The 70,931-nt window shown below is 33.3% G+C and overlaps 1 protein-coding gene across 2 annotated transcripts; it reads left to right on the plus strand.

Annotated features, from left to right (window-relative positions):
- Nucleotides 1-17,110: 17,110 nt before the first annotated feature.
- LOC124364336 (putative ferric-chelate reductase 1 homolog) lies at nucleotides 17,111-45,705 on the plus strand. Of its 2 annotated transcripts, none has more exons than XM_046819719.1 (4): nucleotides 17,111-17,226; nucleotides 17,742-18,081; nucleotides 27,047-27,138; nucleotides 44,991-45,705. In XM_046819719.1, coding segments are annotated over exons 2-4 (432 nt in total). In that variant the 5' UTR covers nucleotides 17,111-17,226; nucleotide 17,742; the 3' UTR covers nucleotides 44,992-45,705. The 2 variants fall into 2 exon arrangements, with proteins under 2 accessions (XP_046675675.1, XP_046675674.1); XM_046819718.1 differs by lacking the exon at nucleotides 44,991-45,705 and adding an exon at nucleotides 27,757-28,058.
- Nucleotides 45,706-70,931: the final 25,226 nt, after the last annotated feature.

Here is a 70,931-nt window from a genome sequence, read left to right on the forward strand (position 1 = left end):
TGTTTCATAATAAAGTGTTTGGATACATATGACAGCAGGATGGTGGCATTTTATGTCTCGTGTTCTAATAAATAAAGGTAGAATAGGGCTTGCAGTAGCGTTGAATCATAGTAACTCTAACCTCCATTTGAACTGTGAGAAAACAATAGGAGTACCCGTAAAATGCCATAAGTTGGAAGCTATTGGACAAAACCTCCCAGAGATCACGTGATACCAGACACAGATATACTTGTCTGGATATTGGAGATGTTAAGATTACGAAAAAACCGTTAAATAATTACTAAGTAGACTTGAATTGTGGATACTTCTGTTAGCTGAGTTTAGGGATATATGAGTGAGCACAGTAATCTGTTATGCCCACGAGTTTTCAGAGATTGGGTTATTTAAAAAATTATGTATTGTATAATCTAAAGGCTTTTTAGGAACTAGGAATGGTTCAATCCCCGTAAGTTTTAAAAGAAGCAATCATCTAAATTAATCTTTAAAGCGATGAATCAAGAGGTCTTTGCAATTAAAATCATTAAGAGGAATTCCACTTCCGTTAAAAATACAATAAATCGGAGTTGCTTTTCTGTATGTTTAATGTTAGTGCAGTCTAGTCCCCGATGGTATTTTAGTTTTTAAATAACATAATAACAATTTTGTTATTAAATATAAGTTTTAATTTTAATCGTATAAATCCATTAATATTATAAATAATCAATGAAATTCAATTGCTCACTATCTATGTTCCCATTTTTTTAAGGAGGTGAAAAAAGATATTAATCAACTTGATGTTAAGATTTTTATAAAATACAACACACCCAACTTTTCCAAATGCATCTTGAGCCCATTTATGTGGTGTAGATGAAAGAAAGTAATTAGATCTTACAAGATTTACCTTTCTCATCCGATGGCAGGCATTTCAGCTGCAGTACCAACACAACCAACAAAACTTTGCCGTTTTTACAGAGCATTAAAGAATGATCATAGTTGAACTTTAATAACAAACTTTTTTTATAAAGGAATAGTAATCAATAGGATTTTTTCGATTTCTTTGAGAAAAGTATGTATTTTTACCCTCAAGCCATGCCCTTTCACAACAAAGCATTCCACAAACCAATGGTAGTTAACATTTGCAACATTGCTTATTACAAAGTTATTTCAAAAAGCATTCTCTATAACAATCATGGATGCGTTTATTCATATTGCTGGTGAACACTCACTTCGGCAAATGATTAGTAAATAATTTCTTAATTTCATGGCTAGTATTATTTGCAGATATTAAAATTTGTATAATTTCTAATAATAAAGCAAGAAAGCTTAAAACTAATTATGATAATCTTCAGATATTCTGAAATATTTCGATCTCTTACTCTGCACGGTTCAGATAAGTGGTAAACGAAGAGTAATAATTTAATTGGGAATTGGCATGAAACCAGTGTGGTGCTATGCTACTAAGAAAGGATAATCTTCTTACACTTCATTGCTGCTACCTACTTCATTTTGCATCTACTACCCAGTAGTATTTCCATTTGAGAGCCAATTTGTAAGAGGCCGGAAAACAGACGTTAGTTCTGTAATAGTAATTAATAGTAATTGCAAATGTTAACAGTACAAACAAATGCGTTTACTGTGTGAGATATCACGTAATTAAAAATTAAACATTTAGCAAGTGTAATTAGCTGTCACTATTGTTTAATTATACAAGATTTACCTTTAGGTAAGTATTAAAATCTGCATATTGTTATTGCAAGGATATCACCTTTTACAATAAAACGCACTTCGCCAATGGTCATAAAAATCCTGTTACAAAAGCGAATCTTATATTCTATTGGCTGACCACTAGTGAAGCATATCCTTCGAGGGACTAAAACCTTTTTATTGGGGTTTTCTTTTAAGACGATGTCTCGACAACGAAGTTACCTGTAACCTTGAAATTTGGCATGAAGATTCATGTCTTACTAGGAGGACCATTGAGTTCGTAATGATAATTCATTTTATCTCAATGAATTCGGCTAAGAATTTTACATTGTTCTTATGGGTAACCACGTTAGCAATAAGAAAAACGTAGAATACATTAATTTTTATTTTATATGGTTCTTGGATTGCTGGTACAAATCGTACGTTATGTGCTCACAGATTGAGCAAAATTTATTCCAGAACTGGTTCCAATTTATTCTTGAATTCCTCCAATTAAACTGACAATTGATAAACCAGATAATCTTTCCAGTTCATGCAATTATAAACAGAACTGCACTGACTATGAACACTTTTACATAGGCCAAACTGTAACCCGTTTTAAAGAGCACATTTCGGCCCATCACAAAATTCTCTGATCATCTGAATAATTACAACCATTCTTATATTAGCATAGAAGGTAATATGGAAATATTACATCATTGCCTGAAAGGATAAAGGTTAAATATATTAGAAGTCCTATATTATATAAAGGCCATAGTACAAGTGAGAACAATATTTTAAATGAAATAATCGGCGGCAGGAACCATCCCATTTAAGACAGAAGCTCAATAATAGGAATACAAACAATGCGGTAGACTCGAGCGAGATATAACAAATGACAAAGAAGACGCCTTGGCCTTGATGGATATGTACGCGGACAACCAACCAGTCCGTGAACGATGCTCAACTCGGTCGTACATTCATGGTTTTCACAGTATTTTAAAATACTTCAATTTTGAAGACGTGTCCATGTGAACTTTTAATTAATTCATTTTATTTCATGTGTTTGTGTGTGTAGGCCTACATTGTGTTTTTATTTGTTTTAGTGTGCGTTTGGCAATGTCGAAACGCGTCACGCTAAGGGTAAATTAGATTGTTTAAGCTGTGAGTACATAACCTAAAAATAAAATAATCTACACACAGACAAGTACACTCGCCTATATTTTAATGGGATTTTTGATGGATTGGTTGATACGATGTTCGTTACATCACATCAAGACCTCCAATAATACTTTGTATCAGTTTACTGTTTATACAATCTCGGAGATATTGTGTGTCTCCCTCTATGGGATTTGGCTGAGCGGTATTAAAATCAGGATGATATCGTTAGAATGAATTGAGTTATATACTTGCATAGTTTATTCATATTGTACTTTTATATCACTAAGGGCCTGGGAAAAAATTGTGTTCTTCTTAGTGTCTGTTTTTTATTGGGTATCTCAGTTGACATATGGATATTTTAGTATGGTAAAATTTGTAATTTCAGTTATTCTATTAATTATTATGATTTTTTTTAAATTATATTTATCTCGCTTATGATATTTCTTAGCAGAATTTTTTGATAATCTTCTCTATAATTCAATTGAATTAATAGTTGTTCTTAAGTATTTTTGTTTTATCTTTGCCTATAAATTTCTGAAATTTATGTTCTTTTCTAAATAATGTAGTTACGGTTATTTTTTGTTACGTTACTACAGATCGTTATATACAGATCTTCTGCCTGCCTGGGAGCTATAAACTATTTTTTGACAGATCGTCTATCTTTCTGCTGGATATCTTGCGTATGAAATTTAAATTGCAAATAAAATTTTATGTAAAACTTCAGCAAAGCCAGTCACGAAATACTTGGTATGCTGTATATGTATATATACATAATACACACACACACACACACACACACACACACACACACACACACACACACACACACACACACACACACACACATATATATATATATATATATATATATATATATATATATACGTGTAAATGCTAGTAGGTGAATAAGTTATGTGATATGAATAAAAAGTTACAAAACGCCGACAAAATTCCCTTTATGCAACTCTCGTTAAACTACACATTTTACACACACACACACACACACACACACACACACACACACACACACACACACATACATTAAATTGTATAAATGGCAATAGCCTTATTTAATTTCAATAAACATTGAATTACAAAAAGTACTTGCTCCGCCGGGAGTCGAACCCGGATCTCTCACTTGCCGGGTGAATGTGCTACCATTACACCACAGAGCGCTCTCAAGTGAGAGATCCGGGTTCGACTCCCGGCGGAGCAAGTACTTTTTGTGATTCAATGTTTATTGAAATTAAATAAGGCTATTGCCATTTATACAATTTAATGTAAATACAAGTTTTTTGTCAGGTATTTGGTCTTCCGATCATATGTTAGTTTGCTTATTTAAACACATATGTGACAGATACGGCCAAATACAAAATAATTGAATCGGAAAAAGTGGTATTTGGGTTCTAAGGGTTTCTTAAACTCAAAACAACAAGAAACCCAAGGGAGTCTGATTGAATAAGTTAAAATATTGACTCCAAGTTGCTCGAGTGAGTCGCGCAACATCAGCGTACGTCATTATGTCACTATCACTTGTCAACTTCTGTCACAAGGAATGTCAAAGTACGCCGCTGACACTGTCAGTTCAAATATTTAGAGAAAAGATTGACACAAAAGTTTTAAAATCTCTGGAACGTCAATAGGTGTGGGGAGTAAGTTGTGGCGAGTTTTATGTTTTTTATTTCCTGACTATACCGTTCAAGTCGGCCACTAACATCATAAACTCTCTTATAATGTCATCTCGTTTACTACTTAGTTAAGTTTGCCGAAAAATAAAACAAAAACAGTCAAAAAATATTAATTGAACTTGAAAGATTCTAAAGAAAAATTCTTAACATAGCAAAACTAATTTAGTTTGGTTGATAATAATGAATTTCAAAAATAATCTTTTACTTCCTTCAGTACGATTTGTAGAATGAATTTGAACTACAATCGGAACTTCTAAAAAAAGGAAACAAAAATGTGTATTAAAACAAAACAAACACTAAATAACCAATAACATTTTCACTTACCATATAGTAATCAATCACTTTAATATTATTTTCATGTATTTATCAATACTCTATGCTCTACCTGCAGTTTAAAAACTGCTCAACATAATGTGGGTTACGAAATGATTCGTTTTTAAGTCCCATGTCAGAAAGCTCTAATATGAATGTGTAACTGATGTATAATTGTCAAACCTTAAACAGTATCAGTAAATATCAGACAACCAATAAAGAATAGATCTTCGCTTCTAATATACTTACTTTATTTATTAATGCAATAGCAATTACTACGCTAATTACATATTGAATACTAAATATAACATAACTAATGCAGTTAACATCCTCATCTACACCAATAATAGTAGTCACGACTCTTGAGCAGTGTAGATCAGTTACTAGCACATACAAATACAAGTAGTCACGATATGTGAGCAGTTTAGTTCAGTCACTATTACAAACAAATAAAAGTAGTCACAACATGTGAGCAGGGTATCTTAATCACTATCACATACAAATACAAGTAGACACGATATATGAGCAGTTTAGTTCAGTCACTATTACATACAAATACAAGTAGTCACAACAAGTGAGCAGAGTAGCTTAGTCACTATTACATACAAATACAAGTAGTCACAACATGTGTGCAGGGTAGCTTAGTCACTATTACATACAAATTAAAGTAGTCACGATATGTGAGCAGTTTAGTTCAGTCACTATTACATACAAATACAAGTAGTCACAACAAGTAAGCAGAGTAGCTTAGTCACTATTACATACAAATACAAGTAGTTATAACATGTGAGCAGGGTAGCTTAGTCACTATCACATACAAATTAAAGTAGTCACGATATGTGAGCAGTTTAGTTCAGTCACTATTACATACAAATACAAGTAGTCACAACAAGTAAGCAGAGTAGCTTAGTCACTATTACATACAAATACAAATAGTCACAACATGTGAGCAGGGTAGCTTAGTCACTATCACATACAAATTAACGTAGTCACGATATGTGAGCTGTTTAGTTCAGTCACTATTACATACAAATACAAGTAGTCACAACATGTGTGCAGGGTAGCTTAGTCACTATTACATACAAATACAAGTAGTCACAACATGTGTGCAGGGTAGCTTTTATTTAAAGAATTTATTCAATCTAATTGTTCTTGTTATATTTTTCAATTCCACAAAACTATCACTAAATTCTCAAGGAAAATTAAATACTGTATATATATCAGAAAATCTTGGATTTATTTAAACATGATCAAATTAAGAACCCATTTCAAAATTCCAAAAGACAGGAAACATATTCAGCTCATCAACCTGATAAGTATCAGTTCAACTTTCTAATAAACTCCAAGAGAGAAAGTAAATATTCTTAATCAGTGACCTTAGGTCGAATTCACAAGTATTCACAACAATTAATTTCAATAAAGTATGATAAATCCCCAGAACATATCAGAAATCACCATGGCGGACAATAATAAAAATCTATCACAATAATCAATGATCAGTACTTAATAGCTATAATCAATATTCAATTATGACAATAAACAACAAAGCAGGTGGCCACCGCTGAAAATAATACTCATGAAAACAAACATTAAACATTTTAATGAACACATAATAACTAACATTTACTAGACATTTAATAACTAACATAATTGACAAATGAAGCGACGAATTGCATCACTGGCAGAGTCCAGAAATGCCCCCTGGAATGTCCAGAAGTCTCATAACCGCTCCAATATGAAATAGAATCGTTGTATTTAACTTTGACTATCACAGTCTAGTCCGTGCTGGCCAGCCAAATCCAAAATAATATTTATTCAAGTTCACCAAGTGGAAAAGAATGACTATTATATCACTTATCGGTTCGTGACAGGCGATACGGTGAGTGAAGTCCCAGTAAGTAGGCACACGGCAGAGGCAGTGCGGTGCGGCGGGCCAATATCACCACGGCCACCGGTCAGCGGCGACGACACGGGAGCGGCGATGCGACGTGATGCTGAAAATTCTTCGAGGCAGTTGCAGCATCGGAACATCCCCACATCGCAGCCATCGCAGAGCCGTACGCCGGACCAGACGACTACAGACGACGACCGGCCACAATTCTGGACGACCCTCCGTAAAGAATACCCATCCCAAGGATGAAGCCGCGATCCCAATCCTGGGACGTAACCAGCAAATCACACTAACCAAATTTTTGTTTCAGAACACAACAATCTTAATTAGGCCAAATTAATAGTTATGTTTCAGAGCTTCCTCTACAGTCAGTGGACCTAGGGTCCAGGTGCTGTACGGCCACGACAGGACGTGGCAGCAGAGTGGTTTAGTGGGTAAAAATCCCACATAACTGGGACGCCAGTACCTTTTGAAGGTTCCCTCTGCTTAACAAAAAAAAAAAAAAAAAAAAAAAAAAGTTTCCGTTCGCTTGACGATGTCCGGAACGTAAAATAAAACCCTACATATTCAATAATATATAGTATTTTTGGTAGGCAAATAATTAAACTACATAATTAAACTACAATGGTATAAAACAAATAATTTTTGCAGATTCATATTAAACATTTTAATAAATCTATTTATTAAAGCATTATTTTTTATATGTTTAATTTTCCAATATTATTTATATTTTTAATAATTGGGATTCATTTAATTAAAACCTGAATTTAATCTGTAAAACTGTTACTGTTTACATTTATTTACATAAAATTCTAAACTTCATTATATCGATATACATATTGTTTCAGTTACTTCAAAACATTTTAATCCTTTTCTATGAAATAATACTTTGTGCAGCTTAACTGCATCATAACTCACGAGCTCACAAAATAACATGTAAAAGATAAATGATAATCTATTATTGGACAGTTTGTACAAAATCACAAGTACGAAAATAAGGTTATTATTTAGACACATTAGAACTTTACTAAACAAAATCATTAATTGTCATAGAACTTTACTAAACAAAATCATTAATTGTCATTTAAAATCATTACTACGAGATATATCAGAGATATGAAACATTAATAAATTTACGAGATATGAAACATTAATAAATTTGGCTCTGTAAATAGTGGACAATAATTAAATATTATATACGGACAGTTAGCTAGTAGAGCAGCTAATAACCTGTTCTTAACGACGAAAGGTAAATATTTTTAAGATAAATATATTGATAACAACACTCATATTCTGTGGCACAAATAAAATCAAGTTACTGGCAATATTCAATAAGGTTACTGCAATATTCATTGTCATCGAACAATTGTGTACAAACCACAATCGCTGTCTCAAAATTGACAAATTTACAACTTTACATTTTACAAATTACCCCGTTCTTTAAACATACAAAAACAAATGAGACATTTATATTCACAAACAAGAACGTACTTGATTTTTTTTTTTATAAATATACATGTACTTTAACATTAGACATTTTATGGCTACAAAATATTACTGAAACAGATTTTTAACTACCCTAAATTCTACTCCAAGTTTCTTCCTTCAAAATTAATATTGCATAATTGGCTCGTATTCATTTAAAGCTACAGTTAGATTTATATGAGTGAATTTTATATCGCTATACACATTAAACATACAGTACTATTTTCATATTCAGCTCTTTCCCAATAAAATACAAATTGGACAGTTTATCACACAACATAAAAATATTGACAACACAATAAACGAAACCCTAATTACTTGTAAAATAAGTAATCATACATTAAACATCGTTCCTATGTGCCACGTGCCTTACTTAGGATTGTCCAAGCATGAATAAAGAGAACCTATTTTAATGATTGCAAAAGTCTAATAATGATTTAAATTTTGAAGCTTTTAAATATTGCTTTTGACAAAGATTTGAATTATAGAAAATGACTGTCTGCCTTACCTCCAAGCAAAATTTTCCCTGAAGAAAATGCTGAAAATCCACGACGTGAAGAGGGCTTCCACAATCCAAGTGAACAGGTCGGGAGCTCATCCAGAACAAGCCTAATTGTCGAGACAATGCCATGTCACCCGCTCAGGATTAAACTTGCCGGCGCACCGGTCTAAGGTCCAAAGTGGCGGCTCTGGCTAGGCGACAGCGCTTACGTTAATTTCTCAGCGCCTACATAACTTTGATAGGCAAATACTGCACGCTCAGTTTTAGGGAATGCATCGGCCAACTTTGCGGGCTAGCTTCCGCAGTGGAAATGTCTAGTTGGGTGATCAATCCAACTTCCGAAAATGAGGTCCATAAAACATAAACGTTACAAATTACATACAAATACAAATAGACGCGATATGTGACCAGTTTAGTTCAGTCACTATTACATACAAATACAAGTAGTCACAACATGTGTGCAGGGTAGCTTAGTCACTATTACATACAAATACAAGTAGACACGATATGTGAGCAGTTTAGTTCAGTCACTATTACATACAAATACAAGTAGTCACAACATGTGTGCAGGGTAGCTTAGTCACTATTACATACAAATACAAGTAGACACGATATGTGAGCAGTTTAGTTCAGTCACTATTACATACAAATACAAGTAGTCACAACATGTGTGCAGGGTAGCTTAGTCACTATTACATACAAATACAAGTAGACACGATATGTGAGCAGTTTAGTTCAGTCACTATTACATACAAATACAATTAGACACGACATGTGAGCAGTTTAGTTCAGTCACTATCACATACAAAATACGTGTAGTCACGACATTTGAACGGTGTAACTCAGTCACTATCACTATCACTATTACATGCAACTGCAAGTAATCACGACATTTGAGATGTGTAACATAGTCTATGACTTATCACTTTATGAAGTCTAGAATCGAAGTTGTTTAATTCACGTCAGGTACACGCTAACGACATTTATACTAACATGTAAGCAGTGTAACTCAGTGACTACTTCTTATCACCTTATCACTGTTGATGTCTAGAATCGTAGCCGATCAGTTTCACGTTATGTATAATCTATCGACACTAATAATAACATGTGAGCAGTGTAACGGTGGGTAAACAAGGAATAAAAAAAGAGGCAAAACAGTACAGGAAAGAGGGGAAGTAGAAAGGGTGAGATGGGATAATTACTAGAGAAGTGAATATGGAGAGAAGAGACATAGACACAGGAGTAGTACGAGAAATACAACCCCACTGCTAGCCGAGGGACGCGGTCGGGGGTGGATAGACCGTAGTAATTTTAAAATTGGGATTCGAGGGACAACAACTGATCCGTATCGCTCGTTCATTGGTTAAACTTAATGCTTAATTGAATAGAAATATTTATAAATGTAATTAAAACTGAGCTAATGCACCTAAATTAAATCAATGTTTTTTTTCTACTATAACATTAAGTATTTTGTACTGAAATGATTGGGTCAAAAACTATTAATAAGAATAGAAAAAGTGAGAAACATACATCTAAGATAAGTCAGCTGCAGAACTATGATGAAATAGGAGGAGTCATGACGTTTATCATGATTAATGAACAGACAGTAGATATACCTCCATGCCAAGACATGCCTATGTTACAGTTCGTATACAGCATAAAAGTTTATACCTGTGAACATGAGTGTTTAATTGTTTTAAGTTTTAGTGAATGTATGTTTGTGTGTCTGTGAGTATGGGTGTTTTAGGTTCGGCAGCCATTCATTTTAAGCATCGTATAACTGACTGTAGACGGGCTTTAATTAATCCACAAATACGTGGGAAAGTGACTAGCATAAGTCTCTTACAGAGCAGGCCAGTACTGCGTTATTAAGACATAACAATGTGTCTGGGATGATTGAATATCAGACTTAGAACCTTTCTTTAAAATTATGTGGATTGCATCAGTAATGTATTATCAATATGGTATAATAACCGTAACTAATAATAAAAACTTGTATCAAACACTTGCTTATAGAAAACACCATTCTATAGATAATTATTTCAGCAAACACAAAATACATACTATTTACATATATAAATTAATATTTATATATTTTCATTTACATTAATTTCATTCTGTTACAAAAAGCGACGGATTCATGTTATTCTTGAATTTGCATATAATATAAATTATATTTATAAAATTCTTTATTTCCTTTACTTCCGGAACCCATTCAACTTATGTAAAAACCATCATGATGACATCATTAAAAGTCAATATTTATTTTTCTTTTTGTATTTACAAATGTTGTTTTATATATATATATATATATATATATATATATATATATATATATGTGTGTGTGTGTGTGTGTGTGTGTGTGTGTGTGTGTGTGTGTGTGTGTTTTAATTGCTCATTCTGCTTGTGAAAATCTCTCGAAACATGAATTGTTACGAAGTAACATTTATTTTTTGCTCATTACACAATATTTTTAACTGTTATGTTGGAGTTGGTAAAACGTTTGATGTATTACATTCGTCCCTGACAAAGTTGCCAACGCTCGGATATCGTTAGTTTGTTTACTCTGCAACTCCTCGGAGCCATTACCAGTTAGTTCCCTTCACTGCCAGCACTGGGTAGATGTTAAATTTGCGTATGCGTGGCTAACTCATAATGGCAACTTTAGAAAATAATATAAAAAGCCTTGCCCTGTTACTTGTACTGTGTACATTAAAAATTTCTTCAAGAAACGTGTTTTAATGGGTTTTATATTAAGTGGGTGTTAGCGAAACTTCACTCAAGGGGATGGGAACATTTATGCTCTTAATGCTTGGCGGTACAAGCACCGCCATGTAAGTACTGAATGGTTAAATAATGATAGCCCTACTGAGAGCCAAGAACTGTATGGCTCATTTGTGCTCCTGATACTTAGCAGTATGAGCACCGCCATGTAAGTACTGTATGGTTAAGCATCGATAGCCCCACTGATAGCCAAGAGCTGGAACAATAAGAACGCGTTACTGAAGATCATTTGTACTCCTGATATTATTTAGCAGTATGGGCACCGCCATGTAAGTACTGTATGGTTAAGCATCGATAGCCCCACTGATAGCCAAGAGCTGGAACAATAAGAACGCGTTTACTGAAGATCATTTGTACTCCTGATATTATTTAGCAGTATGGGCACCGCCATGTAAGTACTGTATGGTTAAGCATCGATAGCCCCACTGATAGCCAAGAGCTGGAACAATAAGAACGCGTTACTGAAGATCATTTGTACTCCTGATATTATTTAGCAGTATGGGCACCGCCATGTAAGTACTGTATGGTTAAGCATCGATAGCCCTACTGATAGCCAAGAGCTGGAATAATAGGACGAGACGTGGTGTTGAAGACAATTATTGGTGCACTTAATTTCTGGAATAATTAGCATCGACATGTAAGTACTGTATGGTTATATAATGATAGACCTACTGCATGCGCAGATCTGGGTGAGTAGGACAAGATGGAGTGTTGGGTTAGTGATCATTGATAATGATCACACTTACATCAGGTAACCAAGGAGTCGAAACATCGTACAGATAATGGTAGGCTTATAAGTGCAGTCAGTATTAGTCAATGTGATTGGTTGAATTTCGTAACCATGTTTTAAATTCGACTCATTATTTTCTTTCCATTTCAAATATGTTTTTAGAAGTATTTTGTCTTGACACTGTTTTATCTGAACTTTATTTTTGAAGATGGAAGGATTGTAAAGGAAACATGATTTATTTCCGGACATTTACCATCATTCAGTGAAAAACAAATCAGTAACACATCGTTTCGAGATCTGCAATATGATCTCTTCTTCAGGTAAATACTAACCTAATACGTAATTACAAACTAGGTTAAATAAACAAATCATACCAAAGCGTTGTGGCACGCTTAAGACAGGAATCACAGCCACCATGTTGTTTGTCAACTTCACTAACTCTAAAACATGCACTTTATAAAAACTATACAAACACTAATTATTAAAACTGATCTACAGAATACAGGTCACAATACGTTTGCATTCGTCTACGTACCACCTATGACTGACGAAATAGATTTACCCTAAGAAGAGATCAGATTGCAGATATCGAAACGTAGTGTTACAGATTTTTTTCTTTCATTGAACGATGGCTAATGTCCGGAAAAACCTGTTCCCTTCACTATTTTATTTACTTCACAATATAAAAATGTAATAGCTAGGCAATACAAGTCATATCATAATGAGTAATAATTTAATTGCATTCAGGACACGTTATTCTGCTGAGGAGACTACCTAAGTTTAAACTAATTTGTTTAGTAGCTCACATAATAGTAACCAATTTAAGAATAAAGCGAAAAAAGTTATAGAAATACAGTACTATTATTCATCTTTTACTGATTAAAAAAGTTGATGAAAACAATAATACGAATTTTATACCCATTTTATATTATATTTGTGAAAAAATTTCCTGAGCCTTCATTAATCTTGAAATATAATGATTTTTAAATTGGATTGATACGGTGTTTTTATATGTGTAAATAATAATATAAACCAAAACTATTTGTATAAAAATTTATTTAAAATAACGGTTGTGAACATAAATAATAATTTAAATATATATTATTTATGCTTTGAATTTAAACTTTTACTTTTTTTAAACGCGTCTTTGGTTAATTTGGCTATCTCTTAAATTATAATTGTACTTAAAATATTAATAATTATTGGAATGGTATCTATAAAGTATTAGTTTGAATTTATTCTATGGATCTCAATTAAAAAAGCATAGATAATTTTGCTTTTAAAAGATAACGTACTTTGCGAATACGAGTACATAAATACGTGTTTCCTATAATTATGTAAGTAGAACACTATGTTATAATGTAATACTTTAAATGTTTATAACAAGTTAATAATAACAGTTTAGAATTAAAAAATGTCTAAGTAGACTCAAAGTAAAATTTAATATTTATAAACCGATGTCGTTAATTGTGCACTATAAGTCTCAAGTGTACTAATTTAACTTCATTGCAATCTCTTGAGCCCTAAATAACTATCTACCGTATAGATTAAACTTGTGTGTTTAGATGAACTGTTAGACTCGATCAAAGTCTGCTGTACACTCAACACAATAGATGTCGCTCACGATGTCGTTCACCCGTTAAGTACTTTCGACACAAGTCGACGCTTCACACTTGAGTGTACTCTTTGTAATTGCCTTCTTTGTCACGTTGTCACATGTGTCGGTTTGACCTTATCCGTGTTTGTACTTGTGTACTCTTGGGAAGTAAGGTCAGTTGATTTTCATCAGCTGAGACCGACACACAACATTCAGTACATAATACATTTATATTTACCGTTGGTAATTCCAATATAATTTTCCTCAATGAGTTCGTAATAATCGGGTATTTAAAATCACTTGAGATATCGTGCTGGCTTAAATTGTACCTGTCATCCTACAGCTAAGTCTCTAAAGTGTTATTGAGGCATAAATATTCGCTGACGAAACATATTAATATTAAATAATACAATCAGCGTATTTCACAGAACTTTAAAACTAAATACTTTTTGGGACGTTCAATGTAGGCACAAAAATACTGAAGAGCAACCTAAAATTTAACACGGTGATCCAAATAATAGTAACAAAAAGTGTGTTATAATTCTATTTAATTTTGTTTACACAAGTATTTTAGCTTCCATTTTAACCCTATGAATTACATTCAAGTTGCATGGATTCTACCACTGTATAATGCTCTGTCTATACAAAGTATATACTATAGGAAACTTTAGTCCTTTATGATATTTGTAACATTACCTATGTTTTTTCAAAGCATGTGATATACGCTTTTATTTGGTTTACCTACTATCAAGCTAAAAAATTTTACGGCTTAAACTAAAACTGTATGTCAAACTGTGTCTTACATACGAGTACATTAAAAAAACAAGGGATAGGGATTTGTATTCTCCAAATAACATCTGTAAGCTTTGTAAAAAATATACGAGGCTATGTGTAGGCTTGACCCTTGACATCCCCTACAACAGGGTTCCCTTTGTCGCAGTTTCCACCTTATTTAACTGTAATATATTTTGTTTATATTAGATCTATTATTCTTGTGCTCACACGGTAACCAAATAATTTACGGTATGTAAATAAGTACACTAAACTCCATGCAAAAGTAAAAAAAGAAGTTTTACACATTGTTAAATGACTTATATAATATAAGTCCAATACTCATATTAAGCCCAAATTCATTTCTATATCGAATAGAACATAATATTGATCTCCTTAAAGTTTTGCTCGCCTTAAGCAAGAATTACGTGTACATATCTGACTTACTTGATGTTTCTTATTCAATGACTAGAACCAAATCCTCTTTCTTTATCAAATGTTCTTGTTTCAACTGGAGAGTGTTGTTGCCTTACGATAAGCCTCACGGCAGATCGCGTGAGCTGTATATATTAGGAACCTGAGTTCTCATTCTTTGTAAGAGTTTCACTTCTTTACACTCTCACATAAAGTTTATTTTTTCTATTTTCATTAAAATAATCATTGGTGTTCACAAAAAATAACATTATTTTTCGTATATTGTCACTCTACGATTCGAACACAAATTAAGGTTAATAATTAAAGTGTTCAATACACCAATATCAACTTATAATACATTTTTTATTTACATATATTACAAAATATCATACTAAATATAAATATTTACTGAATACAAAGTTTATTTAAGTTAAAAAGTCTTTAAGAACAAATATATATTGCAGAGATTATGGCGCGAACTATGTAAAACAGGATCGTTAGTACGAGAAATCTTTATTCCTTAGAGCAATTCTAAAATTGTTTTGCAATTATCAAAGTTAGTAGTTTATACCATCATAGTAGAAACTTACTACTAGACAGTGTAATACATTTATATTATAAAGTGTAGTTTTTATATGACAATACTAAATCTATGTAAAAGTGTAAATTTATCTAAATTTAATTAACAGTTATAAAAAACTTGTGTGTCATAAGATCAATAAAATTATAGTACAATATGATACAAATTTGAATAAAACTGTCATAACGGTTAACTTGTGAGAAAGTTCAATCTAAAAAATATAATTTTGCAAAAAGGTCGCGATTAGCACCGGTGCTAAAAAACTTTAAATTGCCTCAACGGCCTCCCATAATTCATCAATTAAGTAGATTGCCTTAGACGCCAATACGCGTTCCAGACGGGCTTTGATCTGGCTGAATTTGGCTTAATTTTAAACTCGGTTCATACTACAAAAACAAAATAATTTGTTTTTGATGTGACAGTTCTAATATGTAAGGTGTGATGACAATCATGTTAATGTTACATGCACTCAATAATTCATGTAGCGTTTAATAAATAATGAAAAATACTTCAAAATGGTCATTACTGCTCATATTTCTAAATTAAATTATGGACGATTTTATATTTTTTTGGCAAAAATTATTAAAATGTTCAGGCTCACGTACATGTATTTTATGATAGAGAGTTCTAACGCTCAAGCTGTAAGTTCAACCAGATATTTATATTAAAGACAAACATACAACATAACTTAGCGCCTTCAAATAGTGTTTGGCTATTCAGTACATGGAAGTGTATAGTAATTGCAAGTAATAATGTGCAGGCACATAGAAAACATGTATCTTCTACATTTAATTTGTTAATGCTTTAAATTTTTCAATATATAGTATTCTAGAATGCATCTGAAGACACAAAATATTTAATAAAAATCGGTGAAGCCGTTTAGGAGGAGTTCATTGAGTGACATGCACACGCCCATAAAAAATTTCTATATATATATAATTTTTTTTTAAATAGAAATATATATAAACAAAGGAGATCCCAAACTCATTTTAAGCTGTATTCTGTATTCTGTTTCTGAGGAACATGTCAAAAACAATAAGTAAGAGAGTCGATACAGTACAATGAAGATGGAACAGTTACAATGGCATACGATCATAAACAAGAATAGAACCTACACTATCTCTAACTCAGACCCAAAATCCAACGTCTTAGACCGCTCAGCTATCGGCTCCCCACCCCTTCAAAAATATCTATTAAAAATATTGAATCTTAAATATTTTTTTATACTTTAATAGACTAAAAAAGTCTTGATAGTAACGAAGTTATATTAAATTATTTACAGCTTGTAAAAATGTATTTGGTTCATGTTGAAAATAATACGGATTAATGTGTTTAGATGAATATAAACTAGTGCAAATCTTCAAAAGATTTACTTGTAGGAAAAAAGTTCAAAGCCACTAAAGGTTTCGCATCTGTATTTGTTATGAAGCTACATTGACGAAATACATATTGTGATAGCAATGAAGTAATAGATTAATAGCTCTGTATCGCTAGCAGCTGATTAGATATAGAGATACTCGTATCACAGTTGTCCACTATCTGAGCGATGGTTCTCGGCTACGTGTTGTGGCTCATCGTGTTCCGTAGCTGCCTTCAAACTTGTCCTAGCAGGAACATTGCCTGGTGCACTGTTGTAGCAAGGATCACAGGTAAATATTCATTAATTAACATGCTGGTATAGTGTTGTAAAATCTGTTAGTACTAGGCTACGTGTTTTGGTTCATCGTGTCGGTAGTTATCTTCAAACTGGTTGTTTGAAGAAAGTGGCCTGGTGCACTGTTAAATTTTGTTCATCTAACTAAAGTTAATTTTTTATTTATTCTGAATAATTTCCTGTTGTTGATGGATATCAGTAGTGCATATTTATTTATCAGGTATAGTAATGAAACTTTTAAGCCATAATTCCTATGTTTGTGTAACCATCATAATATCATTAGCGGTGTTCATCATAATTTAAATATATTTAAAAAATGTTATTACATTTAACTGTTTTTTCTATGTCATAGAAGTGAAAAATTTACCTAAAGAGAACTTAAAATATACATGATTTGTATAAATAATGAAATGGGATTACGTTTTCTTATATCATATAAAAATACGTATATTTAGTCAGTATAAATGTTTTGAGGTTTATTATATCACTAACTGAGACGATAATTTGCAGCATGCAAACTCTAGCGATGGTTTTGTGGACAACAAAAATCCTTCTCGAGGCCAAGAGTCAAGAAGATGAACTGTGGGATCCTTGGGCAGACAACTGCGAGTCCATGGTCCCCTGTAACCTGACCGAACCCCAGACCGACCTCATGCCCTACGTAGTTACTCTCAACAGACCATACATCAACAGCGATCAGGCGGTGTACGTCTATATAAGAACACTAGCTCCACTCAGTTTCCAGGGGTTCATGATTCAGGCTCGGGACGACAAGACCGGTCAGGCTGTCGGGGAGTTCGACACAGACAACAGGAAGATCAGCGTCATTAATTGCTTCGGTAGACCAGATGTAAGTATTATGATCACTGTATGTAAATATAAAATCACTTCTAATACTCAGTTTCCTGGGGTTATTACTTAGACTCGGGACGACAATACCGCTCAAGCTGTTGGGGATTTCGACACATAAAACAGAAAGATCAGTGTCATTAATTGCTTCGCCCAACCAGATTATGATCAGTGTTTAAATGAATCTTCGTAAATATTTAATTAAAAACATAATTCTGTTTGTGTTAGGGGTATGGATCTGAAGATTAATGATGTCAAAGTTTACATTCGAGTACTTTCGAGAGCACAATATTTCATACTGTTGACATCACAAGCTTTGTATGTATTTCATTTTGGCGTAGCCATACATTTGAGACAGTTTTGCTTGTAAAACACTGATGAACAGATTTTTTTTCTTTACATAAAGAATATATATTCTTTACATATATATATTTTATATATATATATATATATATATGTAAAGAATATATATTTTTAAATTTATTTATATATATATACAAATCAGATTTAAGCGAACCGAAATACATATACTGGGATTTACTGCTTCAATTCATTCTTTATGTTTATTATCCAAACCTGATAGAAATCTTAGATTGTATAAGCGTTTGAGTGTGTTATTTATTATAGCCAGAAATATTTATTATACATTCTAAATTAATGTTATTATTATATTCTCAAGTAACACAGAACGGTTACATCCTGATAAGGTGATATGTTATTTATTGTGTGGTGTGAATATATATTTATAATACTTAAACTTTTGCAAACAAACATACTCCGGGAACGTTAAGTTCACCTCCATTTCACCTCTTGGTGTACAAGACACACTATATATAGAAATCTTTCCCTCTAGATTTTAACCAACTTTAATGAGTGAGGTGTTAATACATGGGCACGGGTTGTAGTTGTTCACAGTGAATCTCAATTCTTCTTATTGAAATTCTGAACGACACAAGCCACTTCATGGTTTTGCCTTTCTCTTAAAGGCTAATATGGAGATTAATTTTATTGTTGAACAGTTTTTATTCAGTAACATATAGTGAGCATCGAACAAGTCAATGACTTTAAATTCAGCCGAATTTTGAAACAGCTGTTTATTCAATTATATAACGATAAACAATATCCACATAATTTATTACTTATAACATGATATTAATCATGTTGATTTAATTTTTTTTTCACAGTTAAAATTTATATATTTTTGTAATATTTTTTTTGTAATCTAAATTTATAACCTAGTTTTTATAGTTTAAATTCTAATTTTTAGGCATGGAAATATATAATTTCCTATATAAATCTAGTTAACTAATATATATATAATACCTTTAGAAACTTTAGATTAGTTTGTAATGATTTCATATTATATTATAAAACATAAAGATCAGATTAACTTTTGGATAGAGTTCCTTTAATCATACTAGCTTACTGAAACTCTGAATGTAATAACCTTCAGTTAATGAATATTACAAATACATGCCACTTTTTAATGCACTACGTATTTCAGTTGTAGAAAGAAATCTAATTATATACTCGTATTGCCAAAATAAAATATTATGAACACCAATTTTTACATATGAATTCGTCAAATTTTTAATGATTTGCTCGTTAACAAAATTATTTCGTTTAAATATAACAAATTATAGCATTTATTTGCAGTGGTCAGTTCTAATAAAAATATTAAGCCAAATACAAGATGTATACCGTAAATATATGGCCAATAAAGACAATGGCGAATGTTATAACGAAATCTTTCCACCGCGCCATAACCCAAGTACACGTCACATGAGCAAAGGTCGTACGTGTCTCGAGACGAGACATGAGGCGGGTCGCAGTCGCGAGTAGAGCTCACGAGGACGTGCACCGGTAGAAGACGACGACGATCCCTGGCCCAGCAGTAGCAGCAGTGTGGGGAAGTACAATTATTCTAACCAATTATATTATTTTATTATAGTCTTTTCGCGATGTAGGCCGTAATTTGAATATGCTATAATTAGGTAATCTGAGGTCTTTTTGGTATTTAGGGTTTAGCAATATATCTTTTCGTTAGTATCACTCATTCAATAGGGGGTTAGACCAGACTGTTGCATATTTGAGTAATATTATTATTATATCAGTAATATATAAATTGTTATTTAAGTTGTTAAATATAACAAACTAAACTTAGTTCATCAAAGCTGGTGAGGGAACAAAACTAAGTTCACCCTATGGGCATAATACTGATTGACTCGGATATTCCCTTCAGGACAACAATATCAATTAATATAACATTAATAACTTTCAATATTTCCTCACACCCTGGTGGGCTTCAAGTGGTTATTTTATTCCCTCGCCAGCTTTAAACTTATTAACTATGAAACAGGATTCAACAGATGTAACATGAATATACATACATGATAAATCCTGAACTATAGTTTTGGTATGAAGCATAAATGTATCTGATGACACGAAAGAACAGCCTTAAATTAATGAAAGGTTTAAATTACAGCTTGCTAATATTATATAAAACACTTTTTTTCTAATTTTATACTAACTATTTTTACTGAAGCAAAACATTTAGGAATAAAATGATATAGAATTTTATACCTGGTCTTTCCCCTAAAGGTCTAATTTATTCATAATTGGACAAATCTGTATCTTCAGATTAGATTAAAATTTTAAAATTTAAAATGAAATACGTTTACCAGTTTTTCCACAATAGGGAATGCGCTTTTATTATGTAATGGCTTTAATAAAAGTAGATACTAATCAATGCGTATATTTTAGAAGTGGATAAAACTAATTGGTTTAGTTGATTTTGATATCTTCTTCCTGGTAAAAAAATCTATAATATTCATCCTTTGCATAAGGTTTACGTGTTAATTTATTGATTTTATATTTTGAAATTTTTTGTTTGGAGTGGTTAGTACTTAATTTTGAATATTTGTCAAGCATTCCTGTAAGTAATATGATGATCTCTAAAAGAATTCTAGTTACAATGAATGCATCGATGTATATATTAAAGACCAGTAATAAACTTATAATGAATTGCTACTTTAACTGTAAATTACACTACTTGCAGTTAGTTACATGTTTATTTGATATGTACTGAGATAGGTAGAATTTGGAAAATAATTGCTTTTGTTTGAAATTATTTTATTGAAATATTATCCTTAAATCACAGTCTTGGCCTAAAGGTGAAATTAAGTGAATAATTTGTAGACAGGTAGTAGTGTTGCTTAGATTTATTCAAATTTGTTTTTTTCATGGGTTAAAAGTAATACAATTATTGTGAGAATGACAATAAAGGTATACAAATTAAATTTCTTTGTTAAAAGTTGTTTGTATCTTATAAAAAAATTTTGCAAATCTTATCGAATTTATAAAGTATAAGGGCAATACGCGAAGGATCTTATCTATTCCTAACACGGTGTACAATCTTGTTATGTTCTTTGTAATGTTATACTTGACCCAAATTGAACGTTTTATGATTTTTAACTTCTTATCGCAACAAACAACTGATTGAAAACTTAAGCCGGATGTCTTTTATTGATTTTTAAGTTTAGATAGGCACAATGATAAGAGCACGCGCTGGAATTGAGGACATGTAACACTATAAAATTTTCCATTGGGTTTTCCTTTAAAAACACAATAGTTACATTTATTCATCGATATTTTAAATCTTTCCCACATATTTCATATATATTATATATATATATATATATATATATATATATATATATATATATATGTAAGATGAAAAATAGATTAATTCAGATTTAAAAACTGTATTTGTTTCTCACTTAAAATAAATTGTTGTATATCTTTGTAACGAGATCGCAGCATAATATAAAAAACTAAACATTAGATTTATACCTGCCTAAAATATGCAAAGAAGTATTAACTGTTAGATAAGTAGTTATGTTTAATTTTATAAAAGCTTAAGTGATTACAGGCACTGTGGAAACTGTTAGGTTCGTTTTATTATATAGTGCACACACTTTGAGTTGAATGCAGTTCTACAAGTTAACTATGAAACTTCAATTTAACCATTTTACAGGGTGGGTGTTAATATAAATTGTTAATGACAACCGTGGTTTTAAAGGTTAATAGTATTTATAAGTCGCAGGTTTATTTACAACTTTGATTTCTGTAAGCTCTTCCTACTTCTTTGCCAATACAGTTGTAAACTTAGAAACAAGGAATAGAACAAAGTATTACTAACTATGCTTTAACCCAATCTTCCAATGCTGCAATTGTTATTTTTGGTAAAAATAAAAATGTTATGAAATAATTAATACGCGTACAAGACGAGTTAATTATGTACCCGCGACTTACATCTATACAATTACATCAGTTGTCTCCCTCATGCTTTATACACTAAACCCTTCCCCACCCTTACAATAAAGGTTGTACTTTACGCAAACCCCTTATTAATAAACTATTTTATAAATAATTAATAATGCTGCAGATCCAGATACTAGGAGAGTTACATAAAAGGCGCTTAAGATTTTATTTACTCCGTCATAATTCAGATTGAATCATACGTGCTTGAGAATTTTTATTTTCTGTAGCTAAAATGTCCTTCATTAAAAAACCAATAAAAATTAGTGTTCCTGTGTTTGACTCTAATATTCCACGTGGGACCTATATTTATCGTTGTTGCGTCTGGTCAGGAGTAGATGTATGAATATATCTCTTTCTCTTGTTCCATTACCAATATTTCACAAGATGTTGGAACGTTCCTCGTATAATCCAGCGCATTTAAATTGTAATAGACTTCAGGCAACTCTGAGAAGTTATTATAGAAGCATAATAACTAACATTTGTTTCTATGTCATGTATTGTCAGCTATGCCATCTTATTGTGTCAAATGTGTTGTATAATTACAATGGTTTACCGTTGGAAATAAATAAATAATTAACTTAGGAGAGCATTTACAGTCACAATAATTCTTTTCAAATTTATTATTCGCGTTTGACAACAATCGTCTGTCTTAACCTTAACAATAAGAGACATAGTGTCCTGGTAAACTGATTGTAATTAATATAAATACTCAAGGGTCCATTACAGTACCGTAGCTCCATTAAATCACTCCCAAAGATTGCACATACTAAGCCTCCTACCTCCATAATTTAAATTTGTGTATCGATAGTATTTGCGTGTAGAGTAGTTATGTTTGTCGCGCTATAAAGTACCAATATTAGTTGCATATATATATATATATATATATATATATATATATATATATATATATATATATATATATATATATATATATAAAACATAAAATAAACGTCGAAGGAAAAAATAATTCTCCAAGTAACACCAGAAGAAGCGGCTCTGTATATTCGATGCCCTCTCGTCCGTCAGGCAGTTTTTGGACATACACATTAACCACTAAACAAGCCAAGGAAACTGTATTGCTTGGTCTATTGACACAGCTAATACTTTGGATCAAATATAACTTTACTTAGAAGCTTTACCGAGGAGAATTTAAACTTGATGCGGTTCCACAAGGTGATACTATCTTACATACCAATTTTTTTAATTTCCAATGCTAACGACACCAAAATAAAAAAATTATTACTGACAACTGCAAGTGCGGTAAGTTTCAAAATAGCGACCGATTAGGCACATTACAGCGCCTAAGGGGCTTGCCCTCGGATAAAAAAAATTATACACTATTGCCATAATGACTGAACCTTGTGTTATAGAATTTGTTATGTCTCCAGTTACATTTAAAACTACTTAATGGAACTACTAGAAAATCTATTAACTCGGCCCATTTATCACAATTGAAAATATTTTTCTTGAAAAAATATTAATGCCTAGAGGGAATCTTGGTTTGAGTTCCTTCATTTTGTTGATATTAGTATTAAGTTTCTGTTTTCCTCTTCTCATTTTTTCACACATCTTTCGGACTATTTGCCGAACTATCCGGAGCACCCACCACTTGGTCTAAGGTGTGTCCATCTAAGGATTCACCTAGAGTGGTGGATATTCCGGGTGCGGTTAATGTCCGAAACTCTTTGTTGTGGATCACCGGGATTTATATGAGTGGAAGGAGTTTTCATTTTGTTTGCATTGGAATTTAGCAGCAAATGTAGTTAGTCTACCTCTTTTGGATTCTTATTTATTGTTTTTTATAATTTTTTTATTATTATTGTTATTTACTTCCATAGAAGAGGACACCTTCCACTCTTATAAACCTTTGGCAGCTGTCTGTTACTAGACCAGGCAGACGAGTGCCCAACAGCAAATCAACTACAATAATGTATTTTCACCTGCACTACTCCTATCACTTTTCATCTTTTCTTATTAGGAATAAATTGTAAGTTTTATTTAGTAAGAGGTTTATAATATTGTTATTTAGGTGAAATTTCATAATAATGTTATGTTAAGAGGGGCTATAATATTTTTAATAATGTATTGTCATGGCTATTAAGATTGTTAATGGAATAGCTAAAAATGGGCCTAAAGGGGAATTCTTTAATTAGTTTCGTCATTCACCAATAAATATCGGCGCACGTCTTAAAAAGTATTTACAAATGGGTAGTCAACTATGTTTTTTAATTAGTAAATTAGTTTATTTGCACATAAACGAGTGATTGACCATACCCAACTCTCCCTCTTCTCTACCAACTACTTGTTTTCACAGTTAGGTTAATTTCTTTGTTTGCTTTCGCATGTGCTTTCGTTTGTTCGGTTGGCTTTTATTCCAATATATTAAAATGTAGCATGACAGATGCTGAAGGTGAGTAGGCTTTGAGCTTGTGAAGGAAGTCCGAATTCTTTTTAACTAATTACCAGCGTGCACCCACATAATTAAAACAAGTCTAATGCACTCAATTACATTTACATTACAATTGGAGGAGATAGGTTTGCACCTTGGTTAATAAACTCTATCCTTACCCGATACCAAGTCTCACAAATATATACAGATTGATAATAAAGTTATTAAATTTAATTCAATTGCAATGGGTAATGGGCTACTTTCCCAAAACAATTTAAGGTGAGTCCCAATAGTTTATTTCACATTGAAGACCGTAAACAATATCTAATGTTTACGAACTGTCTGGACAATTTTATAACCTTATGAATTAATGGCTACTTGCCATTTGTGGCGCCTTGACTCACCTTGTGGTACCACCCGAATAAAACACCCGCTGCAATCTTGGGCAAAAAAACTGATTGCTGACCAACAGTATTACTTATCTAAGTCTACTATCCTAGTAAAATCTATACCAAAAACACCCTGCCTTGGTGCGCTTCTATCTTCTCTAAGAGGCCTCTTCCTTAATGGGTTTTCGCCCCAGGGGTTGGGAGTCCACGCTGGTAATCAGAATGTGTCAAGTTTTATATAAAACTCGAGTCTGCTCTGTCCACGGCATCTGGTACAGTGCTCCCCCATAATTAACAGGTACTTTTACCTCCCAACTACTGATAACCTCACGACTGGTTGAGTCGGTCGCGTTGGTCGCCGGGAGTCTCCCCGGGGAGGTCCTGGAGCCTCGTCACGGCACGTCGTCTGTCCCGTCGTAAATTCAACCAGGGGTTATCTGCTCCTCACTAGGAGAGGGGCCACCAAAATTCCGAATTCTCTGCTGCATAGGCATTCTATTTAGTTAGTATGATGATCAAATGACATATAATGGTTTCTTAATCCATCCTTAACCCTAACCCCTTAAAGGTCAATCTACTCTCGTGTTTTTCATCCCCATAGAGAGGGAGGTTGTGGCGCTAGCCCCGATGTTTTCTTTTCATTGCGCCTTAACCCAAGTAGACGTCACATGAGCAAAGGTCGTACGTGTCTCGAGATAAGACAAGAGACGGGTCGTGAATAGTTTCACTTATTCAGTAGGGGGTTAGACAAGGTTATTGCATATATAAATACTATTATTATTATATCAGTACTATATAAAGTGTTGTTTAAGTTTTTTATTTTTAACAGTATAGAATCAGTTCATCAAACCTGACGAGGGAACTAAACTAAGTTCACCCTCTGGGCATAATACCGTTTGATTCCGATATTCCCTTCATGACCGACAATACGATATAAGATTAATAAATTCCATTATTTTGTCAAGCCCTGAACGCTTCATATGTAATAATTTATACACAAGTCAGAATAAAGTGATCAATTGTTGAAAATATCAAAATTTATTAATATTATTGTTGAAATTTTAAAAATTAGTTATATTCAGCAGAATAGTCACATAGAATCGAATTTTATATCGAGAAAATTAAATATAGAGTTCATGATCAATTAATTGAGTACAAACTTAGATGTAAGATTGGCTATTAAGTAGATTGCGAGTAAGGACTGAAGTCCTCGCCATGTTTCAGATATTTAAGATTGACCATAACTCGAAATATGTCCTTAGTAAACGAACGTTTGATTAACAATAGAATTTCCTCTCAGTACAACGCAATATAAAATTATGCTGAGTTTATCAAAGCCGAAAGTGTGCCTTCAATATTTATTTTCCCATCACAGGAGCGTACGCTGCATTTATAGGTGTCAACACGTGTGCAAACATAGCAAATATAAATAGACATGTATAAATAAAACAAACACGTACATTAATACCTTTTATACTATAGTTCTTATATCTTCCAGCTGAGTGAGTTTTATCTATTGTATGAAATGAGAAAAATATTGCGTATTATTATAAGAATGAGACTATTGCATATCCAGTGTGTGGTAAATGAATTACTTCAGTAGTAAAAGAAAACTGTTTGGTAACACAAACATTAAGGAATGACTTAGATTTATCATAAAAATCACAGATTATTATTATAACATTTTTAATATACGCATAATTGTGTTTATTTTCCAGGATAAGAGAATAATGAAGTAGCTGCAAGTTCAATTATCAGTTAATTTATTTAGAAACATAGGACTTATAGAAATTTTGAGGTGTCTCGTAAGACAATTATTATGAAATATGACAAATATGAGTATATTAAGTATGTTCTATGGTCAGAGCACGGCCATGCACGCTGACAATTCCCCCAAGACGGAGGTGACGGCCAGATGGGCGCCCGAGGATGACAATGATGCTACCGTCACATTTTAGTGAGTACATCACATGTGCATATCCGCTTGATAGGAGGAAGTTTATACAATTAATCACATTCATTCATAGGATTCAAGTTTACTTTTGGATCATTACTGATCGCTAGAACAAAGATTCCGGTGATCAAACTGAAACTTGTAAATTCCTAAATATCCTCGGTCCAATTACTATAACTTTATACTTTAATGTTCCTATATATTAGTTCCATTTATTAGTTTTTTTTGTATGTTAAGAGTTATTTTGTTCACATGTGTCTATTATAGTTTGAACCATTTAATAATCACATTATAACCAATTGCGGGAAATCAAAACACACACCCACTTATCACCTCTAAAACCCTTGAGTGGTGGGGACTAAAAAAAGAAATATAGTGTATACTCTAGTACCAAGTTTGATAGAAACTGCATCTAAATGTTGTAGAAGATTGGATGGATTTTCAAATATATCTTGTGTAATATCCGTTTTTTTGCTTATTGTCATTGAACGAAATACCACGTTCACGAAAAAGTAACTATTATAACTATGGTATCTATTATATTTGTATTTATGTATATACATTATTCAATAATAAATTAGTTTGATCTTTTATTAAAATGTAATATTTTTCGTTTTGCAGTGTCACAATTGCTGAAATGGTTAACCCTCTAGGGAGGTTCTGGGCTTGCCAGCGTACGAAAACACTTCAAATTATCAAGTGACTTCTTGTAGCCCTTTCGTCCTTTCACATTTCAAGTACTTAGAAGAGTTCTGTACACTATGCCAACAACTGTTTATTTAATAGTAACCCTTCCATACTTTCCACAAATATACAGTCTGCTTTATATAAAATAAAACACGTTACTTATAAATAGCCGCAAAATTGTATTTACAAACACCAAAATAATTAAGCAAGAGTGATTGAATAAAAATAAAATTGTATAATTTTTTTAATTTAATTATACATATACTAGTAAAAGTAATGCAATATAGATTAAGACATATTTTTGGAAAAATTGGACAAATGGAATATTGCAGTTATTATTTTGAGTAAAATATCAATCCAGTTAGGATACATTTCATTAATTGAATAATAATAATAAAATAAATCTCCTTCATAAATTAAAAAGTCAGCTACTATTATTTTTCAGGGATATTTTTGAAGGTGTAGGGAAAAAATAATTAAAAATAGTTTATAGCTAAATTGTAATTAATTAGCAAAGAAATAAAATGGAATGCTGAAGGATGATATTATTATTATTATTAGTGTTATTTAGAATGCTATGATTGTAACAAGAGTGGAAAAAAATTAATATTATAAATTTAAGATCAAATACAAAACAAACCATGCAATTATTCAAAGGTTAGTTTACGAAGTTTAGCAAGTTGTAGCTTAATATCTCGTATACTTTTTACAGTGCGTCAATTATTAATATTAAACGTAATGTATTTTAGATCATCAGTGTATTTTCGTTGCGAAATCTCAAAAGAGGAAGAATTTGGCAACTTCGCGGGAAAAGGACTTTTGTAAGTCAATTTTCTGGATGCGTCTCTTCCATTCTTATAACGCTTCGCCTTTGCGGAAAGTACAATAATAAAGTACGATACAGCGTGTTAAGGAAACCTTTTCTTCGGTAACTTGCTTTCTATATGGCGTATTTCACCATATAATTGGGGTTTCTTTGATATAAATAAAACTTGCAAGGAAAAATAGCACGTAGTTTTTACACAAGAAGTAGAATAAATAAATAAATAAATAAAAATGCCTTTATTTCAAGCGTCTCTCAGTGTACAACTGTTTTACAGAGTAACTCAAGTCAAACTTAAAATTAAAAACTACACATTATTTTCATGGTGCACATAAATGGTAACAAAAAATATAATTAAGACGTATTCATAAAATGAGATTTTACTCTAGACTTAAATGCTAGGATGCCCATTTGTTTGAGGTCCCAAGGGAGGTCATTATAAAGAGTAGGGCCAAAATAAGAAAACCCTTTTCTACCCACCTCTAGTCTGACCTTTGGAAAATGGAGTAGCGCATCCTGCCGGGTGCTTCGCAGAGCCACCCCCCCACGAGCAACGAGTCTTTCCACCAGGTACTGAGGCTCCTGCTGTACCAAGACCCGGTGGATGAGGTTGCAAGTCTGCATCCTACACACGGCATCAGTTGGCAAAAGACCGGCAGCCTCACGATAGGCAGATATACGCTCCCGTCTACGAATGTTGTAAACGAAGCGCACTGCGGTGTTCTGCAGCCTCTGCAATCGGGACATTTCCTCCCTGGTAATGCTGTTGTCGTATGCAGGAAAACAGTAATAGAGCACTGACAAAACTAATGACTGGACCAGCTGCAGCTTAGCAGATTCTGGCAGTATTGATCGGTACCTGTACAGACCTCGCAGCCTTCCTAAAGCCAACTGGGAAACATGAGTGATGTGATCTGAGAATGTGAGGCCCCTGTCAAGCACCACTCCCAAAGTCTTGACAGTATCACTCACCATCAACATTTTGTCACCAAGTTTAACGTGCATATCTCCAAGCAGGATTTTTTGACAGACAGTTGGCGGGGCAATATGAAGAATCATGCATTTTTCAGCGTTCAACTTGAGACCATGCTTCCGTGACCAATCATCTATTCTCTCCAGATCAGAGTTTACCCCTGCGAAAACTTGGTTAATGGAATCTGACTCATAAGAAAAATGCAATTGACAGTCATCAGCATAGGCATGCACCTTGCAGTGACTTACACAGTTGGACAGATCTGCAGTGTAAAGGGTGAACAAAATGGGCCCCAGACAGCTCCCCTGCGGCACTCCCCTTAATTTCTCAAGGGGAGGTGAGATATCGGTACCCAGCTTCGTCACCTGCAGTCTTTTTTCCAAGTAAGACTTGAACCAGACAATTGCACTCTCATGGAAGCCGAAGTGCTTCAATTTCGCAAGGAGCAAACTATGGCTTATGGAATCAAATGCCTGCGAATAATCAAGCATGATTATAGAGCTACACCTGCCGGCGTCCCTCGACCCAAAAACATCTGCAAACATATTCAGCAATGCAGTGCAAGTGCTGTGGTTCTTTCTGAACCCTGATTGCAATTTTGGAAGCAAATTTTCATAATTAAGGTATTCAACAATCTGACGAATTGCTAATTTTTCGAGTACCTTGGACATTGCTGGCAAGACTGAAATTGGTCTTAGTTCACTGACATTTGAGGGATTATGTTTTTTAGACAATGGATGAACTATACTTTTTTCCATGACTGTGGGAACTCACCTTTTTTCAATGACGTATTCATTAAGTGAGTTATAGCTTCGATGGCATATGGACTGACGGCTTTTATCATTGCAATGCTTAACTTGTCCACTCCAACGGCTCTAGAGGTTATTTCATTTATTACCGATCTTACTTCATACTCTGATACTTCTTTGAATTCAAAACTCTTTTTTTCGCCATTGTATATCTCTTGGTTGTATGAACTTATCAGATCTTCGTTCACTTGATAGAATGATCCCATATTTACAAAGTACTCATTCATTTCACTGACCTTAAATGCTTTTGGGGGGAGATTATTATTCTTTTTACCAACAATATCGCTTTGCTTCAGACACCTCCAAAAAGCTCTTGGATCCTTACAGTCTGCCAGTTTATCTGCGAAGAAGTTCTTTTTTGCGTTTCTTATAGCCCCATTCAATCTATTTCTCGCTTTTTTATACTCCGTCCACTCAAAACTCCTGCCTACTCTTTGCAAATTTGCTCCTTAGTTTATTCTTCAATTTTGTTAACATGATCACTTCCTCATTTCTCCAGGGGGCTTTTTTCTTTGTCACTCTTTTTTGTAACAAGAGGTGCCTGTGCATCATAAATATCTATGATCTTGGAGGTTACAAAAGCGTTTATGTCCTCCGTATTATTCATATCTTTGGCTGCTTCCCATTTAACATTCTGTAGCATTGCAATTGCGTCAGTTATATTAAACTTTGAAAAATCTCTGTATGTCACAAATCTGGCGATACATTTCTCTCTCTTCAGTTTCAATGTACAGTAAATGAGTTTATGATCAGTGATGTTCATTTTTCTGTAATCCGTTATAGTTGTAGCATCAATAACGTCACACCTCTCTAACTGCATTGCTTTATTAGTTATTATGTGATCAATCAACGTAGCAGATCTGGCAGTTACTCGTGTCGGTTCTGTTATGTGTTGCACGCTGTTATAGAGTTTTAGGAGGCGACGGAGATATTTGGTTTCATGGCAGGAATTTGACAACAAATCTATATTGAGGTCTCCTAAGCATACAACTGAGTCAACCTCAATTGCAATGTCTACAAAAAGTGTCTGAAACAAAGAGCCGAGACAAGTGTAGCTCACATGCGGTGGTCTGTACACTACGGCTACACAGAGTTTAACCCCTCTAATCTTGAGTATCAAGGAAATCAGTTCTATGCCTGGATCAACACTCGTTATTTGGATCCGCTCAAAGACCATCCCCTGTTTAATGTAGAGAGCGACGCCACCTCCAGTGCCAACTGCTCGGTCAGCTCTCAGGAGAGTGTAACCAGGTATCTCGTAATGGTCAGAGGGGGTACTTGGACTAAGCCAAGACTCTGTGACGCCGAAAATATCAAAACCGAAATCAGTTGTCAGTGCAGACATCTCATCAAAACCCGTATTAAGTGAGCGCATATTCAAATGCGCAACACACAGGTTTCTCACCAGTCCGTTTCCCGACACCCCTGGGGAAGCCGGTCCCAAACCTCCCTCCTGGGATGGTAGAGGGCTCAGTTCCGGATCCAACCCCAGGGTCAGAGGATCCACCTGGGAAGTCGTAGCCGCCGACCTCCCCATCAAACGCAGTGCCGCCGGGATCACCGCTCCAAACAAGGAAGCCAGACGCGCCACACCCTTTCGATTGAGATGCCTCCCATCGCGGGCGAGATGTCGTGACCACATTGGTAAAGTAGCGAATGTGCAAAATCTTCGAATCTGGGCTAATGTGCTAAACAGAAAGTGCTGAGAGAGATCTACACTCCAGTAAAACAACGAATGTGCAGACCCAATAATAACAACAGTAATAACAATGTTTATTTTTAACGAATCTGCCCTTGCCTCACTATTCACAACGCTAAACAGTCGTATATGAACTACTCACAGGTAAACAAACGAATATGCCACATTCGCCTTTTTACCAAAGTATATTATTTATATTGCAAAAGGCTAAACAGGCGAAAGTGGCACATTCGTTGCTTTACCTAAGTGATATTTCTAGTGCTGAAGTGATTCACAAGACAAGAAAATAAAATATCCCTTCTGTATTAACTTTTCCGTCAAAATCATCATACTGTATAAGATATTAGAATAACTAACTACCCCAGCTCTCCCTTATTTAACAGCTGTTACACTTACTTTGTCTTCTGTGGAATCAGCTGATAAAAAAAAAACAACACACCAGTGAGTGAGTTTATAGTTTTGTTTTGTTGACATTCGTTGTCGTTGATGTTAAGGCTCATTTAACTTTTTTATCGTTTATCACCAAAAAAGTGAAAAATATCAAAAAATGGAGTTTATAAAAGACAAGAACAAAAGGCAAAAAGACTAAGAGGGCTTGAATATTGTACTGTAAAAGGAAAATTAGTTAAATCAAGGCCTCTAAAAACAAGCAAGATGCTCCGGCCGTGCCAAACACAAATGCTTAAATAATGTACCAGAAGAACAACGAGAAAAAATCTACAACGATTTTCATCAATTGCCTTCCTTATCGGAACAACAGCAGTTTCTTGTCAAACATGTCACTGTGTGACCAACTTCAAGGAAAGTTACAAAAGCAGTGGAATCACGCAGAGCTTTCACCAAAAAATACACATTTTCCACTGAAAATGGCACATTTGAAGTTTGTCGAGAATTTTTTCCCGATACCCTGAATATTTCAGTCACTTATAAAAGGGGCACGTGAAAAGGTTAACTCGTCGGGTGTTCTCCTCCCCGATCTAAGAGGAAAGAAAGATCTACCAAACAAAGTAAGTCCTACCACAAACAAGTTTATCAGAGATCATATTTTGTCTTTCCCAAGAATGGAATCCCATTATGCAAGAAAGAAATCTAATTATCAATATCTAGAGAGTGCACTAAATGTAACAATTATGCACAACTTGTATAAAGAAAAATGCATTCAAGAAAACAAAAATCCAGTATCTTTTGAGAAGTATCGACGGATATTTCGTGAATACAAACTGAAATTTCACAAACCTAAAAAGCATCAGTGCAAGAAATGTATAGCTCTCGAAGAACAAAAACACAATGCTGATTATGTTGATAGTCTGTATATTGAGCACTGTGAGCGTAAAGAGGCAGCACGAAAAATCAGAGACAAAGACAAGGAAGATGCAAAAGAACAACAAAATGTTTTGGCAATCCAATCGGACCTTCAAGCTGTTCTCAACACACCAAAGGGAGCCAGTGGACCATTCTTCTACGTAAGAAATTTGGCTGTGTACAACCTAACCATCTACAATCTTAAGGACGCAAGTGTCACCTGCTGTGTCTAGGACGAGACAGAAGGAAAACGGGGCAGTACAGAGGTTTCTACCTGCATCTATACATTTTTAATGAGCCAGACCAATGTTGAATTTGTTAGAATGATGTCGGATAGCTGTGGAGGACAACAAAAAACTTTTAAATTCATTTTAATGTGTATGAATGTTATCAAGGAGCATCCCTCAATTTCGCAAATCGATCACAGATTTCTTGAACCTGGTCATAGTCAAATGGAGTGTGACTGCATACATGCAAAAATAGAACAACATAGTAAAAATGTTCCAATTTTTACTCCAGAGGGGTGGTGCCAAGTAATACGAACAGCAAGGACCAAGCTAAAACCATTTGAAGTGATGCCTTTATGCCATGACGATTTCATAGGTTTTTCTGTTGGCCAAGACAAGATTGTTTTTGTGGACCCAGAAAATAATAAAAACCATCTACCTTTAAAAAAGCTATTTGGTTCCAATACAGAAAAACTGACCCAGATGAATTATTTGTAAAAACAGATTACGCAGAAAATGCGCCTTTTTTTAGGTACGTTATAAAGATGAACAAAAACAAAAGGTGCGGGCCTTCCAATAACTCTTTAGTTAAACCGTACAAGACTAGATTCCCAGTAACGACAGCAGAAAGACCTTCAAAAACTCTGTAAAGATCTGCAGATACCACGTATCTATGACGGCTTTTCCAACAATCTCCCCTCTGAAGATAGTGTACGAGATGGCCTCCCAGAACCAGATGAATCTGAAGAATCTGGTACTGACTAATCAATGTTTAACCACGTTTAATTTTTGAAAATAATATTAAAAAAATTTCATTTGTTAATTTGATTTTAGTTGTTCAATTTTAAATTAATTATAATATAAATGATTGTGCAGATTCATACTTGCGTTGTTTTTTTCTCAGTACCTTCATCTCAGAAACCTATTTTAACACGTGAAAATAGGGATTATGCTTAAACAATAATGCAGATTCGCTACTTCATCGTAGCCTAACAAAATTGGTACGTATATGATAGTCACTTTGGTAAACTAACGAATCTGATTTTTTTGGTAAATGTAACCATTTGGCAAATTTTAATAATACTCATTTTTTACAGTGTTTTCCAAGGTTTAAGGATCAGTAGTTAAAGTATAAATAACAAGAATACCGGATTTTTTGTTGCACCTTAAACTGTTTTTCAGCTCTCCTGTAAAGTAGCCGATTTGCACATTCGCTACTTTACCAATTTGGTCACGATGTCTCCGCGCCACCCAACAGTTGGCCTCCACGAACATGACCCCAAAATTGTTACACATCAGATCAAGTTGTGTGTTGAAATCGTAGAGAGCTTTATAACCAATGTCAGAGCGAATTATTATGCTGTTTACATATATTTTGGAATTTGGAAAATGAGTTTTTGCAGTAAACAGCAAATCAGCCATGTCATGGAGGGCCTCGCGCTTACCATGGCCACCGTTGTATCCTGGACCTCCCCTGTAACCCCATCCCAGGTCGTTCGTGCCAACATGGATATGAATTATATCAAGACTGTAGCTAACATAGCTTAACAATACTCTCTTTAAGTCACGGATTCGAGCGCCTGGATAACATTCCAGAAAGGCTCCTTTCTCTAACAAACCAGGTCCTACATGACGGATCATTGAGTCACCCACAACTAGAACATTCTTTAAACTTAACTGGTCAGTAGTCACGACATTATTAGTTTCTAGTGGGGTAACAATATCTGTAGCGTTACATTTCTCTTTCTTACTGCCAACTTCAGTACCCATGCTGTCACGAACACCCCAGGAGCAGCCAGCGGCCCCAGCATTTAAGCGTGTCAAATGTTTTCTATTTCTAGTCTTACGCTTTCTTAGATTAGAGTTGTTCTGCAAGTCAGACACTTCACATGCTTGCACATTTTCATTTTTTCCGAAAGATGGTTCCGTAACGGTATTGTTCACAGTTGTACTAAGTACTTGAAACCTATTCCTACAAACTACATTCGGAGTACCCAACCACACCCGCCTTTTACCGCGTTTCTTAGACCTAACAGAGGTCCAATTTTCACTAACTTTTTTTTCCTGAAACTTGTTTTGTGAGTTCTTGACAAATTTTTTTGAGTCACTCATTTGTTCAGAAGGAACACTAGGAACTGATTCATTTTCAGGGCAGGTCAGACGAGTGTGCCTGCGTAACCCCCACCACTCTTCAAATTTACATAAATGTGAGTTGTCTAGGCAATAAAATTGTAAAATCTGCTTAGCATTAACTAAAACGTTAAGTCCACACTCAAATGAGTTGCTCTGTTGGAAACATGGCATTTCTAGAACTTTGTCTTTACCAATATTGAACACTTTGGCCATCGTTTGAGCAGAAAGAGCATTTGAGCCTGCTAGCGAGTCAAAATGGAAAGCTTTACATTCCTCCAGGTCACAAAATAACAGGCTCCAATGAGAACCAGAGTCCTGATTTGGGCTTACAGAGTTACTCAAACAACAAAATGCAAACTTTAACATGGGAGGGCAAATTTGTTCAAAGATGGCTGGAGCATCCACTGGATCGCAGAGTTTTAACAGATGTGTTTGAGAGGGTCCTAAAAATATTATCTCATCCTTATTTGTTACACTTGATGACATAGCATCGAAATATGAGTTTAAGGTGTTGTCATCAGTCCACAAGTTCCTGTTCCACGATGTTTCTGTATTGCTCTCCAAACATGCTACCTTATCACTAAGAACAACAATTTTACTATTTGCAAGAGCTACGGCATTACTTAAGTTAATGTTTTTTTCTGACAGCTGAAAATTTCTTTCTCTTGCATTTTTTAAATCACTTAAAGCTAAATTCGTTGCTGATTCAGCGTCTCGACATTGAGTTACATAATCTTGAAGCCTTTTTTCCAAGTTACTTATTTTATTTTTAAAACTAACAACTTCTTCATCCACTTCATCCTGAATTTTGAATGAATTATTTATTTCTTTAGCCGTTAGTTCCTGTTGAATTTCAAGTTTTGTCTTTAATGACTGTATTTCACAATGAGAAGATTCTAACACTTCACGCTGAGAAACAATTTCTGAATTTAGATGATCAGTCCTTTGCATTAGCAGCCCAATAGTAGATACCAGATCATTTAAGTCTAGATCAGGATAATTTGCTGTCAAAGAATTAATTTGGGAACTAAGATTTATAATCAACCCTTCCATGCTATCATCATGTAGGGCATTGCATTGATACTGACTTCTTGTCATTACCATCGTGATACTATAATACGAATAAAAACAGTATTTAATTTAACAATCTTATATACACAGAACAGGACAGGAAATTATTTACAAGTACATTAATTATATTACAACATATACAACAGCATAATAAAAAGTCCAGAGCCGAAATCTCCATAAGCAGTCGAAGCGATGAAACAATCCCGATGAGCCAGTTGTAGTCCACCTCTGTAGCGGGCAGCAGCAGTTGCAGATATCGCGCGGCGCCTGCAGCTCCAGTGATACCGCTGTGACTTGTGTGTAGTGCAAATAGCAGCAGGAGAATTGCAGGCGAAAAAGCGGCAACGACGATCTGGTGTTCGCCGAAAACGGCAAGCGCCTTCAGAGTCAGTACCCGCAACCCAAACAGGTAAATTTATGGCTCAACCGGACAGATTGGCAGCCTGCAGATCTGTGACGTCGGAGCTCGTCCGTCAGTCCCAGATATCAGAACCTCAACACGAGGTCGATCTCCACAGCAGGTTAGCACAGCACATTAATTTACTTACAGTTCATGCTTCACAGAGCGAGATACAACCGGTTGAACGTCAGTACCCGTAAATAGCGTTGCCAATGGCCAAAACACTGTACAGTTAGTACGAACAGTTTAAAACCCAATAAAATAACGAGACCAAATAAACACCAAATTTCAGTAGCAGCCAGTGCTACCAACCATGTAGCAATATTAGAATATTACATAAACAACCATTGTAAACATATCCCATTGCAAGGATTATTAAAATAAAAGTCGGACTTTTTAAAAATTTAAAAATGTGAAAGTAAAGCTCAAAACTAACTTAAATCTTATTGATGGAAAACCCTTTTATTCCCTTAGGTTCAGAACCCAAAGTTTCAGGTTAGGTCCTTTCACTCATAGTTATTGACGATAAATTATAAATATAATAAAAGGGTGAGACGAAAGGTTCAGCCAAATTCGATGTCGTGGAGGCCGGTCCTGTCTAAGTCAACAGCCTTTTTTTATATCGCTCCCAGCCTGAACTCCTATCTTTAGTGTAGGAATTACATAACATGTTCTAACCTGCTTATACAGTTATAACTTACGACCATATAACTTTTTTCTAGATTATAATATTTACTCTTTTTACCCATTTTTTTCTTTTAATTTAGAAGACTAGTTAATTTTAAATAAACGGTGTAGCAGAATGCTGCGCCGCAGTACATACTGTGGGTTAAATATTTTTCCGTTCAAATTAACCTCATATTTTCATCAACAAATAACTGTTCAGTATATACGTTCAGAATGCTTTTTAATACCCGGAAATAAAAAAACACTTCGATCTAAGCTGGTGTACACACCATTGTTTTGGTATCGTGTCTAACACGTCTTAGTCCTCTCAATTGTGCAATAAGAATGCCTCTTAACCTAGATTGCACTATATTATATAGAATAAGTGTCCGTCTTTGATGTCCAATTAATGGAAAGAGGTTGTTCTGATGGTTTGAAGTTTCAAAGCAGTACTTGAATGATAAAAGTTCTCATCACCGAGTTTTCACTTTCACTTTGAACTCTATTATTTTCGTTTATTCAAAGAATAAAAATATCACATATTAAAATATCAATTTACTTGGTGTGCATACTGTTTTATTTCATTCTGCAATTTTCTCGTGGTTACTAATAAAATCAGTGTAAAAATATTCAGTTACGCTGATTGAAAACCACGGAGAGGCAAGCCCAATCATCGATCTTATTGCTTCCTATTAAAATGAAGCTTTATAAAAATGTTCAAGTATATAAATAGGTTAGTTTATTTTTGACATTTCATGTGCACATACAGACAGAAAAGAAATTGTTCCAGATCCATGAGGGTTCTAAATTTTATATAGGGTTATTGTTTTATTACACATGTTGATTAATTTGGCAGAACAGAGCGGTATTATGAGGATATGGCCGAAGCTATAAACACATTAGCGTAAATACAGAACATTATTATCATAATATTTCAATGGAATCAATTCACTAATGGCAACTATTGTTCTTGCAGTCGACTAAGAGGCGGGCCATTGTTTATTGAATGATGTACTTAAGTAATAATGTTGATTGAGTGTAATCTTAATTGATGATATTAATTCAAGTCAACTATCGAAAGAAGTAAAAATTCTAATTATATTTCGATTACTATTTTTAGGTGTTCAACAAATCAACTTAAAATACCTTTGTTCAAATTGAAAGTTTATAAATGTATTATTCTCAACACAAAGAAGGAGAATTCCAATTTTTCCGATTTCATTTCTCTTAACTTTCTGTCATAAAATATTTTTACTATCCTATTTGTATGTATAGTGAAAAATCCCATTAATGCATTACTATACCCACTAAGAATCTGTAAAATCTAAAAGATATCTTAGGTGCATATAATTTTTTAATCATTCCATATATAAATCGACTTTTGCGTTTATAATATTATTAATTTCAATTTTGAGTATTAGCCATAATCGAGCCATATTGTAAATAATACAGTGGTATTATTATATGGCAGTTTTATAGTATGACAGTTGCATGGAATGAGAGTTGTAAGACGTGACAGTTTTGTCAGTATGTCAGTTGTACCCAAACGGGTGTATTTCAAAGTGAGTATTTAGCATCGTTTTGCAGGGTGTAATATTTGTGATTTACATAAATATAACTCTAAACAATAAAGTACTTACAACTCGCTTTGAGATATAAAATCTTTTAGACAATTTCTTGACAGCTATGGACGTATTTACAATGTGGTTATTGGAAGCTACAAGTACTGAAAATATAAATTAGTACTTCAAAAGTATGAATATCTATAATCCTGATTTCGTACATATACTGTACGCCCTTGCTTATTAATCACGGGTTACTATATCATCATATTTTCTTAATTATATTCATATTTTCAAAGGAATGATTATATCAATTTTAGAATACTTCTTCCTATCCATATATTTTGTATCTTGTGTCTCTCCACGGTAAAAGGAACGAACGATCCTCTCAATAATTTTACCGCCATTAAAATTGACTTTTTTACGGGCTAACTGCTCTCTGATTGTAATTGCATTGACAGTATGGTTTGTTGAGTTTCGTATATGTATCTGGTCACTACTGGTTATACGCCATCGCACAGATCAAATAAAATTAATTTCAAGTATCCAAGTATAAAAACTATCCAAATAAAAACTAAATTATTTGAGTTCATCTCTGCTGCCATTAATTTAAAAGTTATAAAAATCTATTATCAATATTATTTGTAGCATACGACGACAGATAGTATTTCTGCACAATAATATAAATTCAGAATTAAGTGTTTTTAAAATAATTACAATTTAATTTTAATATAAAACTGTCTATACATTATTCCTATATTATCAAAGCTGTATGAATGTAAACTTTTGTCTAAATCTATCTAATAGATTTTCATTGATTGAGTATCAACTCTATAAAACACCCAAAATCCAAGTGTCCTAACTTTTAAAGATCATTCTTTGCTAACGCTTGCATATTATTAATAAGATATATCATTATAATCAACTTTTAAGCTAGTAATTTTCCGATATTGCTTGATTTTATTAAGATTTTAAGATAGCTGTTTTATGTTTGGATTTTAAATCATTATTGTCTGTTATTATACATCGTAGATTTTAAAAGAAATCTTTTTTCTACAATTATTCGGTCATTTTTAATCTTTATTCTTATACGTATTTTTATGCGTCGTGAAATTTTCAGAGAGAGGCAGTATACAGTTAAGAGCAGAGTACAGTTGTGAGCAGTATACAACAATATTATGAAATGTGAACATTATAATTATCTTAATTATTTCATGAACCATATTGTTGTTTATTAATAATATTGAAAATTGCATTACCATGGAAATAAATAATTCCAGACTTGTATTAGATAGAATAGAAACTTGTTTTATTAAACTACTTGCATGTTTCACAAAAATATACAGAAATGTACACTAGCCATGAACTAAGATCGTTTGTTGGTGTCTACATTAAATTTGAAATTATAGTCTAACTTTATTTCCTACATTACAATAAATATAACAAATATAACATTCATAAAAATATTGCATTAACTAACAAAATTTATAACATACATACATATAACGTTGAATTGATAAAATATATTTAGCCCTATTTAAAATAAACTTAACCTTCGTTAAGTAAGGATTATATAATGTATTTGTCTAGTATTGCAATTGCAGCATATAATTTAACCTTTTTCATGATTGATAACAATAATTGTGCAGGCATTAGGCTCCTTTATTACTCCTAGTTTGGTTCAAGGGGACGACTACAGTTTTCTTTAAAGAAAAGTGGTTTGTGGTATATTTTGTTAGATTTAGTGCAGGCCAACACGTAGGCAAGCCGTGGATAAGGCTTATGGCAAACACTAAAGATAAATATTTGCCCAGATAAGATTTTGATAAAGAAAATATTTTGTTTATAGTCTCTATCCTGTAAGGTCTTGTTTTCCGGTTCGAAGTCTTATAACAGAGTTAAAAAATTTAATTAATTTATAAAATTAAAGATTGAAATCTAACAGGTTTGACATAAGACCACGATATATTATGAGATATTAAAGGAATTTAAATAGTTTGTGGATTAATATAATAACGATTCAAGTAAAATGTTGGAACACACATTTATGGTTAAATATAGTGGAAAGTGTTATAGTTTATTGTTTTTAGTTTTTTTTGGGCTCCTTACAACTGTTATCTCAAATATTTTCAAAGTTTTTATCACAAATACCCACAAAGTAAAAGACCGTCTGATATTCATTCCGGTTAGACAAAGAACAAAACGTGACTTTTATCAGGAAACCAAGGTTTGTAATTCTAATCAACTAAGCCTGCCCGTGCCTTAGTTGCTCAGGACATAATATTCACGTTATAACAATCTTTCAGGAATGTCTTATCTTCAATTCCAAGTTGGATTGTTAAATAATGTGGATGATATACAGACGTACACGCACGGTCTCTACGTTCCACTCGCCAGTCTGTTCAAGTCGGCTCGACCACTCTAGTCAACTGGCCCACAAACTTAACGCTGTTATCAACATTAAAGTATACCCTCGTTTCCTCACTTAATTCGTAAGCTCTTCCACTCCCTGAACCAGAATACGTTTTTAATTGAAGATTTTATTGAAGGGTAAAGTAATACAATTTTTCCGAGCCAGATTCAATGAAAAGTGCGTAATTTAGTGTGTTAGAGGGCAGCATAAAAAGTGTTTTCAAAATCATTCTTTAAACCTCTTTGCATTCTCTCATTTTGGGATTTGCGTAGAATGTTATGAATTCTTATACTTGCAATAAAATAACAAGCACAAATTTTAATAGTAGTTGGAATCTTACTTATGAGCAGAGGGTTATAAAGTTATGATTATAAACACATATAATCATAGAAAAATCGTTTCCACCTATCGCAAAAACACAAGTTATCTTAAGTATAGAATTATGTGAAAACCACAAGCACACATTACGCGCGCACACACACACACGCGCGCGCATTAACTTCTGTCAATTTGTTCATAATTTTTGTTATTGCATATCAGTGGGTCAATACTGTAGCTGGATCTGGTCGCTACTTTTTCTTCACTAAACCCAGCTGCAGCAGCCCCTGACTCGCCACACTGTGGATGGGACGAAAGCGGTCTGGGCCAATGTTGACACCTCCACGCCAGCAAGACACAACCACCATTACGTTAGTGGCTCCCGTAGCCTGCAACTAACAACAAAACATTATAACGTAATATAAGAGTGGATTCTTGATTATTAGGCATGCACAGAAGTTTTCTGATTCACGCCCTCCCACACTTTGCTATGAAAATTGTAATCTCAAGATACTCTAGTCTAGCTGTGGACATATACTTTTGTTTATGTTTTAACGTTACGCCCGATGAGTTTCTGAAACTAATAAAGTTTTAATCCACAACATTGTATTATGTTTTATCGTAACAACACTCATGTACAAAATGTTTGGGTCTGCCTACCTGCAGTAAATGTAATGACCGCCCCCCTACAAGCGTTCTCCTTGTTATTACAGCAGTGCTGAGCCGTGCGGCCCGGTACATCATGCTGGAGCACTCAGTATGCATAGATATTGTGTGGTGCTTTTCCAATCTACTGTCTGATATAAAATGTTTGAGTTTGCCTACCTTTAGCAAATGAAAAACGGGCTCCCAAGAGCGTTCAAGAGCTCCCAGTCATATTTTCAGTGATGAGCCTGAAACGCTCGTTTCTTGGTCTACTGGACGAAAGTTTAGCCTGATCAACTAAAACAAAGTTATATTTGCGTAGTGGCGCGCCAACGCAAAATTCGTCAATCGCCAAGGGAACAGAGTGTGTCCCCCCAACCTTGAACAAATAGATAACTTGGTAGTTGTTATCTGTTACAATGAAGTAGGCTACTGGATGACGAAAGCTGAAGTACAAGGTTCGTCCACCTAGCGCTGGGTGTGATGAGTCACGAACGGAACGTTGAGCTTAGGAGTCTCTGGTCTGTTTAGAGGAGTGCAGAGTTTAAGACAGATGACCGACCTCTTTAGCTCCGTGGGAGGATTTCCGTAATTTTTCTATATTTTTGAAGAGGTAAGGCAGACTGTACTTTTTAAGTATCTTCGTAATTTTGTTTCAAGGAAATTTAACATTTTTATTCAACTAAGCCGTTTAAACGCCAAAAATTAATTTAAACTTGGATCGACCGGCAAAGCCACTCCTTCATGAAAATTAAACATGTAACGGCCATTTGGCACATGTATAATGTTCATGTTAAGTAAGATATGATTTCATTTCTTTTTTAAATGTATGTATTTACGCTTGTTTTACTTTAAAGTGTAAATTAAACACGTAACGGCCTTTTGGCAAATATATAATGTTCACGTTAAGTAAAATATAAATTCATTTTATTTAAAATTGTATAGTATACCTTGCTTTACTTTACAGTGTAAAGTGAACATGTAACGGCCTTTAGGCAAATGTATAATGTTCACGTTAAAGGAAATACAAATTCATTTTATTTCAAATTGTATGGTATGGCTTTGTTTTACTTTACAGTGTAAACAAAAGCTTTAAATTCAGGAAAAAATGTAATTGTTCTTAACGATTTGAACGTTATACTGTAATGCATTTGAGCTAAAACCCATTGTATGGTTTTAATTTATTTATTGGTGAAATATTGTACTTATTGAATTTGGAAGAGAGTAACGTAGTAGTTATGGAATAAAAATGTCTAGGTAATAGTCAAACAACCAAATTATTATTTTTTTAATTGTTCAAATCTAATCATAAACTTTGATCACCGTGGTTATCAAGTTGTTTGATAGCAGTAATAAGTAAATAATACATTCAGACTTAAATCAATTTTGTTGTTATTGTTAAATTGTAAAACTCAGTCTATGTATTTATTTTATGTCTGCTTAAAACCTAAACCTTATAATTACCATTTAATTTATGTTTATCAAACGAAGTGTTTGCCTATATGTCAATAAATGTGAAAGTAGAGTAATAACATACAATTCAAACAAAATCAGAATAAAGTAACAATCTTGTACAGTAATATCAAGTAGTCGTGGGTCTATTTAGTTAAAGTACAAAGTATTAAATTTCTGTCAGGTCAAATGTATGATTCTAAACTTTTGTCAGTCAGTTTTAAACCTTGTGTTTTATTGTTCAATTTAATACTTTTAATGATAGTAAATATAATTGGTAATGTGTACGGTTAATAGTGTTTACTAAATGTATTGTAATATTAAGACCAAAATTAATTGGCGATCAGTTCATATAATATATAAACTGTAAAGTCTTAATTGAATGTTAAAAATTAACTCAAGATAAAAATAACTTGTTAGTTATAAACTTTGAAGATTTTGGAGCATAAAATGATAAGGTATCTTGATAACTACTTTATTCTGTATTCTTAAATACTTAAATGCTTATCTTATTTTATCGAATAGTAGATTGGTCAGCATGATATTTTTGATTATTTTATTGGCACAATACTATAATTATAATTATGAAAACTGTATTGTATGACTGTATGTAAGCACTGTTATGCTGTTTTACTGTTTATAAGGAACTGTATAAGGTTCTGGTTTTCGTTCCAGACTGTACGTCAGGCAAACTGCACGCGCCAGGACATTGAGCGGCACAGACTGTACGCGGGGTCTACTGGGAGCTTCGCTGACTGTGAGGAGTACGCGCACCTCACTTCCTTGCGTCACGACTTGACTGGTTGTGGAGTCACGGGCCTGAGAAGTGACTGCGACACGATAAGTCAAACTTTTTTAATTCTTGTATGGCCATACTCAAATATTGAACTTGTGTACACGTTAATTGAAAGCAGCTATGGACTTTGTGGACAGTTGCAGGACTCGCTCGCCAGTGAGTGTCTTCACACCAGATAGGGATTTTTGCCTTCGTATCTTAGTTTAGTTTTGCCTTAAAATTTATGTGTAAAATTTGTACCTATATTTATTTGTGTATTGTCTATGTTTAATGGTAAGTCTAGCATGGTGGCCACCTACGTCTTAATTTTCATGCCTCTTATTTATAAAATATTTTACCAAGAATTGGATGGTTTAACTGAAACTTTAGTATTTACACAATTGTTCTGTGTTTATTGGTATAACAACTAAGTGAAGTTTGGCACTTCCAGAACATATCTGTTAAATATATTACTTGTGGCATTTCAGGTGAAATTTTGAACCTCAGATTCACATTACTTAGTTTATATAAAAATAAAAATCGGCTCTTAAAATCGTGTTTTAAATTTATATCATAATCTTAATAGGATTAATAAATTAAAGTTATTGATAATTAGAACTTGGTTGTCACTGAAGTTAACCTTTTCTTATAATTATCTAAAAAGTATAACTATAGTTGGCGCATGCCGATAGTATTAAAGTACTGAGAATAGGTAACAACTACTCAGTTATTGTGGTACAGCAACTGCCAGATACTTAGAACATTTTCTTTATTTGTTATAAAAACCAAGCCTTGGCCTAATTAAATTCTAATTGAGAAAGCTATTGGATTTGAAATTTTTTCAGGTCCATAACTTAAGTGATTTTGTTGTTGAGGTTTGCATGCATGAATGGTTACTTATTAAACTAAGTCTGCCTTACCAGTGAGAGCTATAACAACTACGGGAGGGACAGGTCCCCGTATTGTCCCTAAAAGAAGTAACCCACCACGGGGCGGCGCCCTGATAAAAACCTACATTCAGCCTACACTTGGTATTGCTAGTAACCATAACACTGCCTGCTGACTTTACTACTTCAACCCCGCCTATGCAACCGACTGGGACTCGGGACATTACAAGCCGTGCTGCCCGGCACACCGTCCTGGAGCATTCGGTATGCGTAGATATTGTGTGTTGCTTTGTCAATCTACTGTCTAATATAAAATGTTTGGGTCTGCCTACCTGGAATAAATGAAGCAGGTGACCCCCAGCAGCGTTCTCTCTTTCATTATTCCAGTGCTTAGCCATGTAGCCTGTAACATTGAAATCAAATCATTTATTGCCAAACAACTTTTCGGTACAGGTATCCGTGATGTTTTTTCTTATAGATAGTTACTTTTGTGTACTAAATCTATCATTTAACATTGGTAAAAGCAAAATAATACATTTATTGTACTATACCTATCCTTTTCACTACTTCCTAATCGATACTAATAGTAAGGTTTTGACATACGAATCATTTTCAAGAAAGACGATCCCCAATCCCCACAAAATTACCGGCCTGTCTCAATTTTGCCAGTTATGAGCAAAATATTCGAAAAGCTTTTCTTGACACGAATGCTTCAATTTTTGAATAAACACAACCAGCTATCGGAAGACCAGTTTGGCTTCAGGAAGGGCAAGTCGACAATAGACGCAGTTTGTAAATCTTGTCGACATGGTTTTAGAGGGACTAGAACGTCGGGATCACACATTGAGTGTGTTCCTGGACTTATCGAAAGTATTCGACTGTGTTGACCATGTTACAATGCTTGACAAACTTGAATCTCATGGCATCCGAGGCGTGCCTCTCCAGTGGCTCAGATCATTTCTAAGCCATAGAACTCAAATTGTCCAGATCTCAAATAAATTATCTGAACCAATTCACCTGAGTTATGGTGTCCCACAGGGCTCAATTCTCAGTCCAATTCTCTTCCTGATCTATGTCAATGATCTAGGTTCATCACTTCTGCACGGAAGACTAGTGCAGTATGCTGATGACACGACTCTCTGTTTCACTAGCAAATCAAAATTGACTTTGGAACAGCATAGTTTTGTTGAAATTAACAACTGTGTCCAAAATTTTAACAGCCTCAATCTTAAAACAAATTCTGCAAAATCCAATTTTATAAATTTTGCTTTACGACCAGTAGATAGTCATGATGAGCCAGCTGTTATGTTGGCTGGCACTATGCTGGAAGAAGTATTATTGTTCGAAATTCCTGGGAATATACCTAGATCGAGGGTTGACTTGGAACGATCACATCGACCACGTTTGCTCCAAATTGGCCTCAGACATTTATGTTTTGAGGTCTCTAGCCAAATACTGCCCGACTCAAGTTCTGATGATGGCGTATTATGGCTTGATTTACCCCCACCTCACTTACGGGCTGGTGTTGTGGGGAGCTTGTGCAAACAATCAATTCCTGAGAGTGTTCAAGCTGCAAAAACAAGCGATCCGCATTATCGCTAAGTTGAAATTTAGAGAGACGTGCAAGGAAGCCTTCAAAAATTTGCAACTGTTGACGCTGCCCAGTCTCTACATCTTGGAAACAACTCTGTTTTGTATGTCTAAATGTGCCATGACGAATGGCCGAGACATACATATGTATGAGACTAGAGGCAGAGATAACTACCGAACTGGTAGACACAGAACGGTGGTTTAAGAACGCTTGCCTTCACAGGCAGGTGTTCAATTCGTCAATAAGTTACCAGATTCAATTAAAAACACTTCAACACTCAAAGTGTTAAAAACTCGTTTGAAAACGCTTTTTAGTGTCAAAAACATTTTATAATGTTGACGAGTATTTTGCTTATGATTGGGAGACCACCAATTAAAAAGACTGACAAAATTCGTCGCTGGAAGTGGGAATAATTGGTGAATGAATGGATGTAGGTACGTTTGCAAAATTGGTATGTTTGAATGAGATTTCTTGTGGTGTGTTTGACAAAAATTTTAGCAGTAAAAAGTAAAAAAATATGACATTTGCCATGCGTTGTATAATGTTCCGGCAATAAAAAACTGATTTGATTTGATTTTCTGTAATATGGAAAAAACAGTTCATTGCATTTACATTGGTGAATGCAAAGTAATAACAAAGTAGGAACAATTAAGTAATAACAACCATCAAAAAATCTACAAATAACAACTAAAACTTTAATGTATAAAAGTCTCCTACAGAGCATAAACAGTTTTCCGTTAGTGCATTTTTAACGTTTCTTTTAAACGAATGAAGAGCAAGTTGTCATTTTCCTGCAGCAATCAGAACACGAATATATTTTGCTTGGCAAATCTTCTTGTTTTCCATCAAGGTCGGCAATACACCCCCAGACAATCAAGTAGTGGTTACTAAAGTAAATTATATATCATTTAGCTAAATAAGTAAATATATTATTAAGCATAGAAAATTAATAACTGAGAAGAGGAATAACGATGCTACCCATAATGTATATTGCAGAAGTGGTTAGTGAAACTGGTAGTAGATCAAAAGAGTTATTAAAATATAAATTATAGTCTAAAAACTATGAACAATGTACAAAAACAATTTTGGACTAAAATTTAAAGAAACCATTCCTAGTTCTGGCCTTAAAAGGTTTAACAGTGCAAACTTTTCGAGCTTCTGTGTGCCTCATCCAGCATTAAACAAATTAATAATACTCTATGATATGTTCCTGTCTTAGTATACTAATGCATAATAAAATATCCCCTTTTCTGGGTACTGAGTTTTTGTGTATTGAGCGTCCGGTATGTTTCCAACACTATCTATATTCTATTGCGAACAGTGCCCACCGCGACATACGCTTAAATCACCTTATAAACTTAACCTTTTTTACAGTTTATGTTTGGTTTGCTGATATTGTCTATACTTTACAAAGTGCCCCCCCCACCATAACTTTTAAATGGTTCAGAATATTAAATACCCTGAGGGTATGCGTAATACGATCACCTGAGATCGTTTTCGTAAATTTCTGGAATTAAACTGTAGATATGGGCAGTTATAAAGCCTATTAATAGCTGTAAAAATAACACACAGTAAAAGTAATTCTGAGAATTAGTTAAGTAACCACACATATTAATAAAATTTCGCTCCACAAACCACAATGGGTTCTGATTGTCCAAAGGTAAAATTATAATTACAATATAACGAACGAAGTCAACTCAGAGACCTCCCTTCTTCTTTATTTATAAAACTTGTTAAATCTGTAAGTAGAAATCGTCAATATTTGTCAGCTGAATATAGTTCGTGGAATGATAGTCGATAAATGCTGGAGCTAAAACGTTCTATCCAAGATTGGATGTCCAATACAATAAAAAACCAAAATAAGCGTATACAGTTATAAAGATAAGATTCTAATTGTTTATTTTCAAGCATAAAATATTACTGATCTGAACATTTGTATACAAGTAAAGCACAAAAGAAAATTATAAACATTTTAAAATTGCCCATTTCCGCCGCTTGTCTAACGGTCTAGTAACGACAACTAATTGTAGTTTGGAAAGCTGAGGTTATTTTTTATAGAATATTTTAGTTCAAAGCTCCATTGTATTCAACATTTTCTTTAACAGAAACAGTGGTATTGAGAGTATTTGATTACAATTTCCAGTTTTATATCAACGAATTTAAAAAATAAGACATATTTCGATTTATTTTATTCTATCAGTTGATACAAAAAGAACTGTTCATGGTTTAAGTCTCAAATAATAAATGATTACGAGGTTCTGAATTTTGATTGCATTTTGTGAAAGAAAAATAATATGAACTGTGTAATTCTCTTCATTTAGGTATTCAATTTGAGTAGCTGATGAGCCTTTTCGCGACGTTTTGCAGCCTGGGCTCTCAGCGTTACGTCAGTTGATTGTCGATGTGGATCCTGGTTCGTGTGAATATATATATATATAAATATATATATATATATATATATATATATACTACGCAAAAAATATATTGATTCGTTTAAATTAAATTTTCGATGGGCTCCTTAATGAATGTGATGCCATTAATATCTTTTAATCGTGTCCCCCCCCTTTACAGGAGATTTTAGGAATAGGCCTACTATAAACACTCATCGGAAACGTATTATGTATTATTGATGGTTTCTTGTATCACTGTACTATAATCATATTAATCCACAATATAACAATATTTAGGCTATTATTAGTACCTATAATTTTATAATACGTGTTATGCCACATATAAAATATATACTTAAATGGCATAAAATATATTTAAACATTATATGTATAAGTACTACAGGAAACACAATGTTGTGCAAAACTGGAAATCAATAAATGTGAAAGTAGTACAAATTTTTAATGTTTTGTAAACTTTTCAATTTAGAAGGAAACTTCCCCTGTCTGATCCGACAATGAACTAATCAAAGTATTTTCTATAAGGTCTGCACCAAAGCCACGGCTCTGATAATATATCATTAGCGATATCGTTTAATCTTTCATGCTAGTGAAATAATCTGCAAATTCTGCTTACTAATTAACATTAGCTTTGTTTAGACCATCTCGTAATCTATAAGAATTGCAATAATTTAGATATTTGTCTGTAAACTATATTATAAATAATCAGCACGGTAATGAAATACGTTATTAAAATATTATTGATATGTAACTCATTCAATAAAAGTTTATTTACTTGACTTGCTCCACCGGGGTTATAAGAGCCGCATGAGCCTGAAATATGCTCTTCCGGTCGATGACGACTTCACTATGGGTGATTTTTAGGCTTCTGTTGCTGGTTGTTTTGCGGTTGGAATGTTCGTAATGAACTAGGTCTTGCACTACGCAGTTTTGACTGGATTAATATTTATTTTGGAGAAAATCCCTTAAAGCTTCCACCCATTGGTAAATAATACTTTCACCAATGTGATTTTCAGGCTATTAGTATTGCTGAGTTTTGTGCTGCTGGAATCTTCAACGTCTTCCATTAATTCGAAGTTATTGCTGGATACATATTTATCTTGGAGAAACTCCCTTAGTGCCTCCACCCATTGGTAAATAACACTCTCACCAATGTTCTGAATAAAACATAGAACTAACATGTACTCCCTATACTACTAATAACCATTATTCCAAGTGTGATATCCAGACCCTCAAATCAACGTTTATTAACTATATTACTTTCAACCAGTACTCTAAGTATAACATCCAGACTCTGAAAACCAGAATCTCTGTTATGCTACTGAAATGATCTGCAAATTCTGCTTACTAATTAACATTAGCTTTGTTTAGACCATCTCGTAATCTATAAGAATTGCAATAATTTAGATATTTGTCTGTAAACTATATTATAAATAATCAGCACGGTAATGAAATACGTTATTAAAATATTATTGATATGTAACTCATTCAATAAAAGTTTATTTACTTGACTTGCTCCACCGGGGTTATAAGAGCCGCATGAGCCTGAAATATGCTCTTCCGGTCGATGACGACTTCACCATGGGTGATTTTTAGGCTTTTGTTGCTGGTTGATTTGCGGTTGGAATGTTCATGTTGAACTAGGTCTTGCACTACGCAGTTTTGACTGAACGAATATTTATTTTGGAGAAAATCCCTTAAAGCTTCCACCCATTGGTAAATAATACTCTCACCAATGTGATTTTCAGGCTATTAGTATTGCTGAGTTTTGTGCTGCTGGAATCTTCAACGTCTTCCACTAAATTGAAGTTATTGCTGGATACATATTTATCTTGGAGAAACTCCCTTAGTGCCTCCACCCATTGGTAAATAACACTCTCACCAATGTTCTGAATAAAACATAGAACTAACATGTACTCCCTATACTACTAATAACCATTATTCCAAGTGTGATATCCAGACCCTCAAATCAACGTTTATTAACTATATTACTTTCAACCAGTACTCTAAGTATAACATCCAGACTCTGAAAACCAGAATCTCTGTTATGCTACTGAAATGATCTGCAAATTCTGCTTACTAATTAACATTAGCTTTGTTTAGACCATCTCGTAATCTATAAGAATTGCAATAATTTAGATATTTGTCTGTAAACTATATTATAAATAATCAGCACGGTAATGAAATACGTTATTAAAATATTATTGATATGTAACTCATTCAATAAAAGTTTATTTACTTGACTTGCTCCACCGGGGTTATAAGAGCCGCATGAGCCTGAAATATGCTCTTCCGGTCGATGACGACTTCACCATGGGTGATTTTTAGGCTTTTGTTGCTGGTTGTTTTGCGGTTGGAATGTTCATGTTGAACTAGGTCTTGCACTACGCAGTTTTGACTGGATTAATATTTATTTTGGAGAAAATCCCTTAAAGCTTCCACCCATTGTTAAATAATACTTTCACCAATGTGATTTTCAGGCTATTAGTATTGCTGAGTTTTGTGCTGCTGGAATCTTCAACGTCTTCCACTAATTTCGAAGTTATTGCTGGATACATATTTATCTTGGAGAAACTCCCTTAGTGCCTCCACCCATTGGTAAATAACACTCTCTCCAATGTTCTGAATAAAACATAGAACTAACATGTACTCCCTATACTACTAATAACCATTATTCCAAGTGTGATATCCAGACACTCAAATCAACGTTTATTAACTATATTACTTTCAACCAGTACTCTAAGTATAACATCCAGACTCTGAAAACCAGAATCTCTGTTATGCTACTGAAATGATCTGCAAATTCTGCTTACTAATTAACATTAGCTTTGTTTAGACCATCTCGTAATCTATAAGAATTGCAATAATTTAGATATTTGTCTGTAAACTATATTATAAATAATCAGCACGGTAATGAAATACGTTATTAAAATATTATTGATATGTAACTCATTCAATAAAAGTTTATTTACTTGACTTGCTCCACCGGGGTTATAAGAGCCGCATGAGCCTGAAATATGCTCTTCCGGTCGATGACGACTTCACCATGGGTGATTTTTAGGCTTTTGTTGCTGGTTGATTTGCGGTTGGAATGTTCATGTTGAACTAGGTCTTGCACTACGCAGTTTTGACTGAACGAATATTTATTTTGGAGAAAATCCCTTAAAGCTTCCACCCATTGGTAAATAATACTCTCACCAATGTGATTTTCAGGCTATTAGTATTGCTGAGTTTTGTGCTGTTGGAATCTTCAACGTCTTCCACTAAATTCGAAGTTATTGCTGGATACATATTTATCTTGGAGAAACTCCCTTAGTGCCTCCACCCATTGGTAAATAACACTCTCACCAATGTTCTGAATAAAACATAGAACTAACATGTACTCCCTATACTACTAATAACCATTATTCCAAGTGTGATATCCAGACCTCAAATCAACGTTTATTAACTATATTACTTTCAACCAGTACTCTAAGTATAACATCCAGACTCTGAAAACCAGAATCTCTGTTATGCTACTGAAATGATCTGCAAATTCTGCTTACTAATTAACATTAGCTTTGTTTAGACCATCTCGTAATCTATAAGAATTGCAATAATTTAGATATTTGTCTGTAAACTATATTATAAATAATCAGCACGGTAATGAAATACGTTATTAAAATATTATTGATATGTAACTCTTTCAATAAAAGTTTATTTACTTGACTTGCTCCACCGGGGTTATAAGAGCCGCATGAGCCTGAAATATGCTCTTCCGGTCGATGACGACTTCACCATGGGAGATTTTTAGGCTTTTGTTGCTGGTTGATTTGCGGTTGGAATGTTCATGTTGAACTAGGTCTTGCACTACGCAGTTTTGACTGAACGAATATTTATTTTGGAGAAAATCCCTTAAAGCTTCCACCCATTGGTAAATAATACTCTCACCAATGTGATTTTCAGGCTATTAGTATTGCTGAGTTTTGTGCTGTTGGAATCTTCAACGTCTTCCACTAAATTGAAGTTATTGCTGGATACATATTTATCTTGGAGAAACTCCCTTAGTGCCTCCACCCATTGGTAAATAACACTCTCTCCAATGTTCTGAATAAAACATAGAACTAACATGTACTCCCTATACTACTAATAACCATTATTCCAAGTGTGATATCCAGACACTCAAATCAACGTTTATTAACTATATTACTTTCAACCAGTACTCTAAGTATAACATCCAGACTCTGAAAACCAGAATCTCTGTTATGCTACTGAAATGATCTGCAAATTCTGCTTACTAATTAACATTAGCTTTGTTTAGACCATCTCGTAATCTATAAGAATTGCAATAATTTAGATATTTGTCTGTAAACTATATTATAAATAATCAGCACGGTAATGAAATACGTTATTAAAATATTATTGATATGTAACTCATTCAATAAAAGTTTATTTACTTGACTTGCTCCAGCGGAGTTATAAGGGCCGCATGAGCCTGAAATATGCTCTTCCGGTCGATGACGACTTCACCATGGGTGATTTTTAGGCTTTCTGTTGCTGGTTGTTTTGCGGTTGGAATGTTCATGTTGAACTAGGTCTTGCACTACGCAGTTTTGACTGGATTAATATTTATTTTGGAGAAAATCCCTTAAAGCTTCCACCCATTGGTAAATAATACTCTCACCAATGTGATTTTCAGGCTATTAGTATTGCTGAGTTTTGTGCTGTTGGAATCTTCAACGTCTTCCACTAAATTGAAGTTATTGCTGGATACATATTTATCTTGGAGAAACTCCCTTAGTGCCTCCACCCGATTGGTAAATAACACTCTCTCCAATGTTCTGAATAAAACATAGAACTAACATGTACTCCCTATACTACTAATAACCATTATTCCAAGTGTGATATCCAGACACTCAAATCAACGTTTATTAACTATATTACTTTCAACCAGTACTCTAAGTATAACATCCAGACTCTGAAAACCAGAATCTCTGTTATGCTACTGAAATGATCTGCAAATTCTGCTTACTAATTAACATTAGCTTTGTTTAGACCATCTCGTAATCTATAAGAATTGCAATAATTTAGATATTTGTCTGTAAACTATATTATAAATAATCAGCACGGTAATGAAATACGTTATTAAAATATTATTGATATGTAACTCATTCAATAAAAGTTTATTTATTTGACTTGCTCCAGCGGAGTTATAAGGGCCGCATGAGCCTGAAATATGCTCTTCCGGTCGATGACGACATCACTATGGGTGATTTTTAGGCTTCTGTTGCTGGTTGTTTTGCGGTTGGAATGTTCATGTTGAACTAGGTCTTGCACTACGCAGTTTTGACTGGATTAATATTTATTTTGGAGAAAATCCCTTAAAGCTTTCACCCATTGGTAAATAATACTCTCACCAATGTGATTTTCAGGCTATTAGTATTGCTGAGTTTTGTGCTGTTGGAATCTTCAACGTCTTCCACTAAATTGAAGTTATTGCTGGATACATATTTATCTTGGAGAAACTCCCTTAGTGCCTCCACCCGATTGGTAAATAACACTCTCTAACCAATGTTCTGAATAAAACATAGAACTAACATGTACTCCCTATACTACTAATAACCATTATTCCAAGTGTGATATCCAGACACTCAAATCAACGTTTATTAACTATATTACTTTCAACCAGTACTCTAAGTATAACATCCAGACTCTGAAAACCAGAATCTCTGTTATGCTACTGAAATGATCTGCAAATTCTGCTTACTAATTAACATTAGCTTTGTTTAGACCATCTCGTAATCTATAAGAATTGCAATAATTTAGATATTTGTCTGTAAACTATATTATAAAGAATCAGCACGGTAATGAAATACGTTATTAAAATATTATTGATATGTAACTCATTCAATAAAAGTTTATTTACTTGACTTGCTCCACCGGGGTTATAAGAGCCGCATGAGCCTGAAATATGCTCTTCCGGTCGATGACGACTTCACCATGGGTGATTTTTAGGCTTTTGTTGCTGGTTGATTTGCGGTTGGAATGTTCATGTTGAACTAGGTCTTGCACTACGCAGTTTTGACTGAACGAATATTTATTTTGGAGAAAATCCCTTAAAGCTTCCACCCATTGGTAAATAATACTCTCACCAATGTGATTTTCAGGCTATTAGTATTGCTGAGTTTTGTGCTGTTGGAATCTTCAACGTCTTCCACTAAATTGAAGTTATTGCTGGATACATATTTATCTTGGAGAAACTCCCTTAGTGCCTCCACCGATTGGTAAATAACACTCTCTCCAATGTTCTGAATAAAACATAGAACTAACATGTACTCCCTATACTACTAATAACCATTATTCCAAGTGTGATATCCAGACACTCAAATCAACGTTTATTAACTATATTACTTTCAACCAGTACTCTAAGTATAACATCCAGACTCTGAAAACCAGAATCTCTGTTATGCTACTGAAATGATCTGCAAATTCTGCTTACTAATTAACATTAGCTTTGTTTAGACCATCTCGTAATCTATAAGAATTGCAATAATTTAGATATTTGTCTGTAAACTATATTATAAATAATCAGCACGGTAATGAAATACGTTATTAAAATATTATTGATATGTAACTCATTCAATAAAAGTTTATTTATTTGACTTGCTCCAGCGGAGTTATAAGGGCCGCATGAGCCTGAAATATGCTCTTCCGGTCGATGACGACATCACTATGGGTGATTTTTAGGCTTCTGTTGCTGGTTGTTTTGCGGTTGGAATGTTCGTAATGAACTAGGTCTTGCACTACGCAGTTTTGACTGGATTAATATTTATTTTGGAGAAAATCCCTTAAAGCTTTCACCCATTGTTAAATAATACTTTCACCAATGTGATTTTCAGGCTATTAGTATTGCTGAGTTTTGTGCTGCTGGAATCTTCAACGTCTTGCATTATTTCGAAGTTATTGCTGGATACATATTTATCTTGGAGAAACTCCCTTAGTGCCTCCACCCATTAGTAAATAACACTTTAACCAATGTTCTGAATAAAACATAGAACTAACATGTACTCCTTATAATACTAATAACCATTATTCCAAGTGTGATATCCAGACCCTCAAATCAACGTTTATTAACTATATTACTTTCAACTAGTACTCTAAGTATAACATCCAAACTCTGAAAACCAGACGCTTTGTTATTCTACTGAAATGATCTGCAAATTCTGCTTACTAATTAACATTAGCTTTGTTTAGACCATGTCTTAATCTATAAGAATTGCAATAATTTAGATATTTGTCTGTAAACTATATTATAAATAATCAGCACGGTAATGAAATACGTTATTAAAATATTATTGATATGTAACTCATTCTATAAAAGTTTATTTATTTGACTTGCTCCAGCGGAGTTATAAGGGCCGCATGAGCCTGAAATATGCTCTTCCGGTCGATGACGACTTCACCATGGGTGATTTTTAAGCTTCTGTTGCTGGTTGTTTTGCGGTTGGAATGTTCATGTTGAAATAGGTCTTGCACTACGCAGTTTTGACCGGACGAATATTTATTTTGTAGAAAATCCCTTAAAGCTTCCACCCATTTTTAAATAATACTCTCACCAATGTGATATTCAGGCTATTAGTATTGCTGAGTTTTGTGCTGTTGGAATCTTCAACGTCTTCCATTAATTCGAAGTTATTGCTGGATACATATTTATCTTGGAGAAACTCCCTTAGTGCCTCCACCCATTGGTAAATAACACTCTCACCAATGTTCTCCATAAAACATAGAACTAACATGTACTCCATATACTACTAATAAGTTACTTCAACTAGAGCCTCATTAGAGTATTGGAAATTGAATCTTACTAAAGCAAGAAGTTGTTTGGTTAGGCTTAAAAGGGATACTGTATTATGCCAAATTAAATTTATTGTACTATTAAATAACTAATACTTTACAGTACTGCTTTTAATTATTGTAACTACTTTTGTGTACTTAATAAATTATGTATATTATATTAATAGGTAATATTAAAAGGTCATCTTTGTAAATTTTAGCTCTCCTGCAAAACATCTACGATCATACAAAAATACATTGCCTTAATGTGGTTTTATACGAAATTAATAAACATCATTTTATTCAGAATCTCATTTTTAGATCTAATAAACATATGTAAACTTCTCATTAATAACTGTTTTAGCATAATATTAGTCTAATTTACTTTTCTAAGAAAATAACACGATAAGCATAAATCTGCAATTAGAGGTGGCGAATTTTAAAAGAAAGTTTGCAAAGTGTTAAAAACGAAGTTAACAGCAAGAAAATAACTTACTATTGCACATATTTTAGATTGAGTTTTGAAATTTTATTGTTACTAATGTGCTAATAGACTTGCAAATTTTTAGAAGTTGGCAGTTCTGGTTTAAGTTTTTCACTCGTATGTCATGTTATCTGATACATTAGAGTAAGTTATTGTATTTCATTCACAATCAAGTGTATTTTTGAAAAACTAAGAATAATCTTGTATGATTCTTTTTTATTTGTTTTACTCATATGTTTTGTTTATTTTTGCATGTTTCATTGTAGTTTAAAATTATGTGTAACTGTTAAAAAATAAATTAAAATTATTTTGTAGTGTAGGTGTTTTATATGTAGGTTAATAGGTGTACATAAAGCATATTTTCCAAACAGTACACTGGCATACATTAAATATATATTGTATAGGAATTTAAATACACATTTTTGTGCGTATTAAACAATACGAGAACACATATGGTTACTTTCTTGTCTTTGTGTGTTTTCCTTGATGAATTAGAACAATAGATGTACATTGATTCCTTAAACAGCGAATGAACGGCCTTCTCTTCCCTCAAAACGGAACGGTAACAGCGCAATAGCACTACTTCTGTAAGTAATAGCATCTGAAATTGGGGAGGGGATTGTGAGTGTGAAGGGGATGATTTGGCGAGGAGGCCGAATGTTGCCGAGTCCATCCGAATATTAACGAAAAAGTTAGATGGCAGTTAAAATGCTGCTTCGGCTTACTAGATTCAGACTCAACAGCTCAAACCAATGAATACTAATAGTAGTATTCGTGTTCAAACTGAACATCTAGTGAAACATAAAAAAGCTAAAGAAAGAGCAGGTACGAGGTTGGTCTATTGTTTGCAGTCAGAAAGAACAGTTGAACTCAAGCCACCGATTCTCGGGTCCAGGCACAGAACACAGCCGGTGGAAATGCAAGTGTCCTGTGCGACATTTGAACACTTTTAATGAAAATCCATTCATACAAAATCCTTTATACTTGCCCCCTTCGACTATGCTATCCCCACTATGTCTTCCGTTATAACGGTTAACTTGTGTATGACGCACTCAATGAACTGTGTATTAAGTGAGTTTTGGCTCAAGTGTCTGTAGTCCTATAAATAACTGCTAGATCTTGTAATTTGTCTGCAGGGAGCCAGTCTTGGTAATCAACCGAGTTCTACATACCAAGTACTGAATCGTTATATGCAAGGATTGTGAATCCATTACTCAAATGACTTTGTCGCAATGAGATCGGTTACTCTTTTGGGACCAGTTAGTGACTTTGTCACAAAGAGATCAAAAACCCTTTTGGGGTCCTACTCGAATGAATATGTCACAAAGAGAACGGTTACACTTTTGGGAACTGTTACTCGAGTGACTTTGATGAAACCGCGTTTCTTCATATGTCTTTGCAAACAAAACTATGAGCGCATAGTTGATTCTTACAGAGTAACTTGTTCCGGCCTCAATTCGCCTCTCCGGCTAAGGAGTTGTGTGTAAAATCAGTAGGTTTCATCTGCAACACATGTCTACCTTATAACAGGATGAAGATGGTAGGTAAGGTCAGTTCCAAAGTAAGATTGGAAAGATATAATTGGCTAATTAATTCTCTTCTTATTTATTATAATGGTTTTAGAATGAAAATTAAATCGCATTGTGATTTGTAAATACGAAGGTAGTATTTAAAGACTTATATTTTGTAATTATCTTTGTCACGCTTGAAACTTTTTAAATTATTTGAATAGCATAACCTGACTTGTGTTTAAAACTACGCTCTTTTATCAAGACTTAATGCATTACAGCTTCACACTTTTCGTGTACCTTTGGTGAATTTATTTTTGCAAACAAGAAAATGTGCACGGAAGCGATTGTTGTGTTTGCTTGAGCGAAACAAAAACATCGACTGCAATTTCCTGAACATCGATATTGTTGGCAGGAAAAGTGATAACAATATTCTATACATTCCTTTATGTTTCAACGTTACATTTCTTTATGTAAAATATGGGTAAATAAAAATAACTATTGCACAGCTTAAAAGGTAAATAACCGCAAATGCAGTTTTTGACATTAATAAAACTTATTATAATAATAACTACATTTTAGTACATAAAAAATATTGTTTATTCCATGCTAATAACATGTTTATAATATTTACGTATAAAGTTATAGGAAGGCTTCTTAACTACTACACATCATATTTGTTGATCACCGTATCCTCTCAGTTCACATGTTTCCTAATGCATTAATTATCATAATACGTTCAGGTTATATTCCGCAAATACAGAGGAAATAATCAAACTCAAAAACAACTGGGGTATAACTGTAAAACCCCTAATAGTACAAACACTTTTAGTTTATGTAAGAGATTGTATTACTTGAACTTGATATAAAGCTATCTTGAAGTTTTGCCATTATTTTACTTTATAAATCCTAATAACATGTAATATCCATCCTAATAACAAAGTAATATCCATCAAATGTATATATTACTGCATTTAAATAATGATATACCTTTTACATAAGTTCTGTCCTAAAGTAACGTAAATCAAGCATTTCTGTGTATAAGTAATATAAATTAAGATTTAAGTATAGAATATTAGATCAGTTAAACTATAAAAGTAACCATCTAAAATTTAATTTAATAGCAATGAGTTTTGTCTTTCAGTAATTAATAAGTAATATGAATAAAGTTTTAGGTATATATAAACAGATATAAAATATGATAGTGGTTAAGTAAGTGATTGCCTTGATCACTGGACACGGCCACTTCAGGAAACACCTAAACACTCTAGGTTTACGAAATGAGAACTCGGAGTGTAGACTCTGCAATAAGTCTGAAGAGACTGCAAAACACATAATACTGGACTGTGAGAGACTGGGAGCAAGGAGAAGGGCTCTTTTCGGTGATAAACAACCAGGCGACGAACCAGATGCTAGTATCGGAGAAAAGCTTCTTAGCCTAATTAAGGGCACGAAGATAGGCTTACCCCTCTAACATCAAAGGGGCACACAATAAGCTCAGGTTGACGTGTGAGGATCTATGAATCCACCCCAATATCCCAAAGGAAAAAAAAAAAAAAAAAAAAAAAAACCATCCTCAATTCAACGAGGTTTACGTGGTAATAGAGATGACCTATTGTATGCATTATGAATAAAAAGTTTAATAAATTTCCTTTTTTTGTATATATTAACACACAAAATATAATATAATAATAGGCAACCTAAATTAATCAAAATTTACATTCTAAGTTTATGAAAATTAATGATATTTGTGGACAAGTATTATTAATAATTAATGTAAATTAAATGTTACATATATATTACAACCGTTATAATATGAGAGTAGTTATCCTAAACTTAATATAATTTACAACCTGAAGTTTCGTTGATCAATGGTTGGTATGGATTAATAATAAAACGTATTAAATTAAATAAATAAATATATATATATTTATTTATTTATTTATTATTTATTCATACTGATCCATAAAAATCGTTGATCTACATTATTGTACTTCAGGACATAAATTATGTTAAATTTAGTATTTTTACTTTCATAATTTAAATTTGTTAATAAATCTATTATATAAAAATGAAACTGTTCGTGTGTAACAGCATCACTCACAAACGGCTGGACGGATTCACCTAATTTTTTTTTTAATTTGTTCGTCTTGATCTGTAGAAGGTTATAGGATACTTTTTATCCCTTTCCCGATTCAGGATTCCGCCCCACTGGGCGGAGTTTTATATATATATATATATATATATATATATATATATATATATATATATATATATATATATATATATAAAAGGATAGTGTACCACTAAATTAGATGGCTTTTAATTCATATTACTTATTATTAGTGATCCATAAAAATCGTTGATCTACATTACTGTACTTCAGGACATAAATTATGTTAAATTTAGTATTTTAACTTTTATAATTTAAATTTGTTAATATATATGTATATATATATAACTTATATATATATATATAAGTTAATATATATATATATATATATACTTATATATATATATAAGTTATATATATATATATATATATATTAACAAATTTAAATTATAAAAGTTAAAATACTAAATTTAACATAATTTATGTCCTGAAGTACAGTAATGTAGATCAACGATTTTCATGGATCACTAATAATAAGTAATATGAATTAAAAGCCATCTAATTTAGTGGTACACTATCCTCCATACACCATATGTCAAAAGTTTATGATTGACGCATGAGTAACTTGGTCTAAGTAACATCGTCAATATTCCCTGTCTTGAAATCCTTATGCTCACTGTGCACACGATGCAAGAACCTTCCTGCGTCTCCAGTACTATCCACTGTTCTTTTAGACTCACCAGTATCAGAGCGGACAACTTTCATAGTAGAGTGTCAGTTTAAACAATATTATTTTTTTCCGAATATAGAGGATTATTTTTGAGGATAAATTTCTCATTAGTGTACAAACATCGAATGTAATCACACAATGTAAAATCGAAGCCAATCGATACATCTCTAACTCTAAGCCGACACATCATTAATATTCCACATGTCACTGACACACTACCAACATAATTGTTGCGTGCAGACATATTGTTTGGCGGAATAATTATACATGCCAATGGTTATCAGTGATAAATAAATTATACTTTTTAAAAAAATTTTAGGTCATTGTAATTTTTTTCTGTCATTGTAAGTATAACATTATACCTGTGTAAAATACAAAGGGGAATAGGTCAAAATTCCTACTTTCCTTTTAAATTATGGACAAACTTTGTATAAAATATATATGTAACATAAATGCTGAATTCATGTATCTAGTCTTATGCGACAAAACTTGCTAAAACTTTGAATATTATTGAGTGTCAACAAAGGGCAATGGTTCTTGATATTGCGCAGATGGTGACTGACAATTGTGCAGTTTTCAGGAAGGAAGTCAAGAATTTTATATGTGTCTGTGATCTAAACCGTTTTAACTATCAAAGTTTTGCTATGTCACGAAAAGTGTACTTAAAATAGTTAAGTGCCACGAGCCAGCGTTAAAGACATAGCTTAACTGATAATGTTTATTTTTGTGACATTTTGTTTTCTCAAGTTATTGTTTAGCTTAAGAAATGAAGTTCTGTGTAGACTGGGCAAAACGGAAAAGTCATCTAGTAGTTCAGACTATAAAACTTGTCAGAATAATAGGTAAGTTGTGTTTTTTAAAGTCATGCAGGTTCAGTGAAGGAAATCTATATCCTGAAGTATATTAAAATTTTGACAAAGGTTACAAATCATGTTTTGATATTTGTACGAGTAGCATGGTATGGGTCAAGGCAGACAAATTCATCGGACCAACATACCACTAGGTACCGAATTAAATACACAAGGAGAATCATTATCTTTATAAATGGCACGAACAAGGATTTTGAGTGCTCATAAAACGTAAATAGGTTCACTGCTCATATAGTTTGTTACCGACCATTATAATGATTAAATAACAATTGTCTACAAATTCACTCACAATTTAGTAATCTTTGCATGTGGATGAGTACGTCTAGTTTAATCGAATTATATTTCCGACACCAATGTTGAGGTTGCGATCAAGAGAATCCGTCAAAAAGTGTATATTTATAGCCATTTTAATTTACTCCGGTCTTTGTATGTTTTGTTCTATAGTTGATTTTGCCTTGTTTCCCGTTCAAAAAAAATATATAAAAGAATATCTAAGAAACATAATTTGTTAAAATACAACGAAGATGGGTTTAAACAGTCTAAATATTTACAGTACAGGTCGATAGTAACTTTGTCTTTTATACCACGCACCTAGGCACTTTCGCAGTTATAAAATTATTAATAAGTCAGAACTATGCCGTTTTGTATCATTTTTCTGCTTATAATCCTGAATGGGATTTTTATTTTCGTATTTACATTGTGTTTTAATTATTATATAATCATCTCAAAATAGACAAGATGGGATTAAGCCAAGCGAAATATCGCATAACAGGATTCTCTGAGGTTGCACGCAAAAGTTCATACCTATATCTCATATCATTTTTTAGATAATCTGCGTGTATACGACAAATATAAAGAAAGGTCAACCCCCTAGACATAATCTATTATGGAAGTATTCATGTTTACGAATAAATAAAATTTCATATCAAGATTGAAGCACTAACTTTTCTTTAGATATCATGAAGATAAGTAGACCACGTGTTACAATTTTTAATTTTTAAATAAATATGTACTAAATTCCACTTGTGAAATAATCATAGCGTCTGATTGTACTCAAGTATGTTAATAAAGTGGTTTATGCTGATTTTCGCATCGCTATTAAGGTTATTAGCCGAACCCCATACGGTAACACACACAATTATCAAAATTAATGTTGCCTTCATAAAATTTAAAATTCGCTAATGCTCAGGCAATATAGTTAAATCTTTAAGTGATTTTTTTATGATTGTTAAGTGTTAATTTAGGTGTTAAAATCACTCAAAAATACACTCACTCTATATAACTCGTCAAGACTAATGTAAGATCTTTGTGCGATATAAAATGCCATCACCAACACTACGGAAGATATACTTGCTGGGAGAATATGATGGATTATCCCAACTTACAACTTCTTGGAATACTTTCTCGCCAAGTTGGTTACTTGTTTCTTCTTTGTTCACTCGAGTGTTAAAACACGTTGCTTTGTTCCATCTTTAACGTGTTGATCTCACAATATGAGTCACTTGATGACTGATAGTAGTTGAGCTTCTAGAATACATTTCGACTGTGTTCGAAGGAGCGAAGGTAGAATCATTCGCTTTGTTACACAATGTTGTAAACTATAGTGTACACAGTAAAACTAAAACTAACTGTGGAATGTGTATGGCTGTTACGAAAAGAGCAATATATTGAATTAATGCAGCTTAATGCACTGTTATGGACTTTTGATACTAGACAAATAGCACTATCCGTAAGTGTGACAGTGTAAGTTAAACATCGATTTAACTTGATCGAATGGAATAACTGAAGATAAATTGAAATCGACTTGATGTTAGTATAAGCAAACAAGATCAGCACAATTTAGCCTCAATCACGGTGGTGCAATTACCAATCGACGTAACCTATTTGGATTTGCGTTGTTACTGTTAACTCGTCTATACAATGATTCTGTCTCAAGGCTTAGTAAAATAGGATTATTTTGTATACAACACTCTACCTAAAAAACCAAATTCCTTACAATGGAAATAAATCGTAATTTTATCGTCAAGTCCGAGATAATTTGGACCTCTCAAGAACAATGTTACACACAAAATAATGTTAACAAAACACACTTGTTTAGGTATTAGTTTGAAGTCTTCACCTCAAATTTTTGACTTTAAAACTCAGATATTGTGTAATAAATAATCTAATACTTTTCATCCTGATTTCAAAACTTTTTAAAACATATCTGTTACTTATTTTAAATAAATAACTTCAAAGAAAATAAAAAAAATGTATTTCTACTACACATATTGAGCTCTTATGTAATTATAGTCGTATATATTAACTTTAGGTACATGTATTTATGTGTTCTATTAATGCCAGGTAAGTAATATAGCTTATCGAAGTAACCAGCCCATAACACATTATGTTTGTAAGGTTTGTAAGGTGGGTTTTGTTTAGATTAAGATTGTGAAATATATATGTATTATGAGCAAGGGCTGTTGTGAGAGGATTTAAATAATAGGTTCGATTTGGCAATACAACACCCTGAAATGAACCAACACATATTTTATTAGTAATAGCATCTCATACATTGATTAAAATTGTAATTAACAATGGATAACGTCAACTGGCATATTGAGCACAAATTTTAATACCTTAATACTTTGAACACATGTTTAATATTCAATTATTCATTACAATTTATGTTTAATTTAATTCACTATATATAACATTTACTAGTAATTTTTGTTGTGTTGCAATAAATATGTGTTCATGGACTAACGTGAGAAAACTTTCTTTTACAATATCTAAACAATTACATACATTTACATGGTTAAACAAAATGAGTGACTTTTCAACATTTAAATAAAATATATGAAATAAGAAAATATGAATTTCAATATTAAACTATTCATTCGAGTTATAATATTTTCTTTTCATTACTTTAGGTACAGGTACCTTGTAATTGTAAATGTATAATGAACCCTGATATATAATACTACGTTCCTAAAATAATTAAATACAAGATTATCTTAACTTACATTTTTTTACTTGACACTTATTACGGCTAAAAGAGATTTTTCCCGCACATGAACACAAGCACTTGCACTCCCGAACGTCGCTTTTCGAATCCCGTCCTCGACTTCCTCCTCTCCTCCTTCTTCATTTTTGATGTTGTTCTCTCGCCAGCTCATGACCACGCCTCTGCCAAATCTCTCCATCATAATTGGTGAGTACCAATTTTTCATATCAGCGTGGCTGTCCCTTACATCGTCGCATGATTTTTAGAAATAAGCATTTCCGCTGCTTAAACAAGCATTTCCTGTTTTTTCATCATTGGTGTCTGGGCGGATGTGCGTATCACTTACATCCGAAGGATGTTTGTCTAGAATTGTAATACAAGACTTCCTTTCCAGCAACTATCTGTACATTGATTCTATAAATGTTGTTATACTAATAATTACGTATGTCTTACATGTTGTTAACATTGAAAATGTTGACAGTGTTAGGTCTTCAGATTCACCACACAGCTCTTGCTTAATTTCCTTTTTGATGCAATTTTTACTTACGATATCTGTTTTATGTACGCAAATTTTGATTCTTCTGTATAAGTCATAACCGGTTTCAAAAAGAAAAATTGTTGGATGTACAGAGTGTCCCACGAAGAGGTTTAAACGATTGATTTTATATTACTTTCCCATTTATTATGCACTGATTTTCAAACTCTACCCAGTTAATAAAGTAGGCTTTACAAATATTCTGTGAACATTAAGCTTTCTGAAAATTGTAGAAACGAATGTTAACACTTTTTTTTACAAAGTCTTATTAAATTTTTAATCCCTCAACCATTGATACTGAAATAATTTGTACCTGATATGACTGCTTCTGTTTGGAAAATATCATAGAGCTTTATCATATTACATTATAAATGCTTTCACTAAGAAGACTCTTTATTTTATAAAACTGCCTGTAATTTCTAGTTAAACAGATTAAATACGTTTTGCAATACTGGTATTTTATTCTCAAGTTTCTGCTTTCAATCGGCAGGTATGGTACTTTGTGAGGATAGTCACCTTTAAAACAAGCACATACTGCAGCTGCATATCAAGCCACGCTTAATTGAGCTTTAAATATAAATTTCTTTTACCTAAGTTATTTAATCCAATATTTCACCATAATTATATAAACAAATTTCTATATACCAATGTGTCACCACGGCTACTTAAGTAATTCTAAACAAATCTTAACAAAATTCAGTCTGCATAATTGAAAAATGTATGAGTAGACTGAGAGTTTTGGTGGGGTTTCAGAGTGAGAACTATTTCAAACGGTAAGTATAGACACCTCTTTGGAGGGTATTAACCATAATTTGGCAATAATTAGGTGTGACAGGAGTATAAGGTCTAACCCATGTACTACCCAAAAGATATAAAGATGCGTGGCTTAATGAATAAGAAATTAGATGCGGCCAGTCTAGTGTTGGTTGGTATGTACAAACTGGTGTAGAGAGTAGTTATGCCTGTGGCTGAATAGTTGCGCTTGAGGATATGTCTAAGTAATTAATGATACGGTGACAACTGTTGACACAGTGCGCTGTTAATCGATCCCCGGGGTTACTTACCTTTCCTGAGGTCAGTCTAGTGTTGGTTGGTGTGTAGAAATTGAGCTACAGCCTGTGACTGAATAGTTGCACTTAAGGATATGTGTAAGTAATTAATGATGCAGTGACAGAATCGCATGATTTTTTTTCTAGAACAATTGAGTAATTGCATATTTATATAATGAGATTAATGTAAGTAAACCGCTATGTAGGAAGTAAACTGGTTGAAGTAAAATGCTGACAGAAAGAAACCAGGGACAAGCTGCACTGTCCAAAGCACTTAGAGAAGGAAGATTTAATATATTATTAACGCTCCATTAGGGAATTGTTCCACAGAATATCGACTGTATAAATCATCAGTTTTGCGGTGCAGACGCAGATATTTAATGAATATTTTTAGGATTCCGTTAGAGCATTAAATTATACAGTATTAATATAATATTTTAAGAAATATTTTCTTGTGAACTGGGTTATAATTAATTAAGAGCCGTTCAATTTTAATTATACGAGCAATTTTGTAGACTACATTTATTTAGGGTTTTCACATGATATCTTTTACTGTATTTTATATATTTGTACTTTAATTGTGAAATTAACTAAGCAAACACTATGTATAACTAATTATATACTCTACTATGCATAACTGTTACTTAGAATAACTTCGTATTTTAATAGCAAATGATTTATTTTCGTAACTTATGGTGAGGTAAGCTGTCGTAGGTAAGCGCGGTATGGACTTCTTTCAACCTTTTAAGTACGGAGGGTCTCCTCACAAAGACGTGATACGTCGTTATCTGCTGGTTGACTGCTAACACTATGAGTAGCCATTCCCTTATACTCGCAGTTTGGGCTTCAAAATTATAACACAGAGGTGCGCAGTAGTCCAATATAAAAAGAACAGTATTGGTGGACAGGTATAATGCGTATATTAAAGAAACTCGTGCCGTGTACAGTGTGTTATAAGATAATTTCTAATTAGACTGGGTGTGATTCCAAACGGCAGAAACTAACTCTTTTTGACCGCAGTAACTTCTCAGTCATACGTACATAATATATTTCCTTCGTCGGTCAAAAAGGGGCAACCGATGCACATGTACGTCATTGTGATATACAGTATATTAGTATTGCATGTTTTCATCTGGAGTCTTAATTACAATTTTTTGGTGAAAATATCAAGATTTATTTTACGGGTTCCATTGAACGTGAAATAAAGCCACACAACCCGGGGCTGCACCCCAAGCGGTACGAGATGGCAAACTGAGTGCAACCATCGGTGCTGCTCTGATTGTATGGACCTGAACTGTTCGTTTGTTTATACTACTTTTTCATGATTTACAAATGACTAGCCTATAATAATATACCACGTATTGTTTTAAAAATATGTCAAGCAGTAGTAGTGTTGCCTTTCATAGCATTATATCTCTTTTATACGTTCTGTTCATGTTGATGAAGACAATTGAAAACCTACACTTATACAATTATTTCGATTCATAGACACATACCGTATGCATCCTTACACTTCTAGTTAATCTATTATTTGTCCCTATCCATATAAAACTAATTTAGTAATTCCAGCTTCTTTTCTAAAATCTTGCATTTTCGATTTTTTAATATCCTTGTACATTTAACATTACACAACTATGTTATTATGTTTTAATTTCATTCACATTTTGCCCCAATGGTTAATTCGTCGCCTTCTCGGTGTGTTGGTCACTTAAATATTAGTAATGTTCCATGTTAGTATAATTTTAATTACCTCTAATATTATATGTATTTACAGGCCAACATATTATTTAAAAATATTAAATGTAGATGAACTATAATATTAATTTAAATTAAAAAAACTAGAAAATGTTTTATACCTATGCAGCACATATAGTTTTATAAATGAGGTTTAATTAAAAGTTAGACTATAAAATAAATAAGAATAGGTATGGCGCCAATTATTGTTCCACAAATTGAATTCAAATAAAAAATAATGTGGTACTTTTAGAGTTCCCTCAATATATTGTTTTAGAGTTCATGTGTGACACCTGCGTGAACTTTCGTTGTACTTAATTTATTTTATCAGTTCACTACTGTATCAATCTAATGTGTATAATTTAGTTTTCAATACTCAAATACTTAAAATATTCACCCTTTTTTTAATTTTTATCTTTATATAGTGGTTTTGTTTACTGTAACCTTGAACATATTTTTAAGTGATTTATGCTTACATCCTGAGACTTGACCTAAGACTCTGCGGACTTAAACTTCTTATCAGTAATCAGGAATCGCGGAGAAAAGTAATTTTAAATGTTGTATGTGCGACTTAGAAATTTTTTTAAAAATAAACTGTTACAATATGTATCAGTCTTTTGTAAACTGATTAAACTTTGAGTTATGTTATGTTGCATGTCCAACGATAACATTTTGATGAACCTCGCTGAAGCCTATCACTCACTAGGTTGACATAATATTTTTCTGGGGGGTATAAAAATGCCATTTTTGTATGATTTTCTGTCATATCTAGTAATAACTTTACAATTAAATTTTGCATCGAATTTCAAAGAAGTATGTTACGCGACACGATATGTACTCCTACATGGTTAGGTGAGCGTTACATATACTGGAAACATTTCATTTCTGTCCGTACGTGTATTTGTTTGTTTGTCCGCACGATATCGCGAAGTTTAACTGGATTATATAATTTAGAGTTTCCACGAAGCTTCATATTATATATGAGTAACGCTGAGCTCGATTATGGCGCATGTCATTCTCTGGGATTTGGCTTTGTTCTCTGGGAAATACTTTTACATTGGTCTCAAGGGCAACCATAATTGAAACTAGAAAAACGTACGAGATTTCAAAATGTGGCATTTGTATTTACCTCTGT

Source organism: Homalodisca vitripennis, chromosome 6, assembly GCF_021130785.1.
Source record: "Homalodisca vitripennis isolate AUS2020 chromosome 6, UT_GWSS_2.1, whole genome shotgun sequence".
Taxonomy (NCBI): domain Eukaryota; kingdom Metazoa; phylum Arthropoda; class Insecta; order Hemiptera; family Cicadellidae; genus Homalodisca; species Homalodisca vitripennis.

Bases quoted from the DNA above. Each gene is read 5' to 3' on its own strand.
- LOC124364336 (XM_046819718.1), top strand. From the start codon at position 17,743: ATGCAAACTCTAGCGATGGTTTTGTGGACAACAAAAATCCTTCTCGAG. The intron at 18,082-27,046 runs GTAAGTATTATG...TTCTATGGTCAG, and splicing joins ATTGCTTCGGTAGACCAGAT to AGCACGGCCATGCACGCTGA. The intron at 27,139-27,756 runs GTGAGTACATCA...TTCGTTTTGCAG, and splicing joins GATGCTACCGTCACATTTTA to TGTCACAATTGCTGAAATGG.